Source organism: Perognathus longimembris, chromosome 17 (assembly GCF_023159225.1).
Source record: "Perognathus longimembris pacificus isolate PPM17 chromosome 17, ASM2315922v1, whole genome shotgun sequence".
In the NCBI taxonomy this organism is placed as follows: domain Eukaryota; kingdom Metazoa; phylum Chordata; class Mammalia; order Rodentia; family Heteromyidae; genus Perognathus; species Perognathus longimembris.
In genome coordinates, this window is record NC_063177.1 from 18,972,790 (window position 1) to 19,034,722 (window position 61,933).

Sequence of the window (61,933 nt, forward strand, 5' to 3'; positions counted from 1 at the left end):
GGTATGACTCAAGTAGTAGAATAGGTCCTGAGTTCAATTCCAATACCACCAAAAAATAGAAATAAAAAAGACAAACTCAAACAAGTTTCTTAAAATGCCACTATCTAGAGATGTTACCACCTAGTAGTTTCTCTCAGCCTTGTATGTGTAGATAGGCACACACACTTTTTCGGGGGCGGGTCATGGGGCTTGAACTCAAGGCCTGGGCACTGTCCCTGAGCTCTTTTGCTCAAGGCTAGCGCTCTACCACTTTAAGCCACTGTTCCACTTCCACTTTTCTTGTGGTTAACTAGAGAAAGAAATCTCATGAACTTTCCTGCCTGGGCTGTCTTTGAACCCCAATCCTCAGATCTCATCTTCCTGAGTAGTTAGGATTACAGGCTTGAGCCATTAGCGCCTGGCTCACACATTTTGATAATAGTTGACTCCTGCAAACATATGCATAGTTATAATTTACTGAGAACAGCAGATACCTTTATGCATATATGTATATATATATTATCTTTTGTAATCCTCTCAATATAGTTGTATGAAAAGATCTATATCATCACCACCGTCCTCACTTAAAAACAAATAAGTCGAGGCTGAGAATAGTTTATGTGCCTAAGGTCATGTAGTTAGAATGGAAGATCTGAGATGCACATCTTTCTCTATTTCTAAACTCCATAACAAAAGCAAAAAGGGATAAAGGCATGATTCAAATTGTAGAGCACTTGCCTAGAAAGCTCAAGGTCCTGAGTTCAAACTCCAGTACTTCTCTATTTATCTATCTATACATGCATATATAATATATATATATATATATTCTGTATCCTATTTGATGCTTTGGGAGCTATACATCCTGTTTTTATTCTAAAAATGCTTACTTTAAATAAATTTTTTAAATCTCTCATTTTATTTTCAAAAATACAATGGAATAATAGCTCATGGTTTCTCAGATACAAGGATTCTTTGGGAGTATTCAGTATATTTTTATTTCTCTTCATTCTTTTTTTTTTTTTTTTGCCAGTCCTAGGGCTTGAACTCAAGGCCTGTGCACTGTCCCTGAGCTTCTTTTGCTCAAGGCTAGGATTACTACCACTTGAGCCACAGTGCCACTTGTGGCTTTTTCTGTTTATATGGTACTGAGGAATAGAACCCAGGGCTTCATGCATGCTAAGCAAGCAGTCTACCACTAAGCCACATTCCCAGCCCTTTTCTTCCTTCTTTAACCAACCCACCCAGCTTGGCTTTATTCATGTAATCTGTCCTTTTAAACTCATTGCTCCCTCTGGAAAAAGATTTTCTTTTACACTATGTATTTTTTTATTTACAGAAGTTATGTTAAACACTGGAATACAGCTATATTCTGCACACATCCTATAAAGCTTTATTTTTGTTATTATTTTTGGAAAGCTTTTTTTTTTTTTGTGGCCAGTCCTGGGGGCTTGGACTCAGGGCCTGAGCACTGTCCCTGGTTTCTTTTTGTTCAAGGCTAGCACTCTACCTCTTGAGCCACAGCGCCACCTCTGGCTTTTTCTATATATGTGGTGCTGAGGAATTGAACCCAGGGCTTCACACTCTTGCCACTAGGCCATATTCGCAGCCCCTTGTTATTATTTTTGTTGTGCTGTAGATTGAACCTATGGTCCCACATAGGCTAGGCGAGCATTCTGCCACTTAGCAACACCCTCAACTCCAGGATATGTTTTATTGACTTTCAGAATTGTAGGATCCTTAGGTCAATTTGACTTTTTTTTTTAGATAATCCTTTACTTTTTCCTTTTCCTGCCTGGATTATTTTTATTTATGTTTATTTTGGCTTTTAAAATATTTTTATTTGTAAGTTAAAAAATACAGCTGCATACACAAATATATGTATACAAAGAGAAGTTGTGCAGGAATGTAACACGAAGACATAGGGAATGTTTCATGAATTTGCATGTTGTCCTTGTGCAGAGTCATGCTAATCTTCTCTGTAGTCTTCCAATTTTAGTGTATATACTGCTGAAGCAAGCATTTCCTGCAAGGATTCTTGAAGGCTTTTTTCTTTATCTTTGAAAAAAATTTTAAATGTCACTTGACTTGGGCTGGGTGTGTGGGTCAAGTGATAAAGGTCCTGGCCCAGCAAACTGAAGGCCCTGAGTTAAAATCCTTCTACTGCCCCAAACAAACAGAACAAAAAAATGTTACATAGGGCTGGGGAAGGGCTCAAGTGGTGGAGTACCTGTCCAGCAAAAAAGAGTCCTGGGTTTAAATCCCAGTATACTGCCAAAAAAAAAAAATCACCTTACTAGAGTATAAGTTGACTTATTTTTCTTCGTTAGGAATACTATTAAATTGTTTCCATTCCTACCTTGTTTCTTCTTTTGAGATTCCTAACATGCTCATTCAACAAGCATTTATTAAGTAATTATTCTGTGGTAGGCACTATTTTGGGTATTGGGAATGCATCATTAGAGAACTAAAAACTTTGTTGTTGTTTTTTTAACGATTGAATCTTCTCAATCTGTTTGATCACTCATTTTCGTCCTCTTTTCAAAAGAACCTCATTCCTATAGCATATTTTTCTAGTCCCATGATTTTTCTCTATTTGTACATCATAAGAGAGTGGTCTATGCTAATATGTTAATATTAGCTTTGGTTAATATGTTGGTAGAAATTGCAATAGGTTCTATTAAATACTGAATGAAATTGAGTATATCCTCATCTCCCTACTTGCTGTCCCCTAGCCTTTAGATCTGAATGAGATGTTCATGAGACTCTATTGAAGTGCTTAAGTGTTTATGAAAGTAGAATCTGTGTGTGTGTGTGTGTGTGTGTGTGTGTGTGTGTGTGTGTGTGTGTGTTGGTACTGGGGCTTGAACTCAGAGTCTGGACACTATCCCTAAGCTTTTTTGTTCAAAGTTAGCATTTTAACCACTTGAGCCACAGTTCCATTTCCAGGTCTTTTGGTGGGAATAAGAGTCTCATAGACTTTCCTGCCCAAGCTGGCTTCAAACTGAGGTTTTCAGATCTCAGCCTCTTGAGTAGCTGGGATTACACGTATGAGCCAACAGCACCCAGCTTGGAAGTGGAATCTTACATTGCCCCTTCTGATTGGGTCCTTCTACATTCTAACTAGCAGGAATTCCTCAAAGTTTCTGGCACCTGGAAGGTTTCTCCTCTATTTTTATTCCTTTGAGCATTTCAATGTGAATTTAGAATGAGTCAATTTAGAAGTCTGTCCTCACAAAGACTTCTTATTTTAAAAACTACCAACATATTTTTCTCTGTGTTAAGAAGGTTAGAAAAAATGTCCAAGACTTATAATTATATGTAGTTTTAAATTTTTGCATAAAAAGGTCTCAAATCCCTTGAGAAGCCACGTAGTATAATGCAAGTTGGGAAAATGGAGTTTGATCATGATATATAATTTTACTATGGCTTTGAACAGACTATTTGAACTTTAGGCTCTCTAATCACCAATTGTCTTATGTCATAGTGTGACAAGGAAAAGAATCAGAAAAAAATTGGAAGCTCTTTGAACTGTTCAAAGATAGACACTAAGGAAATCTAAGGGTTTTCTATAATTGCCTGAATGCTATTACAACTTTGAGCACTTTCAAGCTAGCCTAAAGACTGTCTACTTGAGGGATAGAAATGAGGCCTGCTTGCTGGGAAGTTGGAATTGCAAAGCAGTTCTGAAGTGTAGCTGGAAGTCACTAACTCTGGACACTGTCATACTATATAAGATTAAACAGAATGATCAATGCAGTCCCTCTTTTCTCTTAGGTCAAATTACTATGCCAGGTTTATCTGATTAGTTTGAGTCTTCTTTTCATGGAAATGAGGACCTCTGAAAGGGTTAATCATGCCTTCATAAACAACTCTTGTGCTTCTGGCTAGCATAGACAGCAGATGTTGTCTATTTTTGTAGAATGATTTGAAAGTGTGCAAAACAAAACATCCGTATAGCTATCTCAGAATAAAGAGAGCCTCATCATGCTTAGGAAAAAGCTTGCCAGGGTCAACTCTTTTTATGCAATTAATCCTTTCTAAGTTTATGATTTTAATTCCTTATGAAATTCCTATAAAATTCAGTATGAAATTTTCCTGAGCATGGGGGATAATATTGTTTTCACTAAGATCCATGACACTGTAGTTGTTTCAGCCTATGGAGATAAATGGCTCTGTGTCATTAGTCTTAGATGAGTGATTAAAAAAGACAAAAAGCAAACAAGCAATTAAAAAAAAACAGCTGGGGGGCTGGGAATGTGGTTTAGTGGTAGAGTGCTTGCCTAGCATGTGGGATGCCTTGTGTTGGATTCTCAGCACCAGGTAAACAGAAAAAGCTGGAAGTGGTGCTGTGGCTCAAGTGATAGAATGCTAGCCTTGGACAAAAAGAATCCTGGGACAGTGCTCAGGCTCTGAGTACAAGCTCCAGGACTGGCAAAAGCAAAAACAAAAAACCAAATCTGGGTACTGGTAGCTCATGCCTACACAGGAGGCTGAAATCTAAGGATCATGGTTCAAAGCCAGCCCAGGCAGGAAAGTCTCTAAACTCATCTGCAATTAACCACCAGAAAACCAGAAGTGGAGCTGTGGATCAAAATGGTAGATGCTAGCCCAAAGTGGAAAAGTTCAGGGACAGCACCCAGGCCCTAAGTTCAGGCCACATGATTGACCAATACAAAAAAAGGAAAAAAAAAAAAACCCCAAAAAACCAGGTTTGGTAACTCACATCTGTAATCTTAGCTACTCAGGAGGCTGAGATTTGAGGACTATAGTTCAAAGTCAGCACTCTATCACTTAAGCCACAGCTCCACTTCTGACTTTTTGGTGGTTAATTGGAGTTAAGAGTTTCACAGACTTTCCTGTCAGAGCTGGCTTTGAACCTCAACCCTCAGATCTCAGTTCCGTGAGTATCTAGGACTACAGTTGGCTCAGCACTTGGCTCTCATTTTTGGAATATTATGCTGATCCAGGCCAGCCTGGACCATGATACTCTTATTCACACTTCCCATATTGCTGGGATAACAAGGGTGGGCCACTGAAGCTAGCTTTTTATTGGTTGAGATAGTGTCTGAGAACTTTCTCCCCAGGCTGACTTTTTTTTTTTGGTCAGTCCTGGGCCTTGAACTCAGTGCCTGGCCACAGTCCCTGAGCTTTTTTTGCTCAAGGCTAGCACTCTATCACTTGAGCCACAGCAACACTTCTGAATTTTTCTGTTTATTGTTACTGAGGAATTGAACAGGGCTTCATGCATGCTAGGCCATTTACTCTACCACTGTTGTGCCAAGTCGCAAGACCACCCCCAAGAAGACCACCGAGATTCAGACACTCCGAAATGCAAAAGCAAGGCAAGGCTTTATTTAACGAGCTGCCAACTCGGGCCTCGTCCTACCCACCGACACAGCAGAGGTTAGGAGGAAGCCCCGAGCTGTGATTACACAGGGCTTATAAAGGCAAAGAACAAGGTTACAACAATCAGCTGTGCAAGCGAGATTAGAACACAGGTACAAATCTGATTGGCTCAGGGTTCGATTCTAAAATGGGGTTCACGTGGTGGGGCCTGACTTCAAAGTCTGGCACCTCATTTCCCCCTTTTTCTTTTTGGTACCTTGGGAGCCAATCATGGCTCCATTCTGTCCATTTCAATGGCTTGCATATCTAGGGAATGATATAGAGGTAAGGCATGGGCCAGTAGGGCCAAAAGTAGTATCCGAAAATAACTCTGGTCCCTCGGTTTTAAAGGGGGGCTGATGGGTGAAGATCATCCATCTTCTGTAATTTCTTCAGGCTGACTCAGGGGCGTTGACCTTACCTAGCCAGGAACCTATAACCTTAGTCTACTTTACCAAGGGACTGCAGGATTCACCTCACTTTGGAGTGAGCTGCCACTAGCCAGGGTAGTAAGGAAAGAAGGCAAAAAGAAAATTATAACAATATTCAGTCTAACTTTCTTTTCTTGAGGCGAAGGCGAAGCGGCTGAGTTGGGTGCTTGGAGACCTCCCATGTTCCACCACGGTAGTTGTCATCCAGGGCAAAGGGGTCAGCTGGCCTGGCGTGGAAGCAATGAACCCAAGTGGCGATGCTGTCCAGGGTTCCTTCCACCGTGGTTCTTAGGATTTCAGTCCCCTGGTCTGAATAAATGGGGGGTAGGGACAGAAGCAGAATCATATCTTTTAGAGTCCAATTCATTTTCTCTACCTGTCCTGCACTCTGGGGTCTATAAGCACAATGCAATTTCCAATCTGTCCCCAGTGCTGCAGCTATTCCCTGACTTAGTTTTGAGATGAAAGCCTGTCCATTGTCTGACCCAATGGTGGATGGGAAGCCATACCTGGGTAGGATTTCTTCCAGGATCTTCTTAGCCACTACATTCGCAGTCTCATGCTTTGTTGGATAGGCTTCAACCCATCCTGAAAAGGTGTCTACAAAAACTAGCAAATATTCTGTGAAATCTACTTCCCAATACACACCTGGCCTATTCCCATAGAGGCGAGCTCCTTTAGTAATCTGTTGATTGGGGGCATTGGCAAGCTGACAGGCCTTTAACAGATCTCAATAAGGACACAATCTCAGGTCTACAAGCTTTCTTTACTAAACAGATGTATGAGCTTAAAATTCTCACTGCCAGTCAGGGCTTTGAGTAAATGCGGGGGGTGAGATTTTAATCTATCCTCTCATTTGACAAACTTACCCTTACTAACCACTATCACAGATGACTGGTAAATTCCTGCATTCCTGCATTGGAAAGGCATGCTTATGAACTATTCTTCTAGGACTTCCCGGCTTTAACTTTTGAAAGGCCAACAGTAGTGACTCTAGGATCTGACACCATCTCTGCCATCCAAGCAGTGGCTTACTGCCTCTGGATGCTCCATCACTTTTGTCCCAGGAGGAGTGACTTTCGACTTGGACTCAGGGCCTGAGTGCTGTCCCTCAGCTCTCCAGCTCAAGACTAGCACCCTACCACTTTTGAGCTCCACACCACTCCGTTCCCAGCACTCTGCTGGCTGATTAGAGACAAGTCTCTCACAGGGACCTTTCTTTGCCCGGGCTGGCTTCCAACCGCAGATTCAGATCAATGAGTCTTATAAGGGGCCACTTTACTCCAATTATAAGCAACAAGGTGGTCCACACAGAAGTAGTTTTTAAGCATGCTCTCTTACCTGGAACTTATTAAGGGTCAGTATTAGATCTTGACAAACTTGTAGGAATCACCTGTGCTTCTCTGTGGGCCTGCTGGAAACTGTTACAAAAAACCTACAAAGAAGCTGGAATGGCAATTACATCTTTCCAATGAGCTATGCAGGTTTGACACAAGACTGTTAGACTTACAAACAACACAGAAATGAGAGCGCAGCATGGTGAGGTCACTCCCTGCCACCTGTGGGTGGCTTGGGCTGGCCCTACATCCACCCCGTCGGCGGCTGCGGGTCAGGACTTGGACTTGGGGCTGATGCATCCGTGTCCTGGGCTGTCGGCGCCGGCGAGTTGACTGGGCAGGACCCTCCGGAGCGGAGGGCACAGCTGAAACATTTTCCTCAGAGTCCTCCTCTTGTAGAGTTAACTGGGATGGGGAGTATGGAGTGGGAAACATTTCCTCCTCCGTGCTTCCTCCCTATGTCAAAGCTCCCTCAATTTCCTCAAAGGTGGACCATTCTGACTTGCACAGGGTGATCCACTTTTCCTTTTTAAGGGCCACACCTTGGTTCTGAGCTATCTCCTTAACCTCCCTCCAGTGAGCTAGGATCAAGTCTAGGGGGCTAGATGGAGGTCCTCAAGATAGAACGTTATCCATAGCTCTGATCAGAAGTTCAGTCCAAAAGGCTACAAAAAACAAAACAATAAAAAAGGAGGAAAACACACAGGCCTGAGAACAAGAAAAGCTACGAGTTGCAGATCTCCCAAGCTGGCCCACAACCTCCTACAAGGGTGCAGAAGGAATGGACCCGAGTTGGCCCACAACCTCCTGCAAGAAGGAGTGGACCCGAGTTGGCCCACAACCTCCTGCAAGGGTGCAGAAGGAGTGGACCCGAGTTGGCCCACAACCTCCTGCAAGGGTGCAGAAGGAGTGGACCCGAGTTACGAGTTGGAGATCTCCCAAGTTGGCCCACAACCTCCTGCCAGGGTACAGGAGGAGTGGACCCAAGTTGGCCCACAACCTCCTGCCAGATAAGCAGAAGGAGCAGACCCAAGTACAAGGTGGGCGGGTTGAGTCTCGTTTAGGAGGCCCTCCTGGTCAGTTCCGGCCAAAAACCAAACTGACTCGCGCCCTACAAGCAAAAGCAAAACAGACAAATTACAGGACAAGACAAATGAACAGTGTTGTTTTCTTACCTTCGGAGTCTGGGATCTCGGGGTCTCTGGGGCTATCCCGGACGAAACCCCAAATGTTGTGCCAAGTCGCAAGACCACCCCCAAGAAGACCACCGAGATTCAGACACTCCGAAATGCAAAAGCAAGGCAAGGCTTTATTTAACGAGCTGCCAACTCGGGCCTCGTCCTACCCACCGACACAGCAGAGGTTAGGAGGAAGCCCCGAGCTGTGATTACACAGGGCTTATAAAGGCAAAGAACAAGGTTACAACAATCAGCTGTGCAAGCGAGATTAGAACACAGGTACAAATCTGATTGGCTCAGGGTTCGATTCTAAAATGGGGTTCACGTGGTGGGGCCTGACTTCAAAGTCTGGCACCTCACCACTAAGCCACATTCCCAGCTCCCAGACTGACTGAATTCTCAATCCTCCTGCCTCAGATTCCCAGCAGTTGTAATTATAGATGTGAAATACCAAGCCTTGCTCAATTTCAGTGTTCTAATTGCCAAAAAATTTCCATCAAAAAGTCTGAGGCTCGGGCTGGGGATATAGCCTAGTGGCAAGAGTGCCTGCCTCGGATACACGAGGCCCTAGGTTCGATTCCCCAGCACCACATATACAGAAAACGGCCAGAAGTGGCGCTGTGGCTCAAGTGGCAGAGTGCTAGCCTTGAGCAGGAAGAAGCCAGGGACAGTGCTCAGGCCCTGAGTCCAAGGCCCAGGACTGGCCAAAAAAAAAAAGTCTGAGGCTCACCAGTCACCCTATGTAGCTCACACCAGTAATGCTACCTAGTTAGAAGCTAAGATTATGAGAATTTTCAGTTCAAGGCCAGCCCAGGAAAAAAATTCTCAAAATCCTGTATCAACCAATACCTGGGTGCAGTGGCATATACCATTATTTCAGCTATGTAGGAGGCTGAAATCATGGCTCAAGTGGTTACCAACTGCACAAAGCATTGAGCAAAAAGCCCTAATTCTGCAACAACAACAACAACAAGAGTGAGAGTAATTATTTTATTTTATATGATTATCTCTCAGAGAGAAGAGGGCAAAAATAATAATAACTCCAAGACTTTATGTCTAAGGTAAACAAGGGTCCACAAATAGGAAATAGACAATAGAGTCTTGTGCATACTAAGCAAGTGCTACATCCAGGTTCCATTGTTTTAATTTTTTTCTTCTATTACCAAAGTGATAAGTGGCCAGATTCCCTATAATGGTGAATGGATCAAGAAAACTTGGTGTATACATACCATGGAATTTTACTCATCTATCAGACAGAATATTTGGTTATATGCAGGGAAATGGATGGACCTGGAAAAAAAAGTTACATGAATTTAGTCAGGCTGATAGAGACAAACAGCAAATGTTTCTCTCATACATGGAAGTTAGGCTTAAAATACAAACATTTATGAAAATTTATACAGGGCTATATGCATATATACACAAGCAAATTGTCTACAGGATAGTATGTTTAAGGGGAGGAGTTCAATGGTGTAACTCTTATGAACAACTAAGAAACTATTTAACAAAACGTATACCATGAGCTGGGAATGTGGCTTAGTGGTAGAGGGCTTGCCTAGCATGCATGAAGCCCTGGGTTCAATTGCTCAGTACCACATAAACAACAAAAACAGAAAAAGCTGGAAGTGGTAGGGTACTAGTCTTGAGCAAAAGGAAGCTCAGGAGCAGTGCTCAGGCCCTGAGTTCAAGCCCCAGAACTGGCAAAAAAAAACAACAACCCAAAACCACCACACCCCCCCCCCGCCAAAAAAACAAAACAATGCCAGGAAGCTGATATCTGTTCTGGGGGGGGGGGGGCGGGTAAGGGAAGGCAAGGAGAGAAGGAGCACAGAAATAGGAGGAAGAGTGAGCAAATACACTCATTATATTGTGTACATTATACAAAAATTAAACCACCTAACTTGAGGGTCAAGCTGGGATGGGGAAAGATGAGAAAGAAGGATGGAAGGGGTGAAATCATATTAATAATCTGACTTACAGAATTGAAACCCTTTTGTACAACTACTTAATAATATAAAATAAAAAAACGTGGCAGGTGCCAGTGGCTCATGCCTGTAAGTCTAGCTACTCAGGAGGCTGATATCTGAGGATGGTGGTTCAAAAAGCCAGCCCAGGCAGCAAAGTCTGTGAAACTCTAATCTACAATTACTCACCAGATATCTGGAAGTGGTGCTGTGGCTCAAGTGGTAGAGCACTAGCCCTGAACTGAAGAGCTCAGGGACAATGCCCAGGCCCTGAGTTCAAGCCCCATGACTGATAAAAAAAAAGTGGTAAATGTTTAATGAGCAATGAATGAAAATAAGAAAGAAGAAAACAAAAGTCAATTTCAAAGTTACTATTCAGAAAGGACTACTATTAAGACTACTATTAATTAAGAGTACTACTATTAAGACTACTATTAGGACTACTATTAATGTCTTCCTGAATTTCAGCTGCCAATATATGTTTGTCCTTTTAAAACTTGAGAAAATATTCTGTTATTGGTTAACTTACTAATTTACATTCTCTAAAGCACAGTTTCTTTTTTTTAAAATTTATTTATTAATTAAACAGAAATTTTTTGATAAGGTGTGCAAAAAGGGTACAGTTACATAGTAGGGCAGTGTGTACATTTCTTGTGATATCTTACATCCTGTTTTTCTTTCCCTTTCCTAGGTCAGGCAGACATATATACAATACCCAATGTACCAAGAACATATACAGTAGCCACGTGGCCTACGCCAAAGAAAATTGGCCTAGTCAGTTTCTTTTTCGTTTCTTTTTTTTTTTTTTTTGCCAGACCTGGGGCTTGGGAGTCAAGGCCTTAGCACTGCCTTTGGCTTCTTTTTGCTCAAGGCTAACACTCTACCTCTTGAGCCACAGCATCACTTCCTGTTTTTGTTTTCTGTTTATGTGATGCTGAGGGTTGAACCTAAGGCTTTGTGCATGCTAGGCAAGCACTCAACCCTTCAAGCCACATTCCCAGCCCCTCTAAAGCTCAGTTTCTTTTTTTTTTTTTTTTTCTTGGCCAGTCCTGGGGCTTGGACTCAGGGCCTGAGCACTGTCCCTGGCTTCTTTTTGCTCAAGGCTAGCACTCTTCCACTTGAGCCACAGAGCCACTTCTAGCCGTTTTCTGTATATGTGGTGCTGGGGAATTGAACCCAGGGCCTCATGTATACGAGGCAAGCACTCTTGCCACTAGGCCATATCTCCAGCCCCATAAAGCTCAGTTTCTTAATTCAATATCTGAAAGTACAGCTTTCTATATTAGGCAGATTTCCATTACTGTGACAAAACATGTGATTTGAACAAAAAAAATGGAAGATTCATTTTGGCTTATGTTTTCAGTCCATGATTGCTTAGTTATGTTGCTTTGGGCTTCTAGTAAGGAAAATCATCACTTAGGCAGCATTAGTAGAGCCAAGCTGCTCACCTCATGGCAGGTTTAGGAAGCACAGAGAAGGAAAGGATAGAGTGGAGTAGGGGCATCCTGGTATCCCCTTCAAGTGCATGCCCTCAATGACCTAACTTCACTTCCTCTCAAATGTTCCACCACCTCTCAATAGTGTTCAGGCTGATGACCAAGCCTGTAAAACTTGAAACTTTATGGGACAGTCAATAACCAAACCATAATTGGGTCTAGTGGTATATGCCTAGAGTTCCAACACTTTTTTTATGCCAGTCCTAGAGCTTGAACTCAGGGCTTGGGCATTATCTCTGAGCTTTTTTGTTTGAGACTAGTGCTTCTACCACTTGAGCCACAATTCCACTTCTGATTTTTTGGTGGTTAACTGAAGGTAGAGTCTCATGGACTTCCTTGTCTGGGTTGCATTTAAATTGTGATTCTTAGATCTCAGTGTCCTAAGTAGCTAGGATTACAGGCATGAGATACTCGGCTAGTTCCAACACTTTGAAGACTGTGGAAGGATTACTTGGGTCTAGAAGTATAAGGCGGGCTGGGAATATGGCCTAGTGGCAAGAGAGCTCGCCTTGTATACATGAAGTCCTGGGTTCGATTCCCACATATATAGAGCACCACATATATAGAAAACGGCCAGAAGTGGCGCTGTGGCTCAAGTGGCAGAGTGCTAGCCTTGAGCAAAAAGAAGCCAGGGACAGTGCTCAGGCCCTGAGTCCAAGGCCCAGGACTGGCAAAAAAAAAATCATCTTGTTAGAAGTATAAGGCCAGTGTAGGCAGCATAGAAAGATTTCTACCTAAAAAAAAAAAAAATCAAACCATTACACATATACACGCACACATGCACATATATAATTTAGTATCACTAATATTTACATCTTAGTACAATTTTGTTATCTTATTTAAATTTCAATAAACTTAATGAATTAGGTTCTAATATTGCCCCTATTTTTCACAAGTGAACTAAATTATAGAGAGGTTAAGTGATTTGTTCAAACAAGGTACCAAGCTAAGCATAATAAGGACTTTATCTCAGTTCTATCTAACTATAAAACTTGTGTCCAGTCATTTTCTACAGTTTCTCTTTCCATTTTTTGTGTAACAGTTTTTTCATAATAGGAAATGTCATTTCAAAAAAATTATATTCAGAAAAGTCACCATATTTTAGTTATTAAAAGACTAACCTAATTTATCCATACCTCTGTACAATTCCTTTGAAAGTTTTTGAAGTTTGTGTCTTCAAGCAAAAATTTTAAGATCTAAAAGAAATATACATGAATAAAATTCTTTTCCTGTTGAAATAGAACAGTGGATGTTATCAGTAATTTGCCTTATTTTGAAACTGGAACTACCATCACAGAGCTGATTTCCATTTATATAAAACTACATAAAACTGTTTCTGATTAAAATTTCTATAATGTTATAGTCAATTGTTACAGTTGAAAAAGTAGAAAATTTCAGTAAATTTCCTGCTGTTAATGGTTTCATTATAATAAAATAAAGGTGTGGTCTGGAAAGAAAGAGTAGAGAATATGATGATGGAATATTGGAGGAGAAATTTGAGCCAGACATAGTAGTATATACTTGTAATTCCTGAAAGGCTGAAGCAGGAGGATCATGAGTTCTAGACTAACCTGGACTACATAGCATTTTAAAGAACAGCCTCAGCTACATAGGAAGACTGTTTCAAACAAAAGTCCAGGGCAGTGGTGGCTCATGCCTGTAATCCTAACTACTCAGGAGGTCAAGATTAGAGGATCACGGTTCAAAGCCAGTGCAGGCAGGAAAGTCCATGAGACTTTGCTTTCTCCAATTAACTACCAAAAGACCAGAAGTGGAGCTGTGGATAAAATGATAAAGCACCAGCATAGAGATATAGCTAAGGGTAGTGTCCAGGCCCTGAGTTCAAGTCCCACTACAAAAAACAAAGGAAAGATAGGGCAGAGGAGAGAGAAAGAGAGAGAGAGAAGAGAAGAGAGAGAAATTTAAAGCTACCCACCTCATCCTCTATTTACAAAATACTGAAAATTAAAACCCAAAGTGCTAAAGGTTTCCATATTTTTCAAGTTGTCATAATACCCAAAGTAGGAGAAAAAAGGTGTAGAAAAATTGTGTGAAATGTTTTTCCTAAAATTTGAGACAGTCTTTTGCAAATATATACATATATACGTGTGTGTGTGTGTGTGTGTGTGTGTGTGTGTAGTCCTGGGGCTTGAACCCAGGGCTTGGGCCGTGTGTGTGTGTGTGTGTGTATATGTTTTGGTCCTGGGCTTGAATTCAGGGCTGGGGCGCTGTCCCTGAGATTATTTTAAGACTAGAGCTCTACCACTTGAGCTACAGCTCTACTTCTTGCTTTTTTGGTGGTTAATTGGAGATAAAGAATCTCATGGACTTTTCTGTTCAAGCTGGCTTCAAACTTCAATCCTCAGATCTCAGCTTACTGAGTAGTAGGATTATAGGTGTGAGCCACTGGCACTTAGAGCCTGCTTTCCACCCCCCCCCCCCAAGTCCTGGGGCTTGGGACTCAGGGCCTGAGTACTGTTCCTGGCTTCTTTTTGCTCAAAGCTAGCACTCTACCACTTAAGCCACAGGGCTATTGCCAGTTTTTTCTGTTTATATGGTACTGAGTAATCCAACCCTGGGCTTCAGGTATGACAGGCAAGCACTCTACCACTAAGCCATGTTCCCAGCCCTTAAATATATTTAATCAAGTTCTAAAACTTTGTAAATAAGAAAACCCACAAATCCAAGTAAAGATATAATACCTGGTACATAAAAAGTGTTCATTAATCGATTCCCCAGCACCTCATATACAGAAATGACCAGAAGTGGTGCTGTGGCTCAAGTGGCAGAATGCTAGCCTTGAGCAAAAAGAAGCCAGGGACAGGCCCTGAGTCCAAGCTCCAGGACTGGGAAAAAAAAAAAAAGTGCTCACTAAGTATATGTAACTAAACAAATAAAGAAAAACATTTCATTGTTTTCATTTTCAAGTTCCCTTATAGTTTTTGAATTTAATTTTTACATGTATAGATATAATTTGATTTCATTTTTACATTTGAATTAGTGTCAATATTCTTCTATCATTATGTGACCTTTTACAGTACCTATTGAAGTTACAACACATCTGAATAAGATTAATATATTAACAATGGTAGATTCAGGTTTTGGATAGATTTAAGAAAAGAAAAAATATAAATTTTATATATTTTTACAAAACAATAGAAAAACATATAGCTCTTTGGCTATCTTCATTAGCTTCACAGTATATCTGTCTCTTAATATCAGATACATCTTCATGGTGGTTGTTTTTGTTTTTGCCAGTTTGGGGACTTGAACTCAGGGCCTGGGAGCTGTCCCTGAGCCTCTGTGTGTTCAAGGTTAGTGCTCTACCACTTGAGCCACAGTGCCACTTTCAGCCTTTTCTGTTTATGTGGTATTAAGGAATCAAACCCAGGGCTTCACGCATGCTAGGCAAGCACTCTACCATTAAGCCACATTCCTCCAGCCTAATTTCACTTTTAAAAATAATGATTTTAGGACTGGGCTAGCTAGCAATGCTTACTTAGCTTGCGCAAAGCCATAGATAGGTCTGATCCCAAGCACTGCCAAAAAAAAAAGGCTTTATTATAAAAAATTAGTAATTGTATTACAGAACCTTTGTAAAACAGGAAAGAAAAAAGCATTTGTTAATTTCACCAGTTTTATGCTGTATTTCCTTCTTAAATTTTCTATCTAATGTAGATTATGTTTTGTAAAAAAAAAAGTAAGTTTGGGGCTGGGAATATGGCCTAGTGGCAAGAGTGCTGGCCTCTTATACATGAGGCCCTGGGTTCAATTCCTCAGCACCACATGCACAGAAAAGGCCAGAAGTGGTGCTGTGGCTCAAGTGGCAGAGTGCTAGCCTTGAAGAAAAAGAAGTCAGGGACAGTGCTCAGGCCCTGAGTTCAAGTACTCAGACTGGCAAAAAAAAAAAAAAAGTTTGACATAAGTAGATTCAATTATTTTCTTTTCATAGAGGTTTGGTATTAGGTTGCTATTAGACTGGAATATTTCAAATGTATGACAAATCTCAAGTATATTTTATATAAAATCACTTTAGAAAAGTCAAGTTAAAGAAAAGAAGTACAGGTAGGTGTTTAACTGTTTTTATTTCTTTTCTTTTTCTTATTTCTGAGTACTATGGTATGAACTCAGGACCTTGTGCTTGTTAGGCAAGCACTCTATTCATCTCCTATTTATTTTATTTTTCAAATAGAATCCCCTGTTTATTCCCAGGAGGGCCTGGACCACACTCATTCTGTTTATGTCTCCTATCTACCTACCTAGGATGACAGCTATGCACTACCAAATATAGCTTTATTGATTGAGATGAACTCCCCCACCCTGGCTAGTTTCAAACTGGAATCCACCCAACCTCTGCCTGTTCAGAAGCTGTGATTATAGGCATGTAACACCATCCCTGGCTAAGCACAAACTTTTTTGTTCTTAAGTTTCTTTTTTCTTTTAAGTTCTCCTGCTGTAGGAATTCAAGTCACAGTTCAAACATTGTAAAATATATATTGAAGAAACCACCCACAAAACTATTATCAAATAAATGGATAATCAAAATATGGTACACACACAAATGCAACATTTTTAAGTTTTAAAAAGAAATTCTATGAATGGTACACAAATGAACATTGAAGATGTTAAGTGAAACAGGGAGTCAAAAAGTAATATACTATTAATGTGTCTACATACATGAAATACCTAGAAAAAAAATGGGATGGAGGGGAAGGCAAGAGGAGTCATCCTTTAATTAGTGTAAAGGTTTGAGTTTCATAAGATGGAAAAAGTGCTGAAGTTGCACAGTGATGATGGATGCACAGCAATATGGATGTAATTGATGTCCTTAAAAATCTCAAGATGATAACTTTTTATTTCTATTTTATCATTTTTAAAAGTTCCTCTCATATTGCATAGACAAATACACATATTACATTTACCAAATGATAATGCAATAAAACAAAGCAAATCACTATCTAGAAATAATGTTTTATCACAGGAGTACCCTTGTGTCCCTAATTACAACCTTTTTTCCTTTAAAACCACGACCAGAACATGAACATTTGCTTAAAAAAGAAAAAGACTGTACAAAAAGAAATGCGTTCATTACCTGGTTTATGAGACGGTAACCACTCTGTACATCACTTTTATAATAACGAAAAACGAAAATTAAACAACCAGACTGTAATAAGGTAAACCAATAATGTAAAACGCAAGAATATTTCTTAAACGCAAGAATATTTCTTTAAATTTCAACATTTTGTAAGTGGAAAATAAACTCAAAAACTTTTAATGTGTTCTCTCTCCCTTTCCTTCACTCTTCAAACTCTTCACATTCTAAAACCTATTTTTGTTCCACAGTTGACCTCACCTGCAGAGTTTAATTTTAAAAAAAAAATCCTCAGTGTAGATTTTCATTCCTCCCTCTTTCCCTTGCCTCCAACTACAAAGAAACAATGATTTAAACCCTTTGTGCCCTTTTAGAAAATTACACAGATACCCCATTGTGGAGCCCAATAATCCCTTCGTGGAAAGGAAGAGATTAGCATATGAATACAAAGCAAAATGAATCCAGAATACAAAATGATCTACTGAATTGTGAAGCTCTTGTATTCTTAAAAATGTATTTATTTCCTTTTCTTTTTCTTTTTTTTTTTTTCCTATCGCCGCCCCTTTACTGGTCTCAGGGCTAAGGGAATTGAGTTTCCTTTCTGGTTACCCGGAAAAGGATAAAAAAAAAAAAAAGCCAACAAGACAGTTCCTAGCGCCCGTTGAATCTGCTACCCTCGACAGGAGCTAGCTTGCCGGGGAAGAGTGTAGAAAGTGCTGTTGGCAAACTGCGTGGTGAAGGAGAGAAAGCGAGCGGAGAGCCATAATGCTGACGTTGAAGGCCCGGCCCTGTGAGGTTGCATAGGGTAAGTGGCGTTGGCCAGGAGGCAGCGACGGAGGGGAAGGGAAGAGGATTTGGGCTGGGGGCGGGGCTTGCGGCACAGCGTGCCTCCTGATTGCTGGAGCCCGGCTGTCCATCTCACAGAATCGCTCGGTTAACCAGTGCTCTGGCGAGACGCGCTCAGATATACTGAGAGAGCCCGGAGAAGTAGTCTCAGATCCTGACGGTGCAGCAGCCCGCAGCCTCAAGCCAGGGGAGTCCTAGCCGCTTTTCAATGGAGGAGAAGCCCGGCCAGCCACAGCCTCAGCACCATCACAGCCACCACCATCCGCACCATCACCCCCAGCAGCAGCAGCAACAGCAGCCGCACCACCACCACCATTATTATTTCTACAACCATAACCACAACCACCACCACCACCACCATCACCAGCAGCCTCACCAGTACCTGCAGCATGGAGCCGAGGGCAGCCCCAAGGCCCAGCCAAAGCCGCTGAAACATGAGCAGAAACACACCCTCCAGCAGCACCAGGAAACGCCGAAGAAGAAAACAGGTCTGGGAGAGAGGACGGGTGGGGGAAGGGGCTGGGGGGGGGCGCTCAGGAGATGGGGGTGGGGCTTTGTGAAAAGCATGGACGGGGTCGGGGCTTGTGTACATCCCGGGGGGGGGGTCCCGGGGGGGTCCCTTTGCCTTTTCATCTTCCCACCCCACCCCAGTTGGGGCCTGGCCTTGGGGGTTGCAGCGCCTCTCCTTCCCCTCAGCATGGGAGAGGCCCAACCGGGCCGGCGTGACCTTCCCGGCCCCCACCCGGGCTGGAGGAAAACCCGCAGGCTCGGCCTTGGAAGTCGAACCTTCATAGCCCTTCCAGGTTCACCTTCTCCGCCTTGGACTTGCCCTAATTTCGGGGTGCTGTGAGGCTGTGAACCTACCCCCCCCCCAAAAAAAAATCCCTTAAGGTGTACGTAACTCAGGCAGGCCTAGTGAATCCCGGCTCAGGCGGTGTCGCGGGCCCGTTCGGCCTGCGCCGGGGCGTGGGGTAGGTGGGCCTAGCCGAGGACGCGTCCTCCCGCACCCGCCACCCCAGGCCCACCTGTGGCCTTGGGGTTCCCCGGTCTGAGGAGGGGAGGGCGGCTGGGACCCCTCGTCTCAGATTTATCTCCAGTCCTAAACGCCTGTGGCGGGTGTGGTTGGGGGGGGGGGACGCCAGGCCCCTCAGTCTGGCCCAGGAGTCGTCTCCTCAGGCCGGCGCTCCGGGCCCGCTCCCCCCGGAGCCGGCGCGGCTGGAATGTTCTCTCCTCCTCGCGGGGCCGCTTCCTGTCCGCCATGTTGGAAGCCGATTTCTGTCACCGACTCCGGCCCGCTGAAGAGGGGGGGCGAAGGAGGAAGAGTGTCGATGAGGGGTACCCGGCGGCAGGGTGGCGTGACCCCCGGACCCTCACCGCCCCACGCTTCGCTCTCCACCCCCCCCCCCCCACCCCGCACGCATTGCGGGGGCGCCGCCGCCCCTCCCCCGCCGGGTTGTGTAACCCGGTGGCGGCCGCGCGGCCCCGGGCGGGTCCCTGGGGTGAGGGGCGGGGGCGGTTGAGGTGGGGGAGGGAAGCGGCCACGAGGAGAGAGAGGCCTGCGCTCGGCCCCGCGCGCCGCCGGCCGCGTTTCCCGCTCCCGGGTGCGGCGGGAGGCGCGGGCGGGCGGCCGGGGCGGGGAGCCGGCCTCGAAGCCGAGTTGGGGGAGGGGGGGCCCGGGCGGCGGCCGCAGCCGGCCATCCCCTCCCAGGCAAGGAGGTTGGGGGTGGGGGGGGGGTCCGGCCAGGGGATTCATTTGGGTAGAGGCGGTGCCTGAAGCCGGGTGGGGTACCCAGCGGGAACCCAGTTCCCTGGTCACGAGTTTTTCTGCCACTGGAACCTCGTCTCCTGCCAGGTTCGTTCACGACTCCGCCTATGAGGCTTTCACTTGGGCCTTCCAGCAGCTCATTTTCTTCAAAAGGGGGGGGGGACAGAAAAAAAAGACAACAAAACCCGCTCCATCCATCTCCCTACACGACAATGACCTTCCGAGCTTGGGTAGTGTCTTTGTGGGGAACGATTAAACAAACGTTTGATTGGACAGGGAGTTCTTTCACCCCTTTCTTGTCCTTAAGGGTGAACTGAAGTGTCTCATCCATGAGGTTGGAATCACTACAGCATCTTGTCTGTGGCACTACTGTTTGCCATGTTAAAAATGAAAGGTGGCTTTTGCGTTTTGAACGGTATTAAACTTGGCAATACATAATGGTATAAGTCGTGAGGAAATATTTGAGAATGAGCTGAAGTTTATAGGTACGCAGATTTTAAAAACGTTTTCTTCGTAAATTAAAATGAAGGAAGTGTAAGGGAGAACGTTAAACCCAGCATGTCAGGAGAAAAGTTGCTTTTCTTTGGCAAACAATATAACTTGACAAATTGTAACGTTGAATTTTTCATTTTGTGAGTGATAAGGGACTGATGGTATGGAAATCAGCAAATATATCTGTGAAGTGTTTCATTATAAAGACTTGGTAAGTTTAATGCTAGATTTTTCAAAAGGTGTGAGAGGATTGCCTTACAGTTGTTCGGAATATTCAGATTTAAAAATTGTGTTACTCCTGTAGGATTCCACTACATGTAGAAACAACTCTAAAGTATTCAGGGTGGCATCCTTCAAAACACTGGAATTACAAAAACCGAAGAGAAACTGTGTTTAACATTATGAGGGAATATAAACAATTCGGCTGGAGCAGTATCTCATGGGTGGTTTGGTTATACAGCTCTGTTGCTTCAGTGTGTACAATGCTAGTAATTAAAAACCAGAATATTTTTGAAACATCTGTAGTATGTTGGGTGAGCTTTTGAAGACCCATTACATTACTCAAAACTCCAGAGTTAACTGCTTTTGTTTTTGTTTTTTCCCAGAAGAGGGCGCAGGAGCCAAATGGGTTGAGTAATTTCAGTTTCTAATCCAAAGCTAGATTTATCAGGACTAAAAGTTTTGCTGAAGTAAGATTAGCATGGCACCTTAATAAGAGTACTGGTAATGTTTTAGTGTTTACATTTTTCTTAAGTACCTGTGCTTTAAAAGGTATCTGAGAACTGTGGCTTAGCTCAGTTTAGCGGTAGAGTGCTTGCTTAGTATGCATGAAGGCCTGGGTTCGATTCCTTAGCACCACATAAACAGAAACAGCCAGAAGTGGTGCTGTGGCTCAAGAGGTAGAGTGCTATAGCGCCTTGAGCAAAAAGAAGCCAGGGACAGCGCCCAAGCCCTGAGTGAGTTCCAAGCCCTCTGGGACAGGCCAAAAAAAAACAAAAGGTGTCTCTCTAGTTGTCATGGGAAAGGGTTTATTAGTTAAATGAGAATTTTCTTTCTGTCACTAAAACTTGGGAGTTGGAGTATAGTGTGTCGGGGAGGGTTTTTCCTTTCCCATACTGGGAATTTAACCCAGGGTCTTGTGCATGCTAGACAAACACTGTACTCACTAAGCTGGCTTAGCTTCAATTTAGGATCCTCTTGTCTCAGCCCTTGGGATTGCTGGAATTACAGGCATAGGCCATCATACTTTACCTGAGCTTATTCTAGTTCACTTAGAATTCTTTGATTCAACTAATTTGGACTTTTTTTGTCTGTCAGATTGATGGCTCACCTGTAATTAAGATAAGAAAATGATGAGTAATGAGCCAGAGGGTATAAACATCTGTTTAACCTGTTGGCATATTAAGCAGGATAGATAGTTCTTGTCTTTGGTCCATAGTTGCATAACAGCAGTTACATACAGAACTGTTAAAAACACTGAGATGAGCCCTGGGCATAGGTGGCTCTTGCCTATTGTAATCCTAGCTACTCAGGAGGCTTAGAGGGTCAGGGTTCAAAGCCAGAGCAGGCAGGAAATCTCCAATCAATAACCAGAAAATGGGAAATGGAGCTGTAGCTTACTAGCCTTAGGCAAAAGAGTTGAGGGACAGCACCCGAGGCCCTGAGGTTAAACCCCAGGACTAACAAAAACAAAAAACACTGAGAAGGTTCTATACAGGAACATGCCTTTCTAAAGAAAAAAAATTTAGAAAACATCTTAAACAGTGACTCTTCGGTTTCATAGAACTTTTCTGAAATTTTTGGTTGACTTTCATAGCTTTTTCAGTTACTGAAAATAATATATAGAAGATAAGAACTTTTATAAAATACATTTTTGGGCTTGGAATATGGCCTAGTGGCAAGAGTGCTCGCCTTGTATACATGAAGCCGCCCTAAGTTCGATTCCTCAGCACCACATATATAGAAAATGGCCAGAAGTGGCGCTGTGGCTCAAGTGGCAAAGTGCTTGCTCAGGCCCTGAGTTCAAGGCTCAGGACTGGCAAAAAAAAACAAAAGCAACAAAATGCATTCTCTTATAGTACAAATTTTGTGCTGTTCTGTTGCAAGAATGATTAGAACTTTTTTTTTTGTTGTTTTTGAGGGGCTTGAAATCTGCCTAGGTGGTGTTCTTGAGCTTTTGTGCTCAAGGCTTTAGTACTCTTATCACTAGAACTACAGTTCCACTTTCAGGGTGAGTTTGGTGGTTAATTGGATCTAAGAATCTCATGGGCTGGTGGCTCAGGCTTGTAATCCTAGCTACTCAGTAGGCTGAGATTCAAGGATTGTGATTTGAAGCCAGCCAGGAGAGAAAAGTCCATGAGAGTCATTTCCGATAAACTATTAAGAAAAAGCCAGAATTGGTGCTGTGGCTTGAGTGGAGGAGCACTAGATCACTAAAGAGGCTCAGGCTCTCAGAGCCCAGGCCCTGAGTCTAAGCCCCAGGAACTGGTGTGTGTGGGGGGGGTGTCTCATGGACTTTCCTGCCTCATCTAGCTTCAAACCTGAATCCTCAGATCTCAGCCTCCTGAGCAGCTAAGGTTATGAGTGAGACAAGGGTGCTCAGCTCTTTTTTTAAAAATTTATTTTGCCAGTCCTGGGGCTTGGACTCAGGGCCTGAGCACTGTCCCTGGCTTTTTGCTCAAGGCTAGCACTCTGCCACTTGAGCCACAGCGCCACTCTGGCTGTTTTCTGTATTTGTGGTGCTGGGGAATTGAACCCAGGGCTTCATGTATAAGAGGCAAGCACTCGCCACTAGGCCATATTCCCAGCCCCTCAGCTCTTTTTTTGTGTGTGTAGTACTGAGGGTAGCAAACATACTTGCTAGCTAAGCGCTCTTCTCTTTGTGAGCTGTGGCCCCTACCCTTTGTAGTTATTTTCAGGTAGGGCCTTTTGTTTTTGCTTGAAACATGCCACAAACCACATCTTCTATAGGACTTCACATAGTTAGGATCTCAAATGAGTATCACTATGCCCCGCTTTTTGCTGTGATGCCTCAGATTCTCCCAATCACTGCTTCCCAAGTTGCTAGGATTATAGGTGTGAGCCACTGCCACTCTTGGTGCATAGTGTTTTATTTTATTATTATTATTTTTTTTGGCCAGTCCTGGGGCTTGGACTCAGAGCCTGAGCACTGTCCCTGGCTTCTTTTTGCTTAAGGCTAGCACTCTGCCACTTGAGTCACAGCGCCATTTCTGGCCATTTTCTATATATGTGGTGCTGGGGAATTGAACCCAGGGCCTCATGTATACGGGGCAAGCACTCTTGCCACTAGGCCATATCCCCAGTCCGTGCATAGTGTTTTAAAAGAGTTTTTTCTGGAAACTCATTCTTCATGAAATATCTTTTTTTTTTATTTTTTTATTTTTTTATTTTTGGCCAGTCCTGGGCCTTGGACTCAGGGCCTGAGCACTGTCCCTGGCTTCTTCCCGCTCAAGGCTAGCACTCTGCCACTTGAGCCACAGCGCCGCTTCTGGCCGTTTTCTGTATATGTGGTGCTGGGGAATCGAACCTAGGGCCTCGTGTATCCGAGGCAGGCACTCTTGCCACTAGGCTATATCCCCAGCCCCTTCATGAAGTATCTTAACTGTTTGATTATTTATCTTTTCTCTTTTTCTGATGTAAAATGAGTGACAAAAGTTTAGTAAGCTCTTATTATAAATCTTCCCAGACGGTTCTGTTTCACATAATTATTTTCAAACAATGGTGCTCAAAAGAATCTCAGTATTCCTTATTACTCTTAATATTGAGAACACCATAGAGTCTTTTGCATTACATTGATTGGTATTGACCATATAGGAAATTAAAACTGTGTGTATTCATGCATGTATGTATGTATGTACAGAAAAGTCCACAAGACTCTTCAACCAGCAAAGAGACTGGGCTAGAGGTGTGATTCGAGTAGTAGACACCATGATCATAAAAGCTGAGCACACAGGCTGAGTTTAAGCCCTAATACTGCTATTTCCCCCCCCCTCCCCAAAAAAAAGAAAACCAAAACCAAAAACTTTTTTAGCTTTTACAGTCCAGAAGTCTAAAAAGCATGAACGAAAATGGTAAATGGCTACTAATTTATAGTGTTTTTGTTGGATCTCTACTCATGTCCTATGAAAAACTAACTTAAATGTATCTCTGATTTGACTAGGATGCGAGTTTGTACTTTTCATAGAATGGTTGATAACTATCACTATTTTACTTTTAAAATTGTTGAAAAGATTGTGGCTGACAAAATTAAATTGCCTATAGTAACAGCTATTTATGGTGGCCGAAACATAACAATTAAAAATTAGGTTCCTTTTATTGTAGTTGTGTTAGTATTTTCTCACTATTTTGAATAGGAAGTGGTAAGAAGCTCAATGGTAAGCAAGTTGTATAGTCATGATAGTAAGATTTCACATAGACTAGCATTCAAATTTCTACTAATTTTTAGAGACATTGCAGTTCAGAGCTAGCTCAGGCAGGAAAGTTGATGAGATTCTTCTAAACTACTCAGAAAAGGCCAGAAGTGGTGCTGTGACTCATGTGATAGAGCACTAACCTTGAGCAGAAGTAGTCTGCTCAGGGACAGCATCCAAACTGAGTGTATGCCCCAGGACTGGCCAAAAAAAAAAAGTCATGTTTGAGTCAGGCCCTGGTGGCTTACACCTGTAATCCTAACTGCTCAGCAGGCTAAAATCTGAGGACCCTCTTCGAAGCCAGCCTGGATAGGAAAGTCTGAGACTCTTAGCTCCAATTAACGACCAGAAAACCAAAAGTGGAGTTGGGCTCAAGTTGGTAGGCCCTAGCCTTGAGCAGGAAAGCTCAGTGACAAGTGCCTACCTAGGTCCTGAGTTCAAGCCCCACAACCAACAAAAACAAAAGGTCATGTTTGCTTTGATGTCAGACTTTGGTTTGAATCATGGCTCACTTTTTACTTTTTTTTGCCAGTCCTGGGGCTTGAACTCAGGGCCTGAACACTGTCCTTGGCTTCTTTTTGCTCAGTTAGCACCCTGCTAACTTGAGCCACAGTGCCACTTCTGGCCTTTTCTATATATGTGGTGCTGAGGAAGTGAACCTATGGCTTCATTTATACAAGGCAATCACTCTTGTCACTAGGTCATATTCCCAGCCCCTTGACTCTTTTTCTTGGCAATGGATGTTGAGTCCTAATCTGTAAAATGAGGATGACAAGTTTCTTTTGTAGAAGTAGGAAGAAAGTAACAGGCTACTGCTATTGAATAGTATCTGGTACACAGTATTAACAGCCATTAGGTATTACTATAAGTTAAATGTTGCGATTTTTAAAATCTCTTTTTTCTTCCCACAGGCTATGGTGAAATAAATGGTAATGCTGGAGAAAGAGAAATATCTTTAAAGAGCCTCAGTTCTGATGATGCTACCAATCCTATTTCCAGAGTCCTCAATGGCAACCAGCAAGTTGTAGACACTAGTCTGAAGCAGACTGTGAAGGCTGGTACCTTTGGAAAAGCAGGAATTAAAACCAAGAATTTCATTCAGAAAAACAGCATGGACAAAAAGAATGGGAAATCTTATGAAAATAAATCTGGAGAGAGCCAGTCTGTTGATAAGACTGATGCTATAGCAATTCCAAATGGTGTTATAACAAATAATTCAGGCTATATTACTAATGGTTATATGGGCAGAGGAGCAGATAATGATGGTAGTGGGTCCGAGAGTGGATATACCACTCCTAAAAAAAGGAAAGCTAGGCGCAATAGTGCTAAGGGTTGTGAAAACCTTAATTTAGTGCAGGACAAAATAATGCAACAAGAGACTAGTGTCACAACCTTGAAACAGGGACTTGAAACTTTCAAGCCTGATTACAGTGAACAAAAGGGAAATCGAGTAGATGGTTCAAAGCCCATTTGGAAGTATGAAACTGGGCCTGGAGGAACGAGTCGGGGAAAACCTGCTATGGGTGATTTGCTTCGTAAAAGCTCAGATATTAAACCTGGTATGAGCAGCAAAAAGTTTGATGATCGGCCCAAAGGAAAGCATGCTTCAGCTGCTGCCTCCAAAGAGGACTCATGGACCCTATTTAAACCACCTCCAGTTTTTCCAGTGGACAATAGTAGTGCTAAAATAGTTCCTAAAATAAGTTATGCAAGCAAAGTTAAGGAAAACCTCAACAAAACTATTCAGAACTCTTCTGTGTCACCATCTTCATCATCATCCTCTTCATCATCTACTGGGGAAACTCAGACCCAGCCTTCAAGTCGGTTATCCCAAGTCCCTATGTCAGCGTTGAAATCTGTTACTTCTGCCAACTTTTCTAATGGGCCTGTTTTAGCGGGGACTGATACAAATTTGTATCCAGGGGCTCAGCCACTGCTAACTACTGCTGCTAATACTCTGACACCCATCTCTTCTGGAACTGATTCAGTTCTCCAGGATATGAGTCTAACTTCAGCAGCTGTTGAGCAAATTAAGTCTAGCCTTTTTATCTACCCTTCAAATATGCAAACTGTGCTGTTGAGCACAGCACAGGTGGATCTGCCTTCTCAGACAGATCAGCAAAACCTGGGGGATATCTTCCAGAATCAATGGGGTTTATCATTTATAAATGAGCCCAGTGCTGGCCCTGAGACTGTTATTGGAAAATCATCAGATCATAAAGTGATGGAGGTGACATTTCAAGGAGAATATCCTGCCACTTTGGTTTCACAGGGTGCTGAAATAATCCCCTCAGGAACTGAGCATCCTGTGTTTCCCAAGGCTTATGAGCTGGAGAAACGGACTAGTCCTCAAGTTCTGGGTAGCATTCTAAAACCTGGGACTGCTAGTGAGAGTGGAGCCTTATCCTTGGAATCCAGTCATATAGGTGACCTGCAAAAAGCAGACACCAGTAGTCAAGGTGCTTTAGTGTTTCTCTCAAAGGACTACGAGATAGAAAATCAAAATCCTCTGGCCTCTCCTACGAACACTTCGTTAGGCTCTGCCAAAGAACAGAAATACCAGAGAGGCCTAGAAAGGAATGATAGCTGGGGTTCTTTTGACCCAAGAGCTGCTATTGTATATCACACTAAAGGTAACTTATTTTCTATTCAAAGATTCTTACTGGACAATTTAATGCTTATTTTTAAACAAAATTTTGAGATTAAGCATTTCAGAGCTTAGTTGGGAATGAGTGTAGATAAACAGCTAGTTTCAAAGTCTTACGCTGGGGTCTTTGGAAATAGTATATAAGTTTAGAAATGTTCAGGATTCTAATGTGCAAGTATTTGTTTTTATATATAAACAGCTATAATTGACCTTGTGGTTCAAAGACTTAAAGGATTGTGTATGAGAAATCTGGAGACTTGCCTATAGGGATGATGTTATTTTTCTTGAATACTAGTAACAGTTTTAAGTTTTTTTATTTGAAGATATCCACTCTGCTTTTTAGATCATATGCTGCCTTGTTAGTGAAGTATTTAATAGTTGTAATTTGAGTGGAAGTCCAAATTTGTGAAGAGTCCAAAACACTGTAACCAGAAAGTAGTTTAGACAGCATAGTACAGATCAGGCTCTTTGAATTTGCTTTTATGGCTCCAAAGTCTTACAGGCTAAATGTGGCAATGTATAGCCCTCCCTACTTGGGAATCTTGAGGCAAGAGGATTGCCTAAGCCTGGGAGTTGGGAGGCTAATAGTAGACCATGTCTTTATTTTTTCTTTTTAAAGGAATTGGAAGAGTTGCATATTATTAATAATACATTATCTTTCTTAGAATATGATTTATTTTGCATCTTAAAACTTGACTGGTATAACTAAATCCTTAGCAAATAAGAGATTTTTTTTTTTTTTTTTTTTTGCCATTCCTGGGCCTTGGACTCAGGGCCTGAGCATTGTCCCTGGCTTCCTTTTTGCTCAAGGCTAGCACTCTGCCACTTGAGCCACAGCGCCACTTCTGGCCGTTTTCTGTATATGTGGTGCTGGGGAATCGAATCCAGGGCCTCATGTATACGAGGCAAGCTCTCTCGCCACTAGGCCATATCCCCAGCCCCCCAAATAAGAGATTTTTGTCTTCTAATTTATTGTTCCCCCTTCCTTAACAAAGCCACACCCCATATGTGTATATAGATTGAATTTGTACTATATGTGCTCTTTTAAGTAGTAACTTGGAACTGCAAGAAAGGGAGAACATATATTGTAGGGGTGAGGTAATTATATCCTCCCTGGAAGAAAGGTTTACCTCAGATAAGAGTAATAACTTTTCAGGGCTTTGGTGGCCCATACCCGTAATCCTAGCTACTCAGCAGATTGAGATCTGAGGATCTAGCCAGCCCAGGTAGGAAAATCCAGAAGGCTCATAACTTCAGAAAACCGGAAGTGATGCTGTGGCTCAAAGTGGTAGAGTGCTAGCTAGCCTTGAGCAATGCCCAGAGACAGCACCCAGACCTTGAAGGAGTCCAGACCCATAGCTGACAGAAAAAAAAGTAATAACTATATTTGCCTATCTTCCGTGGTGCGTCAATTGGAAGACATGTAGTAGAATAAGCAAAAACCGTTTTTATATATTTCCCTCTTTTAAAAAAAATGCTTCATCTTCCCCAGTGCTAGGGAATACAGACATGCATCACTACACATACTAAAGTAGTGGATTATAAAGTTGATGTTCAGTGGGGTTACAGTAACATGTTAGGTAAACAGTACATTTTTTTCATTGAAGATCACATCATGTGAAGATTAATTGTACCTGCAAAGAATTTCTGTTCATTTATATTTTTTTGTCAAAGTGATGTACAGAGGGGTTACAGTTTCATACGTAAGACAGTGAGTACATTTCTTACCCAACTTGTTACCCCCTCCCTCATTTTCCCCCCAAGGTACATTTCTTTTTGGACAATGTCACCTCTTCCCTCAGTAATGGCTTAAAAAAAAAAGTAGTTGTACAAAGGTTGCAATTTCATATATTTCTGTTTATTGGATAACCGTCCAGTGTGTAGGAGATGCATTTTCTTGTAGTTTTGGTTTATGCATCCCTGATAGTAACTTTTTCAGCATGTTTTCATTTATCAACTATTTTTATGTACTTTTCAGTTTGGGCTACTTACATGTTTTTCTTTTCTCCTATGCTAGTACTCTCACTCTTGCTTGATCTCCTAAGCTGAGACTATATCACTTGAATTCTAATTTTTTGCTAGTTAGAGATTTATCTTCCTAGGCTGGCTTTGGGTTTCAGTGCTCAAGATGATTTCAGCCTCCTGAGTAGCTAGTATTATGTTCAAGAGCCACCAGTGCCTGGCTTAGTGGGTCTTTGTATGTTCTGGATATTTTGTTTTCAGATCCATGATTTGCAGATATTTTCTCCCATTCTGGGCTGCTTTTTCTTTTGTTGGCTACCTTTGGTGTTATGTCCAGTTTCCAGTATCAAGATTTACCAGTTGGGGTTGGAAGCATGGCTCAGTTGTTAAAGAGCGCTAGCCAATGAGCAAAAAATGTTAGGTACCAAGTTTGAGCTTCTGACCTTAAAAAAAAAAAAAAGATTTACTAGATAATCCTCGGAGAAGGGCTAGGAATGATCAAGGCTTTGTACATGAGCTACAAACCCACCCACCCCCAGCTCAGTATTTTTCTTAATGTTAGGATTGATCCCCTTGGTGAATGTACTAGGATATGTAACCGTTGCCTCCTTTGAAGTACTCAATGCTTAATTTAGGAGTGCCTTCAAAGGTTCTGAACTCTAGATTTTTTTAATTTTTTTTTTGCCAGTCCTACGGCTTGGACTCAGGGCCTGAGCACTGTCCCTAGCTTCTTTTTGCTCAAGGCTAGCACTCTACCTCTTGAGCCACAGCGCGCCATTTCCGGCTTTTTCCATTTATGTGGTGCTGAGGAATCGAACGGCTTTGTGTCTGCTAGGTAAGCACTCTAAGCCACTTTCCCAGCCCTAGACCTTTTTTTTTTTTTTTTTCTTTTTAAAAACCAGTCCCAGGGCTTGAACTCAGGGCTCAAGTCTAGCACTCTACCACTTAAGCCACAGCCCCACCCACTTGTGACATTTTTCTGGTTAATTGGAGATAGGAGTCTTAAAGACTTTTCCTACCTAGACTGGCTTTTTCAGATCTTAACTTTTTTTTTTTTTGGCCAGTCCTGGGCCTTGGACTCAGGGCCTGAGCACTGTCCCTGGCTTCTTCCCGCTCAAGGCTAGCACTCTGCCACTTGAGCCACAGCGCCGCTTCTGGCCGTTTTCTGTATATGTGGTGCTGGGGAATCGAACCTAGGGCCTCGTGTATCCGAGGCAGGCACTCTTGCCACTAGGCTATATCCCCAGCCCAGATCTTAACTTCTTGAGTAGCTAGGATTACAACAGGGCTGATGAAATGTTTGACAAGGCACAGAAATAAATGTGTATCATTTTAGTAAAGATACAATGTAAAGCCAGACATAGCTGCCAGACATAGCTGCTTACCTTATAATCTTAAGAGGAGGTGGATATCAGAAGGATGGAAATGGCTAGCCTGGGAAGAAAGTTCTTGAGACTCCTACCTCAACCAATAAAAAAGCAAGCCATGGTAGCAGATAAAGTAAATAAAATATATACATAAACAAAAGGGCTCAGGGGCTGGGAGTGTGACTTAGTGGTAGAGTCCTTGCCTAGCATGCATGAAGCCTTGGGTTCAATTCAGGTTCAGGCTCTCCCAGGTATAAATGTAAGACTATCTGAAAAATAACTAAAATGAAGAGCTGGGGCATATGGCTCAAAAGGTAGAGCACTTGCCTAACAAACTTTGTTCTTGGATAGATCATGTGTAGCCTTTTCTTGGGGGGGGGGGGTGTCAGTCTTGGGGCTCAAACTCAAGGCCCAGGTACTGTGTGTGTGCATGCGTGTTCGTTCGTGTTCATGGGACTTGAACTCTGGGCCAGGGTGCTGTCCTTGCTTTTCAGCTCAAGGCAAGGGCTCTACCACTTGAACCACAGCACCATTTCCTGTTTTCTGGTGAGTCACCGACTTTTCCTGCCTCGGCTGGCTTTGAACTGCACTCCTCAGATCGCAGCCTCTTGAGTAGCTAGGATTACAAGTGTGAACCACCTGCACCCAGCTGTTTTCTCTTTTTTGGCCTTATTGGGAATTTCGTTCCCAATATGTCTTACCACATACAACATTACATATTGCTTCCCCCCCCCCCCCATTTCTGGGGCTTGAACTCAGGGTCTGGGCACCGTCCTTGACCTTCTTTTGCTCAAGGCTAGTGTTCTACCACTTAAACCACAGCCTCACTTCTGGCTTTTTTTGGTAGTTTAGCGAAGGAGATAGAATCTCACAGGCTTTTTCTGCCTGAGTTGGCTTCAAACTGTGTTCTTCAGATCTCAGTCTCCTTTCTTCTTTTAGGTCCAAGACTGGGACTTGACTTTCACTCATTGCCTAGCGTTCTGCCAATTAAGCCATGCCTCCAACCCTTACCTCAACCTCTTGAGTAGCTAATCCTAGCTATTTGGAAAACTTGAGATGGACAATAGTTTAAAGCCAGCTCAGAATTAACACATGAGTTTCCTTTAACCAATAGCTGAGTTTACTGCCTGTCATTTTAGCTATGTAGAATGCTGAGAATGTGAGGATATCAGTTATAAGCCATCATGGATGCTAGGTACATGGGTCAAAGTGCTAACAGTGTCTACTGCCAACAGGAGACCCTGGCTTTTTATTTATTTTTTATTTGTGCCAGTACTGAAGCTTGAATTCACTCTTCACTTGGCATTTTTGCCCGAGGCTTTGCTCTTGTCACTTGAACCAAACCTCCACTTCTGGCTTTTTACTGGCTAATTGGAGATGAGTCTCAGGGACTTTTTCTGCCTAGTTGGCTTGGAGGCATGATCCTCAGATCTCAGCCTTCTGGGAAGGTAGGATTACAAGTATGTACCACGAGCTACCAGCCAGACCCTGGGTTTTAAAAAAAGTTTTTAGTACTAGCAAAAAAGAAGCCAGGCACTAGTGGCTCACGCTTGTAATCCTAGCTACTCGGTTGAGATCTGAGGATTGAGGTTCAAAGCCAGCCCAGGCCGGAAAGTTTGTGTGATTCTTATCTCCAATTAATCACAGAAAAAGCTGGAAGTGGTTCTGTGGCTCAAGTAGTAGAGTGCTAACCTTGAGCAAAAGAAGCCTAGGCCCAGAGTTCAAGCCCCAGGACCAGCAAAAGAGAAAAGAAAAACAGTTCGTTCAAACATCAAGGCCTGTTATCCAGTGCCTATTCTTGTGACTTAGGAAAAAAGTTTGTGGGGCTGGGAATGTGGCCTAATGGCAAGAGTGCTCGCCTCGCATACTTGAAGCCCTCCCTGGGTTCGATTCCTCAGCACCACACATATAGAAAATGGCCAGAAGTGGCGCTGTGGCTCAAGTGGCAGAATGCTAGCCTTGAGCAAAAAAAAAAAAAAGCCAGGGCCAGTGCTCAGGCCCTGAGTCCAAGGCCCAGGACTGGCAAAAAAGAAAAGAAAAAAGTTTGCAAAACTCTTTAAGCAAAGAACCTAGGCATAATGTACATCTATCATTCTAGCTACAGTGAAGTGAAGTGGGAAGCCAAAAGAAGGATCTCAGTCCAGGTGTTCACTTTTCCCTGCCCAACTCAAAAATAGTGTGTCTGCCTAGCAAGTGTGAGGTCCTGAGCTGAAACCTTGTAGCACTAAAAAAAAAAAAAAAAAAAAAAAGAGCAAGTATTTTAGGTTTATTTTCATTGTTGGACTCAGGGCCTCATGTGTACTTGGTAAGTTAGCCCTGTTTTTTTTTTTCTTTTTTCTTTTGGTGTATATGCCTATTGGGACTTGAACTCAATGCCAGGACACTCTTCCTTCAAGTCTGGGGATCTACCACTTGAGCTCACACCTCCACTTGTATGTGTATGTGTGTACATGCACCTGCGTGTTGGTACTGGGGCTTGAACTCAGCCTGGGCACTGTCCCTGAGCTTCTTGTGCTCAAAGGTAGCATTCTACCACTTGAGCCACAGCTCCATTTTTGGCTTTTTGGTGGTTAATTAGAGGTAAATCTCACAGATTTTCCTTCTCCAGGCTGGCTTTGAATTGTGATTCCTCCCTGAGTAGGATTTACAGGTATGAGCAGTTGGTACTCTGCTCGTTTGTCTTTTTGCTGGTTAACTAGAGATAAGAGTCTCACAGACTTTGCCCAGGCTGGCTTTGAACCTTGAGCCTCAGATTTCAGCCACTTGAGTAGCTAGGACTACAAGTACGCTCTACCAACATCTGGCACCCTAGGTTTTTGAGGTACCAAAGTCTCAAATTTTGTGGTAATGGTCGAGATTACAGATTTTTAGAAAAATTGTCTACTTGCATATATATATATAGAGAGAGAGAACCTGGATGTTTTTAAACTACTAAAGTTTGGTCCTTGGAATAATTATCAATAACTGCATCAAAAAAGAACTAGCAGGTTTGGGCTGGGAATGTGGCTTAGTAGTAGGGTGCTTGCCTAGCATGCACAAAGCCCTGGATTGGATTCCTCAGCACCACATGAACAGAAAAGGCCAGAAGTGGTACTGTGGCTCATGAGGTAGAGCGCTGGCCTTGAGCAAAAGGAAGCCAGAGACAGTGCTCAGGCCCCAAGTCCAAGCCCCATGTCTGGCCAAAAAAAAAGTTAAAATTTCGATTGAGAGTGTCTATTACTAGAGGAGCATGGTAAAGAAAAAATACAAGTTACTCTTATTAGGACTTCATATAGTTGAAAGTACTTTCTATGGGATCTTTGGGATAGTGAAGACCTAAGAGGTGACAAATACATGTCCTATCATTGCTGGCACTTACTGGCTTACTTAGGGTTGTTTAAACCGACATTATTTCCCTTTTGGATCTTAATCTTGAGCTTGTTTTATGGGAATTTGTTTATTGGTTGGTTGGTTGGTTTAGTACTAGTTCTGGGGCTTGAACTCAGGGTCTGGGCACTGTCCTTGAGCTTTTTCTACTCAAGGGTAGCATTCTGCCAGTTGAGCCACAGCTTCATTTCCAGCTTTTTTTTTAGTGGCTAATTGGAGATAAGTCTCATGGATTTTCCTGCCTAGGCTGAGATTTGAGGACTGCAGTAAAATTTTAAACTTTTTAGCATTCAAGTAAAGCCTTCAGCTGAATGTTATAGTTTAATGTAAGAAAATGTCTTAACTCCATGGAAACTGGGTATTTATCAATGCAAATTTTTGTTGATCCTAAATGCTTTGTGTGTGTGTGTGCGTGCACGGGGCTGGTCATGATAGCTTAGGTGCTATCTCTAAGCTTTTTTACTTAAGGCTAGCATTCTACTACTTGAGGCACAGTTCTACTACTTAAGGCACAGCTCCATTTCCAGCTTTTTTGGTGCTTAATTGGATATTAGAGTCTCACAGATTTTCTTGCCCTTTTGAACAATCCTCAGATTGCAGCCTCCTGGGTTGCTAGGACTATAGGCATGAGCCATCAATGCCCAGCTCATTTGGTTTGTTTTTATTTTATTTTTGCCAGTCCTGGGGCTTGAACTCCGGGCCTGAGCACTGTCCCTGGCTTCTTTTTGCTCAAAGCTAGCACTCTGCCACTTGAGTCACAGCGCCACTTCTGGCCTTTTCTATATATGTGGTGCTGAGGAATTGAACCCAGGGCTTCATGTGTATGAGGCAAGCACTCTTGCCACTAGGCCATATTCCCAGCCCTTGTTTTTAAAATAGTATGATTTGAACAATAACTTGTGACTAAAAATCCTACAGAAACAGGGCAAAGACAGGGAAAGGGAAATGTTATACTACAGATGGGCTGAAATGAAAGATTTAGTTATTAAGTATAGATTTATCCTTGTAAGCAAACCTAAAGATGAATATCTAGTTTATGGAAAACGTCAAAGGTACTGGTTATATTAGGGTTTTTTTTTTCCAGTTAGATCAACCAAGCTTACAAGGTTTATCTTTAGAATACTGTCCAAAACTAATGAAATTAGAAACAATATTTAGAGTATATTCTTCCTGACTATAATTGGGGAGGGGGGCAGTCCTGGGGTTTGAACTCAGGGCCTGAGCACTATCCCTGGCTTCTTTTTGCTCAAAGGTTAGCACTCTACCACTTGAGCCACAGCACCACTTCTGGCCTTTTCTGTGTATGTGTTACTGAGAAATTGAGCCCAGGGCTTCATGTATATGAGGCAAGCACTCTACCACTAGTTAATATTATATTCCCAACCCTTAGACTTTTTGTTACTGGTGTCTTTTTCTTTTTAAGATTAAATTGTTTGTAGTTCTCTTCCCTTCTTAGGCCTCTCAGGAGAAGAAAATTTTCTGTTGATACTGATGTCTGAACTTAAAAGAGTCTCTCACTTGCTAGGCAAGCCATCTTTTCTCTTGAGCCAAGCCAAATTATTTTGGGGGTGAAGTTTTTGCCCTAAATTGACATTTGACCTGATCCTTACCTTCCTTTGTGTAGTTGAGAATACAGGTGTGTACTATCATAAGAACATTATAATTTTTATATAGTGTTTTTGTTGTTTTCAGTGCCCAGGGATGGGTTATATTGTGACATTATTGCAATGTCTAGCTATATCCCATCTTAATGAACTCTAACTTTATTTGATTGCTGATAAGTCACACTATATAGTTACATAGAAATTGAATTGCATAGAGAACAACAGTGTTTTGTTCTGTCAAAATGATAGTTGTATGTCTTGAGCAGCAGCTGTAGCTTGTAATCCTAGTTACTCGAGAGGTAAAAGATCAGGGCATTTTGGTAAAGGCCAGTGTATACAAAAGATAACTTATGACTCCATTTCAAGTTATAATTGGCATGGTGGTGCCCCCTTGTCCTCAGCTATGTGGGAAAGCACAAGTAGGATCAGTTCAGGCCAGCCTAGGTGCTAACCAACATAAAAGGGGTAGTAGAGGAGTGACTCAAGTGATTGAGTGCCTTCCTTAGCAACTGTTCAAGCCTCCTCCCTACCCCTCCCCCCAAAAAATGTATGGCTTAGTTTTTTAATTCATTCCTTTTACTGAGTGGTTTTGTTTAATCTATTTCCTTTCAAGGTACACTTTAGCTTTTGTAGTTTAATAGTCATTTGCTGTGTTACCAAAATGCCTATGGTGACACTTTCTTGTTTTCACTACCATTAGGCCATGTATATATTTCCTTATTGTACAGTGTTAAAGTAAGAATGTAGACATTTGGATGAAACTGGAGTAAATGAGGATGGTGCCATTAACAAGTAAATATAGATGAACATTTTAGCCTAATGGGTTAAAATAAAGAGTAGGTATAGTTTAGAGGTCAGTGCTACTTGCTTGAACTAATTAAACAGCAAATTAATCAGTAGTACAGGTTGTTTTAAGAAATAACATTTGGGGCTGGGAATGTGGTTTGGTAGAGTGCTCGCCTTGCATGCATGAAGCCCTGGGTTCGATTCATCAGCACCACATAAACAGAAAAGGCTGGAGGTGGAGCTGTGGCTCAAGTGGTGGAGTGCTAGCCTTGAGCAAAAAGGAAGCCAGGGACAGTGCTCAGGCCCTGAGTCCAAGCCCCAGGACTGGCCAAAAAGAAAAAGAAATAACATTTGGTCTATAGCTTATTTCTTCATGTATTGACTTTGTAATCACTTAAGACAGACTTGATGGCACTTAAGAATTACTTGAAATTTGCACCTCATGGAATTATGGCATTTTCCAACCCTATCTTAAGCCAACCAGTAATCCAGACTTTTTAGATTTAAAATGAAAATATATAGTCTCATAGATTTGTCCTTTGAAACTTGGTACATAAAAGTCTTTCTTTTTTCTTTGCAGAAATGGAATCTATTTGGAATTTGCAGAAGCAAGGTAAGAATAGTTAGATTACTTGAATTGCTAATACTCACCAAAACTCATAGCATATTATTTTTGAATTTAATAGTGACCCACCAAATGAATAGACTTTGTATTTGTGTTAATTTAGTAGCTAGTCAAAAGGTACTAGTTGCCATAACAGAACTACTGAGGGTGGGGTACCATTGTAAGTGAAAAGAACATATAATTAAAAAGCCTTTTTCATCTGCTTGAATGAAGAACATGAATTTTTTTTCTACTTTTGATTGTGAAAGTTAAGATGTGGCCAAGGGTATAGCTCAATGATAGAGTGTATCATTTGTAATCTAAGAAACCAAGTTTTTTTACTTTCACCAATGATACAAGTGATAGCCTAAGAACTGAAGTTTACAGTTCAAAAAAAGACTTGCTATTTCATTTATTTATTTACTTATTTATTGGCAGTACTAGGGCAGATTGAACTCAGGACCTTTTGCTTACTGGGCAAATGCTCTACCACCTGAACCACAAGATATGCTGTTACAGAAAACTTCTCTAGACTGTGTATGTTCTCTGTAAAGGTGCTCAGGAGTATTAAGAATAGCATATTTTCCCTCTTTTGACCCTCCCATTTAGAATTTTAAGAAATTAAAATTAGTTATACTAATTAGTTGCCTTCATATCGAAATGGTATGGAGTACATCGAGTTCAGATTTTGATTGGGTAGTTACTGACTAATGGGTTCAGATTTTCAGGAACCTGTAATAAAATCATATACCTGTCTGTAAGCAGATTTCAAATGAATATGCAATTTCTAGAATATTAGAAAAAATTATTTGAAGTACAAGAGATTATTCTACATGTTAGGATATTGATTGCTACAGAGTTTAGTTTAAAAAAAACTTAGAGAAATCTAGGAGTAAAATGAAAGTTCCTCTGATTGCTTAACACATTGCTTTCTCTTTATTTTTGCTTTGTTTGGGGGCTTGAAGTCAAGAGTCTTGAGCTTTTTGGTCTTATAGCTGGTAGTACTCTACCAGCCGGAGCCTAACTTCCAGCCTGTCTTTCTTTTACTGGTTAATTGGAGATGCAGCCCAATGGAGGATTTTTTCTTCCTGAGCTGGCTTCAAAGATCTGTCTTCCAGGTCTCAGTCTTCTAAGTTAACATTACAGGTGTGAACCACCTGTGCCCAACTTTTTTTTTTCCCTTTTGTTATCAGTATTGGGGCTTGAACTCAGTGCCGAGGTGCTATCCCTAGATAGCTTTTTGCTCAAGGTAGTGTGCTCTGTCATTTCAGCTCCAGCTCCATTTCGAGCTTTTTTTTGTTTTGTTTTTTTGGCCAGTCCTGGGCCTTGGACTCAGGGCCTGAGCACTGTCCCTGGCTTCTTCCCGCTCAAGGCTAGCACTCTGCCACTTGAGCCACAGCACCACTTCTGGCCGTTTTCTGTATATGTGGTGCTGGGGAATTGAACCCAGGGCCTCATGTATACGAGGCAAGCACTCTTGCCACTAGGCCATATCCCCAGCCCGAGCTTTTTTTTCTTTTCCCCCTTAATGGTTAATTGGAAAAAAAGAGTCTCTGCCAAAAGTCTGCCAACTTTTTCTCCTGGGCTGACTTCAAACCACAATCCTCAGATCTCTGCCTCTTGAGTAGCTAGGATTACAGGCATGAGCCACTGGCACCTGGCTCTCTTTATTTTTTAGTGTCAAGTCTTTTGTCTAACAATGTTGTAGACTGAAAATAACTTAGCAAGCTTAAGTGATTTTGAATGGTTTCTATGAACCTTTTTAATTAACACATGGGGAAAAGCCTAAAAAATAACACCCTGCAAAAGTAGAACTACTTAATGTGTATACTACTAAGAATGAGCATAACTATTAGGAATTAAGAGTACCCTTATGGCAGGTTGTCAATTGCTGACCCTTGAGCTCTCTGGAGGGTATTGTCTTTGAACTGCAGTAGTTCTTCTTTCTTCTTTCTTCTTCCTTCTTCCTCCTTCTTCCTTCTTCCTCCTCCTTCTTCCTCCTTCCTCCTCCTTCTTCCTCCTTTCTCCTCCTTCCTCCTCCTTCCTCCTCCTTCCTCCTTCCTCTTTCCTCCTTCTTTCTTCTTCTTTCTTATTTTTTATTGTGCCAGTTCTGAGGCTTGAACTTAGGGCCTGTACACTATAGGGTTTTATAAATTGCCCTGAGCTTTTTGCCCAAGACTGATGCTCTACCACGTGAACCACAGCTTCATTACTGGCTTGTTTTTGTTTTGTTTTTGTCAGTTGTGGGGCTTGAACTCACTGGTGGTTAATTGGAGATAAGTGTCTCATGGGGACTTTCCGGCCTGGGTTAGCTTCAAACTGCAGTCCTCAGATATCTGGCTCCTGGCTCACTTCTTCTGCCTTTAATGGTGGTTAATGGAGACAAAGTCTCACTGACTTTCCTGCCTGGGCTGGCTTACAACCACTGTCTTCAGATCTTAGCCTCCTGAGTTGTTAGGATTGTAGGCCCCAGCTATAGGCACCTGCTAAGATGAGCTTGAATTCAGTATTTTCAAACCTTTACAATTTTCTGTTAAATTTTACTGGTCTTCCTTACTAAAGCTTATATGCTTTATTATTAAGTAGTTGTGCAAAGGTGTTTTTATTCCACATGTCAGGTTAAGTGTATATACTTGTAGAAGTCTTTAAGATTAGTAGAAATATCTAAGAAAAATGTCTTTCTAGAAAAAGTATATAGCTAAATAATAGTAATTTATAGTAGCTCCATGTTCTTTGTCCACATGTATATTTTGAACCCAGAAGATCCATCATAGGTGTTTTCTTTTTGTATTCATGGTGGGGATTGAACTGGTGCCTCTCACATTTAAGCATTTGTTCTGCCTCTGAACTACATCCCCAGCTCCTTTCACTTTTGCTGAGAATGAACTTGATAGTATAGTGGGAAATAAAGAAATAAGTGATAATTAGGACTGTAATTGGTAGTTGTGCCAATCTGGAAATGTTTGGTGCTAGGTTTACCTTAGATTTTTTTGCGGAACAGCCTATATTAATTAAAATAACAAATTTTTATTCAAACTGAGCGTGGAGACACTATAATCCCAGCTCACATGAAAGCAGAAGCAGGAAAATGATGAGTTTGAGCCAGCCTGGGGTGCATAGTGAAACTCTGTCTCCACTTCATTCCTTTCTATACCCTGTCACCCAAAAAGGAAAATTGGCTTTATTTGCTAAAGAGAACAAAGTGTTTCTTTTAGTAGTATTAGATTATTTATGACTTACATATTTTTCTTGTTTTGCTTTTTAAGTTTACTACTTTCATAAGCAGGAGAAACAGTCAGACTTTTATTAAATGAACCCAATTATTCTTGTCTTCACGAGAGGCCTTAAATTGGCTAGAGGACTGCTGGAGCTGATGGATGTAATGCCAAGAAATATTGAATTGAGAAATTCTTATCATGTAAAAAAGGGCCTTTAAGTTGAAGGACAATTTAAATGTTGATTAATTGGTATTTGCTTTTACATGAATGGCATTTTGAAGTTCCAGACCTCATTCTAATTTTTTTTTTAATTTTCCCTCCAGATCCCAAAAGGATAATCACTTACAATGAAGCCATGGATAGTCCAGATCAATGAAGGACCAGACTGCCTATTTGTAACCTTTCTGCAGCATTAGAGCCACCGTTCATGGGGGACACAAGGCTTTTATGCTCCTAGATCTTCAACGCAGCAGAGGAACCATAAGTAGAATCACAGGATAATATATACAAATATATATATATACATATATATATATAGTTATTTAAAAAAGGCAACTGAAAGTAATTAGACTTCTTAAGGAATCAAATTTATTTCAAGAGACTACACATGGTTATTTAATCTCCGGTACTGAATAGTCTTTTTTGTTTTGTTTTTATTCCTTTTGTTTTTGTTTTTAAGTGTGAATGCAAGTGATTAATGAATACAGACTTAACAAGCGTGGTTCTAAAGTTCCTGCTGTCATCACTTTGGGCAACAAGTGACCCACTGGAAAGGCAAATCCACTTAAAATATCTGTCTTTGTTCTGTGACTAAAGTGATACACTAATCACGGGGAACCCAGAATGATTCAACATTTTCCCCTACTCCTCCCTGATCTTTTGGTTTTACTTTAAGCCCTGCTAGAATGCTGGATAAATGCCTTGAAGTTTGCAGGGGTATATTTTTTTTAGCGAATATCATTTGCATGTCTTGCCAGAAATTAAGCAGCCTCTGTGGGGTGTTGGGGAAATACTTTCTTTCCTTTTGGGGGGCGGGCAGGGGAGGGGATTCAAGTTCTACAATTCTGGAATAGTTGGTGGGTACATAGTTAACTAGCTTTGGTTACATGTTGAACTTTGGTAACAGCTGAAGAATACATGAGTGTCATTTAAAGAAAAGTTGCAGAACAAGCAGTTGGCTTAGATATGGAAAAAGTACTCCTGTGCCCATATTTTAATGTAATTGTATAACTGGGAGCAAAAATATATTCTGCTTTTCAACTGTAGGTGCTCCAGACTTGCTCTCTGTCACTAACACTAAATGTGCAGTTTGTTTTTCATCAAATATCTAAGAAATTTGTGTACATTTCTTTAAATTCTCCTTAATTTCTGAGCAAAATCTAAAAGGAGAGGAAAAAAGCCCAGGAAAACTTTTCATGTTTTTAGCCAGTAAGGAGGTAATAAACCCTGCTTATAGAACCTGTTTTCATGCAAATTATACTCCTAAGCTTATTAGCTTCTAATTATATCTTAATAAATATATTTTATTATTAGAGCAAAATGGGTTTTTAAGGAAAATAATGTGAAATTCTGGAAATTTTCTTTTGGGCAGAGAAGAGCATTAGCCCTGTCTTTATCATTACATTGCCATCCTGTTGCACTGCAGCTTGTGTATAGCATGCTTAAAATAAATTGTGAGTGTGTGTGTGTGTGTGTGTGTGTGCAGAAACTAAGGGTCCAATTTTAAGATTGGGTGATATTGGTGACATAACAAGTTTTCTGGCCTGACATAGCATCACATCACACACGTACACGCAGAGAAATTAGTATATCCATGTATGTCAAATACAGGTTAAAATAGCAGGGCATTTATATATAAAGAGAGTTGTAGTCTTCTAATAAAAGTAGACTGGATCCCTTGATATTTGGAGAGAAAGTAACTACTTTTTGCTTTATCATTTTGCTTAAGAAATGACTAGTTTTCGAGTGATTGTAGTATGGATGAGTTTTCTTGTTTGTTGATTGTGACTTTTAACAAGTAGTTCATGAAAGTTGTTGGATTGAACATAGAGAAAATATCTTTTTAGTCTGGATTTCTGCCCTGTTTAGATTTAAAAGAAAAAGTATAAGCATGGATTGCCAATTCCACTTGATGTAAACAAAACTTTTTATACATAATATATATATAACTTATTGTATCAGTCCAGGTTCAGAAACTTGTGGTAGGCCAGTTTCAGATAGTTTTCATTTCACCTGTAAACTGTATCACTTTTACTGATATTGTAATTTTTAAATGTATAATATGTTTACAGATGTGCCCTGCATTTAGTCTGCCTTGTTCCTATTTGATTTTTGTTGAGTCTCCTGCCTGCTTGCCAAAAGCTAGGATGCTTCAGGCCCATGTACAATTGAAAGCAGAGGCATCCTTGAGCTTTAAAGCATTGAACAAACTGGAAAATGCAACATACCACATATTGAAGTGGAAAAAGTCTGTGTTTTGTGTTTTTTTTTTTTAATAAAAAATTTCAAAAAAATTTAAAAAAGATAACGTTGATTAAAGGAGGAAAAAAAGGCTCCAGTTTGTTTTACAGGTTTTAAAGTTCTGCTGTGTGTTCAATTGCCTTGTGTAACCACTTGTCGCCTTAGGGCCAGATCCCCCTCCCACCCCCTTTCCCCTTTTTTTCAGTGTCCATTTTGCTTGCCTGAAACTTCAAAGTTTTTCTGTCTCACAACTCACAAGAAACTTTCTGGGTTTGTGACATAATGGAGGTTGAATGAACGTATATTCAAAAAGGAAAATAAAATACCCCCACCCCCCATTGGGCTTTTTAACTTAGAAGCAACAGTTAATCCTGTACTTTTAGAAAGCTTTCACTTTCTTGATTCCCTTTTCCATATCCCTCAGGACTTTTATGTTCAGAGAAGCCTAAATGAGAATGTATTCCTTCTCTGTTTGTCCAAAGGATATTTGAGTCACTTCTACATGAAACAATGCAACATTTCACTTTGATTTCTCCACTGAATTTTTCTTGATATGGTTAGAAGTGTATAGCAGTTAGAAATACTTCTTAACTTTCTGGGAATCCTTGTGCCCCATCATATTAACTGTCAGTATTTTGGGTGCATTGGATTTAATGGACTTAATTGCCTAGGTACAAGCAGGACTTTGGGACAAATCTCCTTTGTGCTGTTTAGTTATACTTAACTCTTTACTTGTTGCAATCTTTCTCCTTAGGTCCTCACACAATTCCTTACAGAGCACTTATTAAAAAAAATCTTAAGAGTTGATCTGTTTTCTGATTATTTTTGTGTAAGCTTTTAAAACTTCAGCTGTGATTAATTTAGCACATTTAAATAACAATATGTAATTGTTGGTATAAAGAATTTTCCTTCAACTCAGAGTATTAGTACTGTAGCATAAACCAAATACAGTCTAGAGGGAGTTTTTAACATCCCTCTATTAAAAAAGACTGAAACAGGTGTGTGTGTATGTGTGTGTGTGTGACAGATGGAGATATAGAATTAGTAAATGAATGTGTAAGACATTAGTATTCAGAGAATGAAACTTGTATTTATTTTGTGCCATTTGTTTTCATTACAAGAATAAAGTCAGTTGGTTTAAATACTTAAAAGGGGATAGTATTTGAAAAAATGGCACTAAGAAATTGTGACCTATTTTTTTAATAGCTATGAAGATACTAATTATGGGTGAAGATTTCTTTTAAAATTTGTCTTAAGATTGTAGGCTTTCGTGTCACATACCACTCACTTTTGTGTAGATGTCTTGAATCTCCTTTCCCCACAAAAGACAGGGTGTATTTATCTTTTTCACTATTCACTACCCTCCCCCCCCCTTGCTGAAGTTAATTGCAGTCTATCCTCTTTATCTTCCCTTAAAGTGTATTTACAACATCTCTAATAGCCCTTCTCTACTTTCTAAGAGGAGATAGCCAAGGAATGGTAGCTTATTTTGTTTTTAAATAGAAGTTAAGAGAATTTCCATTTTAGAATTTTACTGTCCTTAAACATCTGCTTACCTAGTCATCACTCAGTATGCAAAAACCTTATAAAAGGAAAAGTGCTGCATTGTTTTTTTCAAATGACAATTTTTAGGAACATAAACTGCAACTATGGGAGTTGTCCATAATACAAAAATATGCTTCACAAGTTACAACATAGCAGCAGTTGTTTCATACTTGGCTGTTTAAACTTGGTGTTAATCCACATCAGAGGCATCTAATGACTAACTTTTTTTTTTAGACAGGGTCTTAATGTATCACAGGATGGCTTCAAAAATGCCTGAGTGCTGAGATTTAGGTATTCACTATCATACTCTGCTTCTAATTTTTCTTTTGTAATGGTAAACTTTAAACAGAAAAAGGCCATTTAGTGTGAAATTGTATGTTATGTACCAAATGGCCACAGAAGCAAGGATTAGCTCAAAAGGACTTTATTCAGTTTTTGAGAGTCATTCTTGCAAGGCTTTCTTCAGAGAAATTGGCCAAAAGTTAAATTTCCAAGTGTTATGTGTATAGTTACACCCCTGGATATGTATATTCAATACATGATCCTTCTTAATAGCTAACCATGGAGAACTGGTACACTGTTGTGGGATGAAAATACATGTGGACAATAGTTTCTATGATAAGGCATGTTGATAACACACATCAAGGTAGATTGATAGGATAGTGTCTATTAACCCTGCCATACATAACTAAAGACTTTTGAAAGGGAAGGATTTATCTCCTCAAAATAAGTGTTTTGAAAGGGCAGAGGGTGAAGTTTGAAGCATAAATAGCTGCTTTAAGTTTGTCAGAGGCACATAGATTAACTTCTTAAAATGAATATTTTTATTGACAAAGCATCAATTATTTTCATGGTGAAAAAGTTGGGCTTCTGGGTATCTTAAAATGTATCTAACCAAAAAACAGTTAAAATGTATGAAAAGTAGGACTACCCTGAGTTGGTTTAAAGAACGATAAGTCTATCGACTCCGATCAAAAACACTGCTTTATGAGTTAAATTTCACACCATTTTGCTGCTCAAGAAAGGTCTTAAAGTAGTTAAAGGATGCCAGCATCTGTAATCAACATGAGTCAAAAGGCTGGAAATGAACAGCCATCTATACATGATGGGATTGCTGATTCAGACTTTCCTACTCATAAAATTTTGTTATGTCAGTTCTAAAGCCATTTTATAGTTCTGCAGTATCCCTTTTCTACAGCCTTAATAGCTACAGTTTTTTTTTCCCTAGTTTAGTTTATGTTTTTACTATATATCAAAGTTGTACTCTGAAGATCAACAAACCAATTTGAGGTAAATTACATAGCCCTTTTTTCCTCAGGTGCTAAACAAAGGCTCATAAAAGGGATAACTGTTTTAGTAGAGTCTGCTTTATTAAAAATACATTTCTTTTGCTAGGTGTAAAGATCTGGTGTTAACAAGTGGTTTTAATATGTAAATATGATCGAATGCCTTTAGTTGCCCTTGTTTATTCTGTTGTCATTTATCTTTTATATAGAGGAGGATCCTTTCAAGATCTTGAATACATTTCATTTAGGTATTGCATTTTTAGAATGAAAACAACTGTTTTCTTAGATTAAGCCTGCTGCTGCTATGAGAACTGAATCAAGAATGTGATGCACTTTTTACATTACTGTATACAGTACATATACCATAGTTTGCTTTGATACATTTTCTGTAGCACAGCCACTAACAAAAATGAAGTTTATAATGCCCTTTGGGAGGAAATTAGTACAAGTAACTAATCATAGTTGGTATTGGTCTATGAAGGACAATAACTTAGGAAAATAAAAATTCTGTTAACATACTTTTTGGCCTTAAAATGTCTTCTACTACTGAAAATATTTTAAATCTTAGCTTTGTTTCTGTTATTCCCTCCCTGCCTCATAAAGAATTGGGAAGAATGACCTAAAGGAAATAGTATCATTGGTTTGTTACTGATTTTTTAGAAAGAAAACAATTGTCAACTCTAGATTAGCTGGAGGCTTTGTGTCCAGGAAGAAGTAATGCTGTTCTGTACCAGTCAGATATACTCAAAAGTTTCAAACTGTTTTGGTTTTCTAGCATTTTTCTTTTTTTACTTAGGGTGATAAACTTAAGTATATTAAGAATGCTACTTGACAAAAGGAAAAGTCATTTCTCAAGCACATACTCAAACGTGAAGGAGATGGAATCCAAAATAATGAGAGAACACAACACCAAATGAGGTGGAGGAATAGGAAAGATTTGTGGTCCAGTTACTGGGTTATATTTTGATGTTGCCAATATTGCAGAGCCAAAATTTTAATTTGCTTATTAATATATTTGTTGGCCAGAGATCTATTTTTATATCAATGTGCCTTGCATGTATATTTAAAAAAATTGAAAAGGCCATGTAGTAATGCCTGTGATAGTTGATGGTTCTTACCACCTCACAAATTTTTATGCAGTATGGAAAGCTCATTCTGTTGTGCAACTGGTGCTCTGTTCAAAAGTTATAGATCTTCTCAAACTGGAACTATTTTACAAACTAGGGAAGTGACTGATTTTCGGGTTTATTTTTTTGTTGTTTTGTTTTTAGTCTTGTTAGTGGCTGTTCTGTAGTGAGAAGTAGTAAAAAGAATTCTTCACTCCCACCCCTCCAGCACCTTCAAATGTGATAACACCATTTCTTGTGTGCTTTGAAAAAGTTTCAGCTTGCTGTCTCCTTTAGTGTTATAAAAAGTGTTATTAAAAGCGTTGTTTGCAAAATGTAGGGAGATGATGGAGTCCACATTAATTTGGGATTCTATGTGAGCTTTGATCCAAGTTATTGGCTTTCTAACTTAAAATTTTTTATTGTTAAAGCACCTTGCTTAGAAATTTTTAAATATTTATGTCTGCAACAATTGTCTCAAAATAATAAACTGTGCAATTTTGTCATTAAAGAAAAAAAATCTGAATTCTCCCCAATGTGACTTGTTAGTTTTTCTGTATTTCCTGCGAGTGTAAATGTGAAAAGCTTTGCTTGCATTACGTTTTAGAAATGCATTTTGCACACTTTCGCCGAAGCTCCGTGAAGAGGTTAGATCTAAGTAGATGAATAAAGCTATGCACATATTTTGAAAGTTTAATTTGTGTGTCATTACCAAAAGTGACCTATTATTTTACTGTTTTTAGCTTTACCATCTTCAGAAACATGGTTCAAAGTTATAGTTCTGGGCTAGCTCATCAGTGGAACTAGAAGAGAGGGAAACTGGCACCTATTTTAATAAAAGTTCAGTTTAAATGAGCTTGACTTGTATCTCTTTAAGGGCTCTTCTTGAAACAGGGCAGCTTTATCAGCTTTACAAACCATTGGCTGTTCTTTCTGAGTGATTTTTTTTTCCTTTTATGAAAAAGAAATAGTAATTCAAACTGAAATGAAGGAAAGACCTTTGCCACATGGAGCTTTGTGACATTTTTTTATGTTGTGAAGCTAGTTTAAAGGTAGGCCAACCTTTTTTACTTTCATTATTTTAGCATGAACTTAATTACTGAATGTTGATAATCAGTATCATTCAGTTCATAAAAATCAAAGCACAGGTTGTTTTAAAGGTAATGTGTATTTTATTAAAAGTCTGCCCAAACTGATTAGAAAAAATTTATTAATTGGGCACATTTGGTTCAGTTGCTGCAGTTTGCATGTACTTAAATAGCTTTACTTCACATGTATGTGTACTTACAAGATTGTGTAGATGTATTGGCCAGGTCTTGTCAATTCATGTTTTAAAAGATAGTATATCTCTTTAGGACCTTTGTAAAAGAGGCTAATAAGTTTTAAGTAGATTTCCTGATGGTATTTTCCCCAGGCTCTTAGATAAAAGAAACATTTCCATTTGATAGCTTTTCCTATTATAAAAGATGATTACTTCTCATCAAGTGTGCTCCTGATTTTGAAAATTTGGCAGAACCCTCCTGTATCTAAGTGTACTAGTCAAGATTCAAATGGTGGCCCATAATGAACTCAAGGCCTTAAAAGACCGAAATGGAGGAGTGTAGTAGCTTTGGCTACTCTTAAGCATCTGCCAGTAGTTCACTTTATGTTTAGTGTTTAGAGTGTACTGGAGCAGCAGAATAATTTGTATGCATAGGCACTTGGGAGCTGGGTTAATTAATTTGTGGGAAAGGATAATTAGTGGATTACAGTTAGGGTTTTTTTCCCCCTTTGGCCCTCAGATACTTTTTTCAATGTTTTGGCCAGTCATAAAAAAAATAAGGTAGCTCTTTTTTAGATGTAAGAACAGTGACCAGAAATTTGCCCTTTTGCTAAATGCTTATTTGCTATAGCTGTTCTGATGTCATGGATTATGAGGAAGTGTCAGCTACATGATGATCTTCCTTTATTGATGTCTTAATGTTCAGTGTTTTTAAAATATAAATTACAGTCTACAACCATACTCAGATTTCCTTATTTTATCAGGAAAAAAACGAGATTTGTAGATCGAATTAAGAGACAATAAGTGTACATTGTTGAATAAAAAAACTTAAAAGCTTATGAAGTTCTTGTGTTGTCATTTTTGGTGTGATTTAAGTCTTCACTTGAAAACTTGTAGCATTGTGACATTGATAATGACTTTTCCCCAGAGGAGCAAATATACAAAGAACTTCAGTCTAAATTTTAGTATTTTTCATTCATACAGGCTATTACAGTGCTTAGAATTAATGTTTATTGAAAAAACAGCTGTGAGGGCAGCTGTCTGGCTTTTTTTTTTTTTAGAATATTAAGCCTTATGCTCTTCCAACTAAAATAAATCAAAATTTAGCTAACCATTTAAGCAACTAGAATGTTAAGCTACCAAGATTCTGGATCCATAACTAAATACTATGGCAGTAAGCATGTTGAGAAATTTCCTGTTTAGCATGTAATTGCTAATATTAGCAATAACAGCTAAGATCAAAGGAGGGAATTTATAGAGAAGGTACATAAAGCATCACTATAGAAACTTAAGATGGAATAATTGTCCTCCTGGTAACTTGCAAGGACACAAAATAATTTGAATTTGGCTTATTGGGACACCCCAGAGGCCAGCCTGGACCATATAGGGAGACGAGGTCTCCAACAAAGTGGGAGGGGGTGGTTACTGAAGTTTAACTTTACCATAAAGTGCTTTGTCTAAAGAAAGTCCACAAGAGTTTTGTTTTTTAAATGACATTTATTAGAGGTTTCAGCAGCTAACATTGGAAGCAATGTCTCAGCAGAATGGAAAACTATAGAGTGCTTAGCCAAGGTCTCATGCTTGAGGAATTCTCTTGGAGCTTTTAATCTACTGTTGGATACGGCGAATTGATTGGATCTGGGAAGTCTGGGCATGAGAACCCCACTCTCTCCAATGTTTATAATCTCCTCCATGATGATCACATTCCAAGATATACTGGTAGCCACGATATCCAGGGTACTGGTAGCAAACCCAGCTAGGAAATTGAAAGCACATTTTAAGTACCCCCAAACCTGAACCTCATTAAACTTGATGCTTTTGTGCTTAGAAAATAGCCATATGTATATATCAAGCATTGTAAACAAAAGGCCACAACTAGTTAACCTTGTGGCAGGGCATGATGGTTCTCACCTTTCAGGTACTTGGGAGGTGGATTAGTGAGATTTGCAGCAAGGTTTCAAAAAGATCCCAGCCGGGCACCAGTGTCATGCCTGTAATCCTAGCTACTCAGAAGGCTGCTCAGGCCCTGAGTCCAAGGCCCAGGACTGGCAAAAAAAAAAAAAAAAAAAAGCTGAGATCTGAGGATGGCTTGGAAGCTAGCTGGTGTGGCCAGAAAAGTACTGAGAATCTCACCTCCAGTTAACAGCTCAAAAACCACAAGTGGCACGTGGGGTAGTAGTAGAACACTAGCCTTGAGCACAAAGAGGCTAAGGGGCAGCACCCAGGCTGAGTTCAAGCCCCACAACCGACCAAAAAATAAAAATAAAAAAAACCCACTAGGCACTAGTGGTTCATGCCTGTAATCCTAACTGTGCAGGAGGTTGAGATCTGAGGATCACCATTTGAAGTGAGTATGGGCAGGAAAAGTGCAACTCCATCTCTAAATAGGCAAATGCCAGTCTGAAAGCATGAGTCAACTAGCAGAGCAAGAGAGCCAAGAGTCCTGAGTTCAAGCCCCAGTAGCAACACACAGAAAGAAAGATCCTGTCTCAATTAGGCGGGCATGGTGTAGCAAGCACATCTGTTTGTCACAACTACGCAGAAAAAAGGATCACAGTTGTTTGGTCAGAAGCAAAACCCTACTCAAAACAGTAAAGCAAAAAGATCTAGGAACATGATTTAGGTGGTAGAGCTCATGCCTAACAAATGCAAGGTCCTGAGCTCAAACCTCAGTTCCACTACAAAGAAAAATCATGAAAAACTACAAACTGTTCTACATAAGTACTTTCATAAGGAGAAAAAAGATCTAACAAGTGTTAGTACAACTTGAGGTTCAAAATAACTACAAATGTGATAAGCGTACCAGTACAATTCCAGTGTTTGAAATCTGGTATACTGTGACCATTAGTGTGTTAATATTCACAAAGCTTACACCTATAGGAATTTGAAGTGTACTTGAACTCTGCTTCCACTTACGCTCCACATTGTATCTTCATGGAACCAACTTCATTGTTGAACCAACCCATGGCTTGCAAAGAAGGATAGTCATCACAGATCTCCCACTGGCGTCCGATGAAGTTCTCTTTCTCAAAGATGGTGATCTTTGACTCCTTATGATTCTGTAACTCAAAGTACTGTTAGTGTTATTACCTTTTGGTTCTTGGCATGTTTTTCAAGATTAAAATGCTTTGTAGTCTACAAGAAAGTACACGGGTAACTGGGAATATGGCCTAATAGCAAATGTGCTTGCCTCACATACATGAAGCCCTGGGTTCGTTCAATTCCTAAGCACTACATATATAGAAAAGGCCAGAAGGCCAGAAGTGGTGCTCTGGCTCAAGTGGCAGAGTGCTAGCCTTGAGCAAAAGGAAGCCAGGGACAATGCTCAGGCCCTGAGTTCAAGACCCAGGATTGGCAAAAAAAAAAAAAAAATAATAATAATAATAATAAAAGTACATGGCTGCTAATTTAAAAGATTCAGGTAATTCATGATATATTGTATACATGGGTAGAAATGTCAAAATGAAACATCTTTGGGCAACTGATGTATGTTAGATTGAGGTAATACAGGGATTTTTTTTAAGAAAAACAATCCTGAGCTGGGAATATGGCCTAGTGGCAAGAGTGCTTGCCTCGTATACATGAAGGCCTGGGTTCGATTCCTCAGCACCACGTATATAGAAAATGGCTAGAAGTGGCGCTATGACTCAAGTGGCAGAGTGCTAGCCTTGAGCAAAAAGAAGCCAAGGACAGTGCTCAGGCCCTGAGTTCAAGGCCCAAGACTGGCAAAATAAAAAATAAAGAAAAACCTGTTAAAATAGTAAAATCCTGATTAAATATTTTGTGACAATGTCTACTAATGTAGAAACTATCTCACAAAGTAATACAAGAAGTAAGCCATACATACATCTATGTGTGTGTTGGAAATAACATTCATTAAGAATATGATAAGCGTTAAAAGGGCAGAGACTAATCTGGGCAAAACTAATCTTGATATAGAATCTTGGTATATCGAATAAAAAGTAATGGTGGAGGGGGGAGGGGGGAATGAGGGACGAGGTAACAAACAGTACAAGAAATGTATTCAATGCCTAACGTATGAAACTAATCTTTCTGTACATCAGTTTGATAATAAAATTTTTTTAAAAAAGTAATGGTGGAGCTATTGATCTGAAAACAGCATCAGGATTTTATGGAGTGATGACATTGTTCTGTATGTAGTTAGGGTGTTGGTTAAAACTAATGAAAGTGTACACTTGGCATTTTATTATATATGTTAGTTATACATTCAAGTGAAAAAAATGCCATCAAACCACAGATAGGAAATTACTGTTAGGCTTGGAAGATGAAATCATTAATAACTAAAATGAGACAAGCACAAATTATGGAAAGTATTTGGCAAATGTCTCACCTAGTCCTCACTCCCAATAATAGGAATCATTTTCAACGCATCTCTGAAGGTTGTCTTTTTAAAATTATTATCTTTTTAAGTGTTGAGGCTGGGTGCCTCACATCTGTATTCCCAGATATTCAAAATGCTGAGATCCAAAGAATCATGATTTGAGGATAGTCTGGACAGAAAAGTCCAAGACTCCATCTCTCAACCACCAAAAGGCAGGAGAGTATGGCCAAAATGGTAGAGTGCCAAAAATTTCAGGAACAGTGCCCAGTGAGCTCAAGCCCCAGGACCAGTACAGAGAGAGATGAGGGGGAGGGAGGGAGCAGGAGGGAGAGATTTTGGGTTTAAGCTCTGGCCTTAGGGGGAAATTTTTTTTGTGTGTGTGAAAGGGTTTTGCTATGTAGTCCAGGTTGGCCTTGAACTCATGATTCTCAAGCCTCAGCTTCTTGAATGCTGGAGTTTCAGGTGTATGCCGGAGTTTCAGGTGTATGCCTATATACCCAGTTCTTTCTTCCTTGTTAGCAGCTTACATTAGTTAATACAGAACACTCAGCTCTTTCAAAGCTTTGCAACTTTACCATTGCCTTGTTGAAGAATACATTGGGTTACAAACAAGAAGACAATTATGAAGATGAAGGTAGGAAATACTGGAAGACTTGCCTATTTCTTTGGTTGCTCCCACTTCACTTTATTGAAGTTACTTAAATATCTTGTTCCCCTTTTGGGGGCAGTATTCAGGGCAGTTCTCAGCACTTAAGGGCTCTACCACTTGAGCCATGTCTCCAGCTCTTTTTGTTTTGAGGTTATTTTTCAATTAGGGTCTCTCTGTCTCTGTCTCTGTCTGTCTGCCTGCCCCCCCCCCCATCCCTGCCAGCCTAGACTGCAATCACCTGCCATCACCTCACCTTCATGCCTGGTGCCTTTCTCTGTTTCTGTGGTAAAATGTTAACATAGATTGAAATTTAACTAGCCAAAGATTTACTCTGTCCTACATGGTAAGTCTTCCCCTGGTTGTCCTATAGCACTTTTGACTGTTCTCTTGAGTATGTGCTTCCTGCTACCTGTAAGAAAATCCATATTTTCAGTTTAGGAAAATACTACCTAGTGGCAAACAATTAATGACAGACTTCAAGAAAAAGAACAATTTTGTGCTTTTTCTTTTGTACTTTCATCCTCCCTGCCACATCCAGCATAACTGAAGAGTTTGCACCTTCTTTTGCCCCATCCCCATGTACAGAAGTAGAACTTTCAAACTCACAGCTGAACAGATGGGGCGGAAGGACATGAGACGCTCAATGTGGTAGGCGTTGCTCCCACTCCAGGCATCCCAGCGAGGGTATTCTCCTCTCTCCAGAATAAACTGTTGCCCACAGAAGCTGGTATGTTCATAACCAATCCAGCTGCCAAAGACAGTGGTGTTCAGTCATGGTGTTCAAAGCCTATGACCTAAGGGGGAGCCGGCTATTTGACAGTGTTCTCTCTGCCTGTTCTATCTGTCGCTGTCTCTCTGTCTCTGTCTCTCTGTCTCTCTCTGTCTCTCTGTCTCTCTCTCTCTCTCTGTCTCTTTATTTTCCTTTCTTTTTCTTGCCAGGCCAGGGGCTTGGACTCAGGGCCTGAGCACTGTCCCTGGCTTCTTTTTGCTCAAGACTAGCACTGTACTTCTTGAGCCACAGTGCCTCTTCTGGCTTTTTCTGTGTATGTGGTGCTAGGAAATCAAAGCCAGGGCTTCATGCTTGCTAGCAAGCACTCAACCATTAAGCCATATTCCCAAACCCTCTGCCTGTTTTCTATAGGCAAGAAAAACAGGAGTGTTCTGTGGCTGTTCTGAAAGAATCCTAGGTAGAATTAAGGCTCCAAACGCACAAATCTGATTAGTGTAACTGCCTCACCCCACTGAAATTATATATATGTGTGTGTGTGTGTATATATGCATATATAAAAATTTAAACAATTTTATGATTATTATATATTAAAATTCTTATGCATAGAAATTTATCAGAAATTAAAATTATGTATTTTTTTATTAGTCTTTTGCCTTGAACTGAGGGCCTAGGCACTGTCACTGAGCTCTTTTGCTTAAGGCTGTTACTTTGAGCCACAGTGTCACTTCTGATTTTCTGGTGGATAATTGGAGATAAGAATCTCAGGGACTTTCTTGCCTGCGCTGGCTTCAAACCATGATCCTCAGATCTCAGCCTCCTCAGTAGTTGGGATTACAGGTGTGACCCACCAGTGCCTGGCTAGAATTTATGTTTAACTCCCAAGTTTCATACCAAGAACTTCAAAAACCTCATGTCCCTTAGCATTACTCAATTACATTGAGTAATTTCATTATGAGATTATTTCAGAAATGAGGCTCTCTCCAAGAAATGATTAAGGTCCCCAGAACATCTTCCTCCATCCCCACCCATATATCTAAAGGGACCTGGAATTAAGAAGGCTGAGATTTAGCCAAGGTCCATACTCACGCGCCACATTCCACTTTGAGAGATCGTACATTATCAAAACTGCGCTCAGCGACATTTGGGCAGGAGCTGGTGAATTCCATCCTCTTGCCCTGGAAGTTCTCCTGGTCATAGATGGTTATCTGGAATGGGATTAAATAGTGCAAGAAAGGTAGAACCTAGTACAGCAAAAAGAGCAGAGACTAGGTTAACAGCTTAACTTACATCTACCTTGTGTTTTTCATCATCAGCTGTGGTCCCAAGAATTTATTTTTCTTTCTTTTTTTGTGGGGGGGGCCCTGTCTTGGGCCTGGGCATTGTTCCTGGACTCCTTTTTCTGAATGCTACACTCTACCACTTGAGCCACAGTGCCACTTACAGCTTTTTCTGTGATTAATTGGAGATAAGAGTCTCAAGGACTTTTCTGTCTGGGATAGCTTTGAACCATGATCCTCAGATCTCAGCCTCTAGTAGCTAGGATTACAGGGATGAGCCACTGACACCCAGCTCCAAAAATATTGATATAGACATTCAGTCAATATAAACAGTACAAAAGTGTTCAAATTAATGCCATTGGCTGGTGGCATCTGCATGCTCAGGCTAGGGGTTAAGATCTTGGGGAACTGGTTTATAATAGAAATAACCACCAGGGGTGATGATCAGCCCAGTGGATAAAGTGCTTGTGGGCTGTAATTACATCAAGCCTCCTCCATATGTATCCCAGAAACTCCGGAGTTTTTTTTTTCTTTGCAGCTTCAGTCACATTCAGTGTTATGCTAACCCTTTTACACTTCTTTTGTCAGTCATGAGGCTTGAACTGTGGGCCTGGATGCTGTCCCTAAGCTCTTCAGCTCGAGGCTAGTGCTCTACTACTTGAGCCACAGCACCATTTTTGGTTTTTCTGGTAATTAATTGGAGAGAAGAGTCTCACGGCCTTTTCTGCCTGGGCTGGCTTTGAACCGTGATCCTCAGATCTCAGCTTCCTGAGTAGCTAGGATTACAAGCATGAGCCACCGGTACCCAGCTACTCCTACACTTCTTTATTTAGAATTTGACTCTTCAGGGCTGGGAATGTGGCCTAGTTGTAGAGTGCTTGCCTCATATATGTGAAGCCCTGGGTTCGATTCCTCAGCACCACATAAACAGAAAAAAACCGAAGTGGCATGTGGCTCAAGAGGTAGAGTGCTAGCCTTGAGCAAAAAGAAGCCAGGGACAGTGCTCAGGCCCTGAGTTCAAGCCCCAGGACTGGCAACCAAAACAAAACAAAAAAGAATTTGACTCTTCAATCTGGCAAGAGGACAATTTGAAAAGCTGAGAACTAGCCTCAGAGGTGACCAAGGCAGAAGGTAAAGTTGGTTGAAGAAGCAGAGGAAGGCATGGAAAACAGCCACTTCTACCAGGTTAACCAACTTCAGTCAGAATCAGGACACCTGGGTACTATGACTTGGAACTAAATCTCTTCTTTTGGGAACCTCAGTTTCTCCATAGGAGTAATTCCCTATTGGGTTTCTCTATTTTAAAAATGACTTTTATCATTGTGGAGGGGAATCAACCAAGGAAATTACTATTACTTTCCCACCTATGACAGTTTCCAGATTATCCTTCTGACAGATTCTTCAACAGTGTCTGTAGGGTAGACCCTTCCCTTCCACACTAGTGTTTACTGCTCGGCTCTCAACTCATGGCCGGCACAACCCTGGTGTCTGCTCTATGACAGCATCTCACCCCTGCTCTGCCCTAGTCCCCTGTTTTCCGTGCGATCAGGATGGGCTTACCTTCCATGGTCCCAAGGACCCTGGCATAGGGTTGGTCTGAGCCATCTTGGTGGTTGGAAGAGTTTCTGAAAGACAGAACACACACCAGTGATGTGCCTTCTAGGGTAGGAAAGAGACGAGAGAGCACGGGGAAAGGAAAACAGGCTTCAAGTTCAATAGACTTTGGTGGGATCCCAACCTGTGGCTGATTACCTGAGCTGCAAGTTTTCCATTGGTAAAGCTTCTGCATGCAGTCACTATAATGATTAGAAGCAATAATACACTGCAGCCACCCACCTTGATTGTTTAGTACTCATCACAATATTGATCTGGGTTCCTACTGACTAGGTTCTGACAGGATCCTCAATAGTAGGGCCTAGGATTTTTGGGTGATCTGTAGAGCACCGTGTCATACTTACATGGAGATGGGGATATTGAAAAGGACTTATTGAAGGAAAATGAAGAGTATAATAATAACAACTAACATGTAACAATAACTCACTCAATGTCAAGCCCTATTCTAAATGTTTTACATGCACAAAAAGCCTTTGAGGTAAATGCCATCATTATTCTCATTTTACAGATATGGCTACTGATGGACATGTAGGTTTTGTAAACTCTACCATCTTAGGTAGATTGCAAGATGGATGAATAAAGCAAGGAAGGATAGGAAAAGGGGAGGGGAAAAAAGAGAAAGGGAAGGCAGAATGACAGGCAGGTATGCACAGATTTCTTGATTCAAGAAAGATATTCATGGCTAGTGTCAGGCCCAGGAATTAATGCATGTAAACTTGTATTTCTTTTTTTTTCTCTTCACCTTCCTTTCCCTTCCCTTCCCTCCTTCCTTCCCCTCTGTCTTTCTGTCTTTCTTCTCTTTCTTCCTTTCTTTCTTTCCTTCTTTCTTCCTTTCTTTCTCTTTCTTTCTTTCTCTTTCTTCCTTCCTTCCTTCCTTCCTTCCTTCCTTCCTTTCTTTCTTTCTTCCTTTCTTTCTTTCTTTCTTTCCTTCTTTCCTTCTTTCCTCCTTTCTTTCTTTTTCTTCTTTCTGACTTGCTTTCCTAATCCTGGTGCTTGAACTCAGGAAGGCTGAGGTGCTGTCTCTGAGCTTTTGTGCTCAAGGCTAGCAACTCTCCCACTTTGAGCCACAGTTCCATTTCCAGCTTTTTTGGGGGGAAGTTAATTGGAGTCTCATGAGATTTCCTACCCAGGCTGGCTTTGAACTACAGTCCTCAGACTTAAGCCTCTTGAGGAGCAAAGACTTACAAGTGTAAGCTACTGGTACCAGCTTCGTATTTCTTTCTCTTCTGAGCTTCTGATATTCTTGCCTTGTCCCTGTGTCCAGTGTCTGCTCCTCTCTTGCTGGCCCTTCCCACAGTCATAGTTTCCAGGGCAGTGGTTATATAGGTGACTCTTCTTACTGTGTCAAGAGGAAGCTAAATTCCTACTCCCAGTCCTATACTCTTCTCCAGCTACTTTCAAAGGCTCTGGCCTCTAGGCAGGAAAACTAGGCCTTCTCCTGCATGTTTTTCTTTAGGGGGAAGAAGAAAGATGGCAAAGGTAAGGACACCCTCAGGCCTTACTCACCCAGCTCCCGCTGCACAGTCTGGGTCTCCATCTGGTGCTACTTCCTCTGTGGACCCCCTCTTTATAGTCCTATAACCCATGGCTGATGGCCTGGTCAGCACTTTGCTTTCCCTCTCCCTTTGTTTCCCTTGATCCCAAGAGCTTTGGTGGCTCAGCCTACTAGGCAGGCATCCCTCAGGCCTTTGTTTAAACCAGGGTTACAGAAGTACAGAGAGGCCCACTGCTTGGGCTAGGGTGCCTATTGCAGGCTGTGGCTATGTGGTATTCATCTGAGATGGTTGCTGAGGACAGGAGGTCTTTGCAATGAATATTTGTTCCCTGTCCTTCTCCCAGGTCCTCAAGTCACCCCAGGACTTTTATGACATCTTGGGTGGTCCTATCAAATACATCACCTTATTTCCATATATACATTTCCTAATTTCTTTTTTCCCCCCAATTCTGAGGTTTAAACTCAGAGCCTTGTGCTCTTGCTTAGCGGTTTTTGTTTGTTTTGTTTGCTCAAGGCTGGCACACTGCTACTTGATCCATTTTTTTTTTTTTTGCCAGTCCTGGGCTTGAACTCAGGGCCTGAGCACTGTCCCTGGCTTTTTCTTTCTTTGCTCAAGGCCAGCACTTTGCCACTTGAGCCACAGCGCTACTTCTGGCCTTTTTCTGTTTATGTGGTGCTGAGGAATCAAACCCAGGGCTTCATGTATAGGAGGCAAACACTATTGCCACTAGGCCATATTCCCAGCCTTGCCTCCAGCTTTTTTGCTGGTTAATTGGAGACAAGAATTTCTTAGATTTGTTTATCCAGGCTGGCTGGCTTTTGAACCATGATTCTCAGATTTCAGCCCCAAGTAGCTAGAATTACAGGTGTGGGCCATCAGCACACAGCTGATATACATTTCTTGTTTAAAAATAATGAGAGGGGGCTGGGAATATGGCCTAGTGGCAAGAGCGCTTGCCTCCTACACATGAAGCTCTTGGTTGGATTCCCCAGCACCACATATATGGAAAACGGCCAGAAGGGGCGCTGTAGCTCAGGTGGCAGAGTGCTAGCCTTGAGCAGGAAGAAGCCAGGGACAGTGCTCAGGCCCTGAGTCCAAGGCCCAGGACTGGCCAAAAATAAATAAATAAATAAATAAATAATAAAAATAATAAAATAAAAATAATGAGAGGGTTATTAATATTCTGAACTTCATTGAGAAAAGATAAATGACTCACTGTGTTATTGAAAATATTCTACTATAGCTATATGTAACTAAGATCTGAATTCAATTACTATTAACTAGGAGACATGAGTCTCACTGTAGCTATTTTATTAAATACTCATTTTAATGTTGCAGTTTGCTTTTAAAAATTTGGAGCCGTTGAACCTTCTGTGGTTTTTTAAATGTATTGTTTTAGGCTTGAGAAAAAAAATCTCACAAGCCCAAGATATGCCAATAATACCCTAAATGGGCAAAATGACTTCTCTCTCTCAATTTCAGGCAGTTGGGGAGGATTGGGTATGGGGGATGGTGGGCCTCAGTAGGGGTCTTGAAGAGGACAATGCAATCAATGTGCTACTCAAGTCACAGTTACCAGGAAAAGCAAGAGGGCAGAAGGGTGAGGAGGACTCTGAATCAGTCAGACGTGGGTCCAAATCCCAGTTCCCCTTGCTAGGTGACTTTGGGCAAGTCACTGAACCTCAGTAAAGATTAGAGCTATCTCATAAGTTGTAGGTCCATGGTTCTCATTCCTTACCTCGCTCTCTTCCCAGTAGCAGACACTAGGAAATCATACCTTGGAGCACCTTGGAGACAGGAAGAAAGTTCTCTTAAAGCCAGGTACTGGTGGCTCACATCTGCAATCCTAGCTACTCAGGACATTGCAATCTGAGGACTGAGGTACAAAGCCAGTCCAGGAAGACAAACCCAAGAGACCCTTACTTCCAACAAACCATCAAAAAGCCAGAAATGGAGCTGTGGTAGAGTGCCAGCCTTGAGAGAAAAAGCTAAGGAAGAATACAAGGCCCTGTGTTCAAGCCCTAATACCAACACAGAGGGGAGAAGGAAGGGAGGGAGACCGAGAGAGAGAGAGTGAAGAAGAGAGGAAAAAAGAAAGAAAAAGGAAGAATGCTCTTCCAGTTTACTCCAGCCTATACCTCAAGTTTCATCAGAGCCCTTTTTCTCTCAGAGCCAAATCAGGGGACACAGATATGTATGTATATTTAGATAGGACATTCTAAGCATACAAGTCTGATGCTAAGATCAGCACACCACCCTTTCAAGGATGTTACTGCTGCCTTGATTAATTGCCAAAGCCTGAAATAATGTCTAGCAAGAGACTAAGTTGCCTGGGACCTTGTCTAGCTCAGCCCCCTGGTGGCAGTGAAATACTTGCTGTTCATAGCTGATGGTTCTCCCTTTTCTTTCTCTTCCTTCTACTTTGCTTCTCCCCAAAACTGGGGTAGGGAAATGGTTTTTTTGATCACTGTTCAGTCATTGATAACCTATTCACTACCCAGTTCCTAGGCTATCTATGGACTTTAGGTAGCTTTATAATGTGGCACACTACACTACTCCAGTTCCTACGTTGACCATGCTGTAGAAATTTCTTTATAAACTATATACATATATTACGCTTCAAAGAGGGGATAATAAAGCACTTAGAACTCAAGTACAGGACAAAAAAGTTTACAGTATATTTTTCTATACTCTTTGAACCTCAAGAACATATTTCTTTTTGTGTATGTGCCCGTACTGGGGCTTGAACTCTGAGGGTCTCTAGCTCTCACTTGGCTTTTTCTCTACCACTTGAGCCACACACAGCATCCCTTTTGGCTTTTTGATGGTTAATTAGAAATAATAGTCTCATAGCTTTATGCTCAAGTTGACTTTGAACTACAGCCTCAGATCTCATCCTTTTGAGTTGTTAGGATTACAGGTGTGAGCCAACAGCATCTGGCTCTTTTTCTTTTTCTAATAGGTCCACGTTTTATTGATCCAAACGCTTCTTTAAAATTTTTTTTTGGGGGGCTGGGAATATAGCCAATTGTTAGAGTGCTTGCCTTGTATACATGAAACTCTGAGTTCAGTTCCTCAGCACCACATAAACAGAAAAAGCCAGAAGTGGCACTGGGGCTCAAGTGGCAGAGTAGCTGGCCTTGAACAAAAAGAAGCCAGGGACAGTGCTCAGGCCCTGAGTTCAAGGCCCAGGACTAGCAAAAAAAATTTGTTTTCTTTTTTACTTTATTGTTATTATAAATGTAATGTACAGGAAGCAGTGCTGTGGCTCAGTCATAGAACACAGGCCTTCAGCAAAAAAGCGCAGACAGGGCCAGGCCCTGAGTTCAAGCCCCATGACCAAACAAACAAACAAATGTGATATACAGAGATTACAGTTACATAAGTCAGGCATTATTTTGTTTAAGAACATATTTTCTATGAAAATAAATTATTTTTGAAAGTAAATAAACAATTACTTCGACTAGCTCCCATTCTCTATGAGGGCAAGGCCTCATCTTCCTTCAATGGTATAATGTCAACCCTAAGCATAGTTCCTAGCTTGATAAATTTATTTTGTGAGAGTGAGCAATAAAATGAATAGGTTGCGTGACTCTGGGAGTACAGAGGTGACTGTGGTACATTTCTTACTGCTCCAAGCCCCCTTCTCAGTATGGCAGCTCACCCCAGCTACAATGGGCCTGCTTGTTCTTCACATGCTTTAAAGCAGCATTTTATGTGGAGGCTTTACACTCTACTGAATTATTGATAGACCATAGACTTATTCAAATAATTTATCATTTTTGTTGTCAAATGGGGCTTTTACCCCATGCCAGTGACTTATGCCTATAATCTTAAATACTCATAGGGCTGAAAGCGGAGATTCAAAGCCAGTTTGGGCAGAAAAGTCCATGAAATTCTATCTCCAATTAGCCAGCAAAAAGCTGGAAGTGGAGCTGTGGCTGAAGTGAAAAAGTGCCAGCCTTGAGCAAAAAGCTCAAAAATAACTTTATTTTTAGAGAAAAAAAAATTTTTTAACCAGTCCTGGGACTTGGACTCAGAGCCTGAGCACTATCCCGGGCTTTTTGCTCAAGGCTAGCACTCTACCACTTAAGCCACAACACCATTTCCGGCTTTTACTATATATGTGGTGCTGAGGAAGCTAACCTAGGGCTTCATATATGTGAGGCAAGCACTCCACCAATAGGCCATATTTTCACCCCTAGAAAAATATTTTTA

General features: G+C 41.0%; 2 protein-coding genes, 1 long non-coding RNA gene and 1 other non-coding gene across 5 annotated transcripts; 1 reads left to right on the top strand and 3 right to left on the bottom strand.

Moving 5' to 3' along the window:
- Nucleotides 1-1,893: 1,893 nt before the first annotated feature.
- On the bottom strand, nt 1,894-1,999 carry LOC125366666. The gene has a single exon (XR_007213951.1). It is a non-coding gene; the product is annotated as a U6 spliceosomal RNA (small nuclear RNA).
- Nucleotides 2,000-3,825: 1,826 nt separating this feature from the next.
- LOC125365189 lies at nt 3,826-20,172 on the bottom strand. The gene is made up of 3 exons (XR_007213664.1): nt 19,898-20,172; nt 10,800-10,802; nt 3,826-3,836 (listed from the first exon to the last, which is right to left on the bottom strand). It is a non-coding gene; the product is annotated as an uncharacterized LOC125365189 (long non-coding RNA).
- Nucleotides 17,817-48,153, top strand: Nufip2 (nuclear FMR1 interacting protein 2). The gene is made up of 4 exons (XM_048365105.1): nt 17,817-18,196; nt 25,307-27,028; nt 36,708-36,740; nt 40,273-48,153. Exons 1-4 carry the CDS (start codon nt 17,917-17,919, stop codon nt 40,323-40,325), a joined length of 2,088 nt encoding a protein of 695 aa, XP_048221062.1. The 5' UTR covers nt 17,817-17,916; the 3' UTR covers nt 40,326-48,153.
- A 925-nt stretch (nt 48,154-49,078) lies between these two features.
- Nucleotides 49,079-57,768, bottom strand: Cryba1 (crystallin beta A1). 2 transcript variants are annotated; one of them, XM_048366023.1, is made up of 6 exons: nt 57,726-57,768; nt 56,166-56,230; nt 54,415-54,533; nt 53,205-53,346; nt 50,524-50,666; nt 49,079-49,363 (listed from the first exon to the last, which is right to left on the bottom strand). In XM_048366023.1, the coding sequence occupies exons 1-6, from the start codon at nt 57,754-57,756 to the stop codon at nt 49,216-49,218; spliced, it is 648 nt and encodes a 215-aa protein (XP_048221980.1). In that variant the 5' UTR covers nt 57,757-57,768; the 3' UTR covers nt 49,079-49,215. The 2 variants fall into 2 exon arrangements, with proteins under 2 accessions (XP_048221980.1, XP_048221981.1); XM_048366024.1 differs by lacking the exons at nt 49,079-49,363; nt 53,205-53,346 and having other exon boundaries at nt 50,540-50,666; nt 57,726-57,756.
- Nucleotides 57,769-61,933: the final 4,165 nt, after the last annotated feature.

Coding starts and splice junctions, on each gene's coding strand:
- Nufip2 (XM_048365105.1), top strand. CDS start 17,917: ATGGAGGAGAAGCCCGGCCAGCCACAGCCTCAGCACCATCACAGCCAC. Junction 27,029..36,707: donor TATTGTATATCACACTAAAG/GTAACTTATTTT, acceptor TTTTCTTTGCAG/AAATGGAATCTATTTGGAAT. Junction 36,741..40,272: donor TTGGAATTTGCAGAAGCAAG/GTAAGAATAGTT, acceptor TTTTCCCTCCAG/ATCCCAAAAGGATAATCACT.
- Cryba1 (XM_048366023.1), bottom strand. CDS start 57,756: ATGGAGACCCAGACTGTGCAGCGGGAGCTGG. Junction 54,534..56,165: donor GGTCCTTGGGACCATGGAAG/GTAAGCCCATCC, acceptor ATCCCATTCCAG/ATAACCATCTATGACCAGGA. Junction 49,364..50,523: donor ATGAAGATACAATGTGGAGC/GTAAGTGGAAGC, acceptor TCAATTTCCTAG/CTGGGTTTGCTACCAGTACC.